The sequence below is a fragment of the Lissotriton vulgaris genome, chromosome 11, assembly GCF_964263255.1.
Source record: "Lissotriton vulgaris chromosome 11, aLisVul1.2, whole genome shotgun sequence".
In the NCBI taxonomy this organism is placed as follows: domain Eukaryota; kingdom Metazoa; phylum Chordata; class Amphibia; order Caudata; family Salamandridae; genus Lissotriton; species Lissotriton vulgaris.
In genome coordinates this window covers 387,779,564-387,851,652 of record NC_141699.1, presented here as the reverse complement: position 1 = coordinate 387,851,652, position 72,089 = coordinate 387,779,564, and the positions used below count along the sequence as shown (strand labels likewise).

The 72,089-nt window shown below is 46.4% G+C and overlaps 1 protein-coding gene across 1 annotated transcript; it reads right to left on the bottom strand.

Annotated features, from left to right (window-relative positions):
* Positions 1-39,520: 39,520 nt before the first annotated feature.
* LOC147679836 (interleukin-1 beta-like) lies at positions 39,521-49,348 on the bottom strand. The gene is made up of 7 exons (XM_086943392.1): positions 49,134-49,348; positions 46,784-46,841; positions 46,125-46,173; positions 44,203-44,431; positions 43,066-43,245; positions 41,902-42,032; positions 39,521-40,375 (listed from the first exon to the last, which is right to left on the bottom strand). Exons 2-7 carry the CDS (start codon positions 46,828-46,830, stop codon positions 40,175-40,177), a joined length of 837 nt encoding a protein of 278 aa, XP_086799518.1. The 5' UTR covers positions 46,831-46,841; positions 49,134-49,348; the 3' UTR covers positions 39,521-40,174.
* Between the last annotated feature and the right edge of the window lie 22,741 nt (positions 49,349-72,089).

Below are 72,089 nucleotides of genomic sequence, written 5' to 3'. Positions count from 1 at the left end.
TTCTGAGTGGATCTTTTTAAGACGTTCATCACCTTGTAGGAGCTCTAATAATTGCTCAGCCAGAAGCAAAGAGTCTTGGTTTTTGTCATCTTTTTCAAACACAGAACACACCTCCTTCAGTTGGTCCTCCAGCATGTACAACAATGGGATAGCTTTTCCCAAATTAGAGTCCTCCTTGCTGACTGCACGCGTGAAGAACTCAAAAGGACGAAGCATGCGTGTCAGGCTTTGAACTATGTTCCATTGCGGCCCACCCATCCTCAGCTCCTCTGTACCCTCTGTAAGGAAATATTGATCGAGTTCCGTATACTGCTCATACAGACGCTCAAGCATGTAGAAGGTTGAGTTCCAACGTGTTACCACCTCCTGGATGAGTGCTTTCACTGGCATTTTACGTTGATATAGCAGGCTCCTCAGCTGCTTCCGGGCCTTAAAAGAATGGCTGAAATGCTTGCACATTTTTCGGCAGGTGTCCAATACACTGTACGCTGCACTGGCTTTATTAGCCAAGAATTTTTGGACAACCAGGTTTATACAGTGCGCCAAACACGGCACTCTGAAATAGTCACCGTCCCTCATGGCCTTAACTATATTGGCGCCATTGTCCGTGAAAACATAACCAACCCGGCGTTTTAGTGGGGACAGCCAGTGAAGGACCTTTGTGTTAAAGACATCCAAAATGTTTTCTGCTGTGTGACGTTTCTCCAAACCAAACATGGCTAGTGTTGCATGTTTCCGAGCAGCTTTAAAAACAATGTTCGTGTCAACACCTGTGTTTAGCTTTGCTTTAGCCCCTGAAAAAGAGACCCAGTGTGCAGTGATGCACATGTAATCAGCACCTGCGCCACTGGTCCACATGTCTGTTGTCAGATGTATAGTGTGAACAGCACTCTTCTGCAAAGCTGCCCCAATCACCTTCAGAACATCTTCATGTAGTGCTGGAACCGCAACTCGGGCAAAATAGAACCGGCTAGGAACCTTCCATTTAGGGCAGAGCGCTGCCACTAATTCTAGAAAACCAACCCCTTCTACAAAAGAAAAAGGGAGAAGGTCCAGAGCTAGCATTTTAGCCAGCTTAGTGTTATACAGACGCGCCAGTGGGTGGTTGCGTTCATATTGCGTTTCTGTAAACAACATCTTTTTAATGTTGCCCTGGACCAAGGATTTACGGGATGATGATGATATCTTCGACCCAGTTACGCTCGCTGATGAACTTTTCCGCATTGATGTCTCACTCTCTCCCACACTCTTAGTGTGGCTCACATGGGGTGTGCTGCTGACAGGGGTACTGGGTGTAAGTGAAGTGTTTGAATCGTCTTCTTCCTCCTCGTCATCATCAGATGAAAAATCAACGTTTTCATTACGTGCAATTCGGGCTTCCTTGACCGCGTCTAGGTGCGCAAACCATTGGACAGCGTGCGTTCTCCTAAGATGACCTCTCTGGCCTCCGGTACCATAGTTGGTACCAAACTTACCACGACTAACTCGAAGCTTACAAATGCTACAAATGGCTACGTTTTCCTTTTTTGGGCAAACACTAAAGAAGTCCCAAACTGGAGACTTGAAATGTCTTTGGGGGCCGGAGGAGGCGGCGATACTGGTGGTGGTGGTCCTGCTGCTAATGCCAGATGAAGTGGAGGATGTGGATTGCCGAACTTCAGTACGTTTTGCACTTTCACCACCACAAATTGAGGTCGAGGACGAGGTGGGTACCTTCTTGCGAGGAAGAAATATGGAAGCGGTAGGTTTTGGTGTACTACTTAACTCCAAATCTAATGATTCCATTTCCATTGCCTCCTCGCCGACATCATCATCACGCTCAGCAGCTTCTCGGGATAGGGTCAAAATGTCTCTTTGCTGCATGCCCGGTGGGGCTGCAGTGACCTTTGTGATGACTGGCTCGTCGTCATCGTGAGAGGCTTCATCACCAGCAGTATCTGTCACTTCTTGTTGAGCCTCATCACACTCCATAGGTTTGAGTTTTTGGACGACCTTCCTTTTACGCTTAGGTACCTGTGTCAGATCATGGTGTGCCTCACTGTCAGACTGCAGTTGTGGTTCCCAAGACAGATCACTTGCATCAGAACGAGGTGGGCTTGAAGAAGATGTAGACACCCCCCTTGATCTTTTCCTTGCTAGGGATGTGGAAGACAATGAATGATCATCAGGAGGAGTGGCTTCCAATGATACCTCGGCTTCATTGTCGATTTCCTGATGTGCCCCTACTTCGGGAGGAACAACTATTGTGGGCACTTGTGAACCTCCATGCACCTTTGCTTGCGCATCTCCTTTTGCTGCCTCTCCTTCCACATGTACTTGGGCGTGTACTTGCACATGGTGTTGTTGTTGCGGCTGTGGTTGTTCAACACTTGTCAGATGAGTTACAACAACCTGTGTTGATTCAGGGACATTGCTGCTACTTTCTTGCGATGAGCCAACATCACTGGTCGATGGTGATTGGAGAAGTACACTGACTGCCTCTGAAGCACTCAAGGGCTTTGACTTAAGTTGGTGTGGTGGTGGAGGCACTGAACCCAATGGAGCAGGGGTGCTGCTCCCAGCTTGGTCCCCAGCAGATCCTGCTGCTGCAGGCGTACTTTTTTTTTTTCTCCCAAAAAACGTGGCGGGTGGCACACCAGCCTCCTTGGTAACTTGCTTCTTCTGCTCCTTACTAGCAACTTTCTTGCTAGAGGAGCTACAGAGACCTTTCTTTGGGGCCATCTTCTTCAGAGCAGGTCAGACAGCAGGCCGCAGTTGCACGAATTGTAGAGTTGTCTGAGGCCAGACGTGACGTCGCGTGACGTTATGCTGCACACACACACCGCTGCAGGACTTCTTCCTGGCACTGGTGGTTCTCTTGAGTCTTGTGCACCTAAAAAAAATGGAAGACAGAGGAACATCAGTTCAGTTATACAGCACAAAAAAATCGAAAAACACTGCAAAATCAGCACAATCCCAATCCATCCATGCCCTCCATAATGTTTAAATTCAAGACAACCCACAGAAAGACTAGGCCCATGCAAGACTCACTACCCCTGGGCATAAATAAAGGTTCAAAAGTAGGCAAAATGGTTGCAGGCCTAACAACAAAGCCTGCATTCAAAATGGCCACTTGCCTGCCAGCACATGGCCAGTGCCTGTAGCTGCACTCAAAATGGCCACCAGCCACATGGCCTGTCCCTCCCCATGAACACCCCCAAAAATCGAAAAACACTGCAAAATCAGCACAATCCCATTCCATCCATGCCCTCCATGATGTTTAAGTTCAAGACAACCCACAGAAAGACTAGGCCCATGCAAGACTCACTACCCCTGGGCATAAATAAAGTTTGAAAAGTAGGCAAAATGGTTGGAGGCCTAACAACAAAGCCTGCATTCGAAATGGCCACTTGCCTGCCAGCACATGGCCAGTGCCTGTAGCTGCACTCAAAATGGCCACCAGCCACATGGCCTGTCCCTCCCCATGAACACCCCCAAAAATCGAAAAACACTGCAAAATCAGCACAATCCCATTCCATCCATGCCCTCCATGATGTTTAAGTTCAAGACAGCCCACAGAAAGACTAGGCCCATGCTAGACTCAAATACCCCTGGTGAAAAGGCCACAAGTACAGGCCCAAAAAACGAAAACCACTGAAAAATCAGCACAATCCCATTCCATCCATGGCCTCCATGATGTTTAAATTCAAGACAACCCACAGAAAGACTAGGCCCATGCAAGACTCACTACCCCTGGGCATAAATAAAGGTTGAAAAGTAGGCAAAATGGTTGCAGGCCTAACAACAAAGCCTGCATTCAAAATGGCCACTTGCCTGCCAGCACATGGCCAGTGCCTGTAGCTGCACTCAAAATGGCCACCAGCCACATGGCCTGTCCCTCCCCATGAACACCCCCAAAAATCGAAAAACACTGCAAAATCAGCACAATCCCATTCCATCCATGCCCTCCATGATGTTTAAGTTCAAGACAACCCACAGAAAGACTAGGCCCATGCAAGACTCACTACCCCTGGGCATAAATAAAGGTTGAAAAGTAGGCAAAATGGTTGGAGGCCTAACAACAAAGCCTGCATTCAAAATGGCCACTTGCCTGCCAGCACATGGCCAGTGCCTGTAGCTGCACTCAAAATGGCTACCAGCCACATGGCCTGTCCCTCCCCATGAACACCCCCAAAAATCGAAAAACACTGCAAAATCAGCACAATCCCATTCCATCCATGCCCTCCATGATGTTTGAGTTCAAGACAGCCCACAGAAAGACTAGGCCCATGCTAGACTCAAATACCCCTGGTGAAAAGGCCACAAGTACAGGCCCAAAAAACGAAAATCACTGAAAAATCAGCACAATCCCATTCCATCCATGGCCTCCATGATGTTTAAATTCAAGACAACCCACAGAAAGACTAGGCCCATGCAAGACTCACTACCCCTGGGCATAAATAAAGGTTGAAAAGTAGGCAAAATGGTTGCAGGCCTAACAACAAAGCCTGCATTCAAAATGGCCACTTGCCTGCCAGCACATGGCCAGTGCCTGTAGCTGCACTCAAAATGGCCACCAGCCACATGGCCTGTCCCTCCCCATGAACACCCCCAAAAATCGAAAAACACTGCAAAATCAGCACAATCCCATTCCATCCATGCCCTCCATGATGTTTAAGTTCAAGACAACCCACAGAAAGACTAGGCCCATGCAAGACTTACTACCCCTGGGCATAAATAAAGGTTGAAAAGTAGGCAAAATGGTTGGATGCCTAACAACAAAGCCTGCATTCAAAATGGCCACTTGCCTGCCAGCACATGGCCAGTGCCTGTAGCTGCACTCAAAATGGCCACCAGCCACATGGCCTGTCCCTCCCCATGAACACCCCCAAAAATCGAAAAACACTGCAAAATCAGCACAATCCCATTCCATCCATGCCCTCCATGATGTTTGAGCTCAAGACAGCCCACAGAAAGACTAGGCCCATGCTAGACTCAAATACCCCTGGTGAAAAGGCCACGAGTACAGGCCCAAAAAACGAAAATCACTGAAAAATCAGCACAATCCCATTCCATCCATGGCCTCCATGATGTTTAAATTCAAGACAACCCACAGAAAGACTAGGCCCATGCAAGACTCACTACCCCTGGGCATAAATAAAGGTTGAAAAGTAGGCAAAATGGTTGCAGGCCTAACAACAAAGCCTGCATTCAAAATGGCCACTTGCCTGCAAGCACATGGCCAGTGCCTGTAGCTGCACTCAAAATGGCCACCAGCCACATGGCCTGTCCCTCCCCATGAACACCCCCAAAAATCGAAAAACACTGCAAAATCAGCACAATCCCATTCCATCCATGGCCTCCATGATGTTTAAGTTCAAGACAGCCCACAGAAAGACTAGGCCCATGCTAGACTCAAATACCCCTGGTGAAAAGGCCACAAGTACAGGCCCAAAAAACAAAAATCACTGAAAAATCAGCACAATCCCATTCCATCCATGGCCTCCATGATGTTTAAATTCAAGACAACCCACAGAAAGACTAGGCCCATGCAAGACTCACTACCCCTGGGCATAAATAAAGGTTGAAAAGTAGGCAAAATGGTTGCAGGCCTAACAACAAAGCCTGCATTCAAAATGGCCACTTGCCTGCCAGCACATGGCCAGTGCCTGTAGCTGCACTCAAAATGGCCACCAGCCACATGGCCTGTCCCTCCCCATGAACACCCCCAAAAATCGAAAAACACTGCAAAATCAGCACAATCCCATTCCATCCATGCCATCCATGATGTTTAAGTTCAAACTAGCCCACAGAAAGACTAGGCCCATGCTAGACTCAAATACCCCTGGTGAAAAGGCCACAAGTACAGCCCCAAAAAAGGAAAATGACTGAAAAATCAGCACAATCCCAATCCATCCATGCCCTCCATGATGTTTAAATTCAAGACAACCTACAGAAAGACTAGGCCCATGCTAGACTCAAATACCCCTGGTGAAAAGGCCACAAGTACAGCCCCAAAAAACGAAAATCACTGAAAAATCAGCACAATCCCAATCCATCCATGGCCTCCATGATGTTTAAGTTCAAGACAACCCACAGAAAGACTCAGTCCAACCACCACTGAGTACCCCTGGGCAAAAGGCCCCAAAACAGCCCAAAAATCGAAAATTCCAAAATTTTAGTTGCAGCAACTGTAATGCCCCAAACAAACTTACTTGTAAAATTTCTAATCCAACAGTGATCCAAAGAAAGTCAAAAAGGCCTCAAATCCAAATATCCAGCAGCATCCACAAAAAGTAATCCTTCCAGCTCCAGATCCAAATGAAAAGTGACCAGGAGATGGACAAAGCACTGGGAGGAGCCTGCTGAACAGGAACAGGAAGTTGAAGACTGTGGGGCACTTCCTTCCTCCCACCCCCCTGCCCCCCTCCCCAAAATGGACTCCTCGCTAAAAAAGTGCAGGCAAATGTCAAACTAAGGAGTTATTCAGATAAAAATCATCATTTCTAGAAGGTTTATGCTGCTTGCTGGTGGATTTCTTGTGCAGAATTGCAAATTTTATATTATCGCTCGCCGCATCTCAAATCTCGCAATTGCGAAGTACCGCGAGACGTGATCTCGCCGTACTCGCGTTGACAAACTATCGCTGGCAAGCCGCGATGACGTAATCGCGCTCGCCAATTCCCGCGGGATCACACAGCAAGATCCAAAATGGCGCAGCACTCGCAAACTATCGAGAAAAACAACTCGGCAAACGATGATAAACGCTGCGCGCCGCAAAAATTGTATCACCAACGCCGCGCGCCGCAAAAAAAATCCGCTGCGTGCGAATTTGCGGATTTTGCGGGAAATTCGCAAATCTCGCGGATTGGGAATTTCCCAAAAATCCGCAAAATCCGCGAGCGTAACGGATTTTCCGCCCATGAGCACTTAAAAAAAAAGAACAGGCCCAACTAGGCTACCCCACTGGTACTCCTTAGTTGTCCGCGGCTAGGACCAGGCCCTAGGCCACCCAGATACCACTGGTCCCAGCCAATCCAGAGTGGGGGGTGGTAACCCCTGGCCTACATAGCCATTCCCCACTCCCTTTCTCAGTGTAGTTCCAAACTACCACTGATCTTCAACCTAGGGTCCACACCCTCAGGCTGACCAGAGGTCACGGGCAAGAATGCCCCACCCTACCTCTACTTCTGAAGCACCCTCCAGAACACAACTCTCCCACCAGTTCGGGACCTTTACTCCCTCAGCAGCAGTGACCACGGTCAGACCAGCACAAGATCGGTGTAGTGAGGCGTTGCACTTTGCGGGTTGCCAGATGCGGCACAGGCAGCGGCTCGCGGACCGCATCGAGACGGGGACGGCGAGCGGCATAGGCTGCGCGGCCGAAGGCAGACGCGGCTCAGTGCGGTGCCTACAGGACACCAGGCTGGTCATGACAGAGTCACAGCTCCCTTAACTGGTCTACCACCTGGGATTCGAATTCACTCCTCCTTCAGCAGCAAGGCAACCACTGCAGGTCAATCCCCCATACAGCTTTCCCGGTTCCTTCTCTTCAGGCAGGAGTTCCTTCAGGACACTACGTACAGTTACCCTTACGTCCAGATCCGGACACACCGGCTACTGGCTCCCCAACCGAGGGACGTACCCCTTTGGTCAGATGCCTGGCGCACCAGGACTTCCTTGAGGGTGACACATAACTAATGTGTTGTTTACAAGTCTGCCTGACACTCAGGACAGAAGTGGCATCACCCTGGTCAATCCTTGGCGACACAACCCTTCTGGTTGGCCCCTGACCCACTGGTTACTCCACTGGGGAACCTATCCCCCTCGCACCCCTCCATCTGGACTTCTGCACCCTCCCAACTGGAGCGGTACTGCCAGATAACAGAACTACTAGAGCCCTGCTTACAGGCGCTCCACGTTCTCTCCACACTGGGAGATCTCCCTAGAAGGACCCTCCATACGGACATGCCAGGCTCCCTCACCTGGTGTTCCTAAGAAAAAAAATACCCAGACTACGAAGACCAGGCTTGTGCTCCTCTGAGCCACTTCCACCACACTGGGCTGGAAGACCAGAACCTTTCCTTAGGGTCACTCCCCAACAATTAAAACAATGGCACAGGGCACTGGAAACTCCCATGAGCTTCAGGCCCACCCATGAAATCCTGTTCACTGATGTTCTACATTCTTCAAACACTCTGGGAGATCTTCCTCAAATGACCTATTGGTACAGCCTAGGCCCCCGACCTGACGTTCCCTGCAGAAACATTCCAGGCCCTGACACTGGGTTTCGGGCACCTGGAGACATGCAGTCCCACCCACTCCTTCTCCTCTTGAGACAGGACGTGAGCCCCTACACCGAGACCTAGCTGGGCTACACTTAACCTCTTCCACCACACTGGGCTGGAAGACACCTCAGCCACTCCTTTTGGAATCACTCCATCTCCTATGCCTCTCTCCTCCCAAACATTACCAACTCCAAACATCTGTCCCTAAATAGACCACAGAAATCAGAAGCAGGCTCCACTGTCTGCAGACGTTCTTGGGAAAAGTTTAACACACGGAACTTAGGTATCTGAGAAAAACAAGAGTACACAAGCATTCAGCAAGCTCCCCATCCAGAGAACTCACACACACGTCCAGTGCCACACCATTCATCCACACACACCCCTCCCCAGACTGGTAAGGCAGTTTCTACCACCCCTGATTTCTCAACCTGACCACACGTGACACAGGTACCATTACTCCAGGGCAGGGACGGGGGACACATGCACTGAACACATTTATGCTGCCACCACTGGATCCCACCCTCATGGTGAATCCAGAAAACACACTGCACTTAGGGGGATGATCTACCCTCCCGAGCTAGGGACACCTAACTCAAAGTGCACAAGAAACACATTTCCACAGAAATGACATTTTTAGCAAACTCCATACAATAATCCCCAAAATGTGATTTATCTAAAATGCAGAGTTTTGTAGTGTGGCCTGTCGCCACTGTGGTACAACGCAAACACAAATCCTCATCCCACCGCTGCCACCAATGTTAGAAATGGGATCCCTGGCTGGCCAGGGCTTGCGCCAAAGTCAGTCAGAGACCACCACTCCTAAGTCAGGGCAAGGGAGTTACACGCCAAGATAACCCCTACTCGCCCTCTAGGTAACGTGGCGCGAGCAGCAAGGCTAAACTTGGAGGCGATATGAGTTAAGTATTTGCGCACGCACCCCAGCAACAACACCCAAGGCCCACCACAAAGGAAACTCCACACAAGGGTATATATAAAAATAGCCTTTGTATTCCAATAAACATACATTAGGTAAAACACACACTTTACATTGTGCCAGAGGCACGGGCAGAATTTACAAGGGATATTTACAAGACAGGGCCACCTGGACCACTGCCAGGAATCAGCACTTTAGAACTTAGAATACAATACTTGTAGGCCTAGAACTTATCGCATAGAGCCTACGGACAGTACCTCCCGACCTGGTTGCAGGGATAATGCGAGTGACCTCCTCAGTAAACTTGAGCGGGCGGCCCAGCAAAGCGGCACGACTCAGGGGAGAGTGGTGCGGCTCGAGGCTTGAACGGGCCACCGGCAAGGTACAAGCGTTTCTGTGGGGCGACCAATGTGTGCGGCTCAGAAGAGGAGGGGAAGGCAGGATGCAGGCGACCCAGCGAAGCGGCGCGGCTCAGGGGAGAGCGGTGCTGCTCGAGGCTTGGACGGGCTGCCGTGCACGAGCTGCCGAGGGGAATGAGCGAGGCACATTTCAGCGAGGCCCCAGGGGCCCAAGGGAGATCAGACAAGTCCCAGCAGTTTGTCAGGGAAGGCACATTAGAGTCCACTGGTCCTGGGACTCTGGTCAGGGGGCAAGCTCAGTATCAAGCCCTTGGAATATCACTTAGCACATAACAGAAAATCACTGTAGCACAAAACAAGTAACTACTGGTAATCAGGTAAGTACTCCCTACGCAATCCTAACCACCTTAGGAACAGGTCACGCAGGGAACCAGGACCTCACTAGCACCACCTGTACTAGCAAGAACAACCAACTAAATATCACCATACATTTAGGGGTATAGACCTGAGGGACAAAACACATGATGTATCAACAACACATTCAGCGGTGTAAGGAACACATGACGCATCAACACACGTTCAGCGGTGTAGCACAAGAGAACACATGATGAATAATCTACCCATTCAGAGGTGTAAACAAAAACACACAGTTGCGCAAAAATCACATTAGCCACCACCTGTGGCAGTCCCTAGGCCAACTGGCCTCTCTAGGGCTAGGACGCCCTGTTTCCAAAGTCAGGGTCCTAAACGTGGCAGTTGCCCACAAAGTGCTGGGCAACTGGTGAGAATGGTGGGGACAACGTTGGAGTCTCACAGGCTCTGAGGAAATGACTGTCCCCCTTTTGGAGCCTCTCCGGGCTCTCAACAAAAGATGTAGCCTCACTGGGCGGTGGGGTCCCTCACAGGGGACCCGAGAACACTGGGGGTGCCCTGAGCCTCTCTAGGCTGTAGGTACAATTGCGGGCATCGTTGGAGTCCCCCTCCTGGGGACTCAGAGCACAAAGGAATGCCCCTTCTACGTTGGAGTCCCTCTCGGGGGACTCGAGGACAACTAGGGAGCCTCTCGGGCTCAAGAGAACAAAGGAGCCTCTTCGGGCTCAGCATCTGGGAGCCTCTCGGGGCTCCGGGCAACAGCGGGGGAGCCTCGCAGGGCTCAACATCTCAGAGCCTCTCGGGGCTCACTAGCAAGGTGGGGGGGTAGGCGGAGTCCCTCTCGGGGGACTCGGCATCACTTGAGGCCTCACGGGCCTCACAACACCAGGGTCTCGCTCTGGAGGGGAGGGGCGGGCACCGGCAATATGCCCCGACGCCCCCCTCCCTTCCGCACACACTCACCGGGTCTCTGGTGCTCGGCGGCGGCTCTCCGTGGCCTCAGCTCCTTTCTGCTGGGCTCCTCGGCGTGGCGGGGCGCTCTCCTCGGGGGATCCTCGCCGGAGGACAGCTCTCCTTTCCCCCACCGGGGCTCCCTCCTGGTCCTGGGAGCCCCTCGACATCCGGCAGCTGCTTCCTGGCGGGCCCGGGGCTCTCCTCTCGCCCGGTGCGGGGCTCCGCAAGCACAGCAGCACTGCCCCTCGTGCCACGGCTTCAAAGGCGGGACTTCCGGTTTCTTCTCCCGGGGCCGCGCTGGAATTGGTCAGCCGGCCCCATTACTTCCGGGTCGTCGCGGGCAGCGCGGCAGCCTATGGCAGGCAGGTAGGCGGGGGCTGATTCACCGAGGAGTGGGCTCCCTCGAGTGAAACCAAAACGCGGCAAATGACGGTGGCAATGAGCGGGGTAGCACCCGCGCCGCTCGGCCACCACACGAGGGACAGATGCCGGGTGGACAACGGCAAAGGGACATGGAGCGCTCCCAAGCGCTATAAATGCACCACAATAAAGCGCTCAAAGCGCTATAAGCAAACAAAGCGCTTTCAGGCGCTAGGCAGGTGAATACAGCGCTCCCAGCGCTATAAATCAGAAAAGGGTCCAGAGAAAGCGCTTCCAAGCGCTAGGAGGCAATTCCAGCAAAGTCCTTCTGGGGTCCATCAGCAAGCCAGGGGCTGGGCAGGGCCCAGGGGGGCAAGCCTTCCCCTGGGCCCAAGCAGCAGCATGCCCCTGGTAGATCCAAGTCAAAAACAAGAACATTTTCATGGGGTCACAGCCCCTCTTTTATACACCTTTCCTTTTGTCTGTAGGTGCAGGGTGGGGGCAGAACCAGTCGCAGCTGGTCTGTGAGCACTGTTGATGGCTCAACCACCCCTTTCATTCATCAGGCAGGCTAGGGTCATCAGTCGCACCACAGGGGGCGGAGCCAGCATTGTGTGGGGGAAACCCAGCCTCATTCAGGACACAGGCGCAGCCCTTCCCTCACATCAGCATGCTAATCTCTCCATTCACCACCGGGGCAGACCCACACAGACTCCTGGAGCCTGGCATCCCAGCCAGCTCCAGCCAATCACACGCCAGCACCTTCACAGCACATACACAGCCATGTCTAGAAGTGGCGCTTCCACACAAGACACATACACGTCACATACATCGTTGCGAAGCATTCACTCTCACGAGTTCACACATACCAAACTTGACCATGCACGCCTCACGCATCAGGAACTACCAGGGACACAGACATTCCCCATGCATTCCTATGGGAGAGCAGGCCAATCTCATACACACACTCAGGGAGAGCACGCACTTTACACTGCGCCACAGTGTCAAAGTGCGCAAAGACCAGAAATCACTAGGCAAAAAGTTCAGGGGTGAACCTGCCAGAAGGGCCAAGTCCAACAGATACCTGTACAAAGACTTCGATCTGATTACTTGTCTACAAACTGCGGCTCCTGGCCTTCATCCATTTCTGCTCCTTGTCTGATACCTCTCAGTGCCAGTCTCCTTTTCCAAAATTACTCACACTAGTTTCTCTTCGCATCAGCACCAGATCGCAAAATTCCCCCAATGACCTGGCAATCTTTTCATCAATGGCTGACGCTGGAATATTATGCACTACAGCCATCCGCCATGCAGGCATATAAACAGGAAAATAACCCTGCCAACTGCAACTCCCTTTTAGTAAACAAACCAATTCTTATGGTGAAGGTTGCCCAGACTAATATCACCAAGACACCATTACATTACCTCTCTAGCAAATCACAGGTTGTCCACTATTTCTGGAAAGAGCGCGGGAGGTGGGTGAGGCCCCTGAAGACTACTGAGGCCCAGAGGGAATTGGAAATTGAGAAGTAGACAGAAGGAGTGCTCAATGAAGAGGAGGAGGGCAGTGCAATATACCCAATTTGCATCTGCTATTCGTTTCCCTCCTGAAAGGGTGGTCTCTGCTGGTCTCTCGAAGCCAGTTCCATATTGTTTTAGTGTTAGCCCTAAATCACGGAATGTTCTTCCTCCATGATGCTTAATAAATTCCTCTAGGTTTCTTCCTTTGGACACCTTTTGCGGTTCAGGTACACTTGGCTGGAATGTAAGTTTTTGGGGAGACATTAGTGTGAAGGTTTTTTTCATAGGTAATGTTATGTTGGTCCTTTTTCAGAATGATTTTGAAGGGAGCAGAGCAGCTTGAATTTAGGGAGACAGTGGAGAACCTTCAAGTTTAGGGAGAAATGGCAGACCTTTTTCCGCATTAAGCATTCTTGAGCTGCCTAATATTTAGAAACAAATGAATAGGCAAGCTTAGAGTAGGGTAGCATTCTCCGTCCTTCCTCCCCTTATTTATTTTCTTCTTTTACCATTACTTTTCCAATCTTGCCCTTTTTCTTCTTCCTTCATATTATTATCTCAAGCCCAATCTCTACAGCTGCTACATCCCAAATTACCTCTACCATTGAATTTGCCATGCTCTAATTATTGCAGTAGTCTTTCAAGAAGTGTGCCATGACTGAGAAATTAACAAACCAAGGCACTAGACTGGTATGTGTATTTTCCAGTTTAGATAGTACAAAATGTACCTAATCCGAAAGGATAAAGTGCCCGAATCGGACAGGCTTGAATGGACACGTATTAGCGTGCATATGGTCCTGTAACAAGAGGCAAGAGTCAATTGATGTGTTGGCAGGATGCAACCAAATTGCCACCCGCTGGGGCGGGTCACAGGTAGTGGCTGTCTTTGGCCGCCATGTCCACCGTATCCACTATATCCACTATGTGGAATTGGAGCAAGGCCAAGGTAACAATTGCTTCTACCTGCATAGAATAAAGACATACAGATTTCACAAAAGACATATAGACTGCATGCCTAGTAAGCCACTGAAAGGCCCAGAAGGGGAATATGAGGTGACCAAAGCTGTACATCACTGTAAGTAACACTGTGGAAGTGGCTGCCTGGCTGGGTGTGCTTGTGTCCCTGGATTGTGGTGGTTCCTTGGTAGTTCACCCCCAGATATTCTGTGTTTGTCATACAAGTACACACATACACATACACACACAACAGCATCACAAAGAGAACACACACAAACATCACCCCCTAACAAACACCCACCATATTCAGTCTTGCACATGCAGCATTACTCCACACCATTAAACATGCCATGACAATTACTACCACAAGCACCACCACCAGTCACACACCCATTACAAACTCCATCACACATAGACACACCAATCCTCATAACTCCACCATCTCTAACACTATATCAAACTCATTCTCTCTTTTGCACACACACCAGTACACATTCCATATTACACGTGCATACATCAAAAAATCACTCAAACATACTGTAATGGCTGCCCTTCTGCTGGCTCTTTGGAGAGGGAGAATGATGGAGAGTGACTCCAGCCTATCACCCCCATAGCATAGGGGTTAGGACTATAGACAGGGCCCCTGTCTTACATATATTAGGGCATTTTCGTGTCACTTTCCTTAATGTAGGGCTTATGAATTTAAGTTAGGGGATAGATATATAAGTATTAGTCATGATTTGCCCATTTGCTAACATGCTAGGATATTTTCCATGGAGTTATGCATATTGTGGGCTCCGTAGGCCTTAAACGAGACAGACTCCATTTTGCTTTCTGCCTGGTAGCTCGAGAAGGCTTTCTAGGTGAAGTGTAATGTTTTAGTTTCAAGCTGTTGTTCGCTTGGAGAGAACCGGTTCAGGCTGACCCTTATCGAAGGAATGTATTTTTCTCCACACCGAAGACACAACTTCAGGCCGGCCGGCTGGGAACGTGTCCTTGGTACGGGGAGGTACAAGAATTTGGTGGGCGGCAGGTTACTGGCCGTAGCTTTCCATGAAGGAACGGGCTTTGATATTAGCGAAGGTGTTAGTCAGTTTTCAGTTAGTCCGTAGGCGGCATCTAGCCGTTAGCATCTCTGCCATTAATTATCTCATGGCGGACAGTCGCCATCTTTGAAGTCCTAGAAAGATTTAAGACCGAAACTCTCTGAGAAAGACTGAAGGAGAATTAGCGCGGAGCGCACTGATACAGAGAGAGAGAGAGACGGTAGCTAATAACCAGCAAGGTTCCGGTGCCCTGGAGGGAAGCAGACGAGGTTGAGCCTAGCGGTGCAGACGTGTACTTGTGACGGCTGGGGTGTGACTGCAAGGCGAGCCAGGACACAGAGACGAGAAGGGAACCTAGATGACTGCCGAGCCCAGACTTCATATTAACCAGGTGATGTCCGGCCATTGCTCATAGAACGTGCACTCTAATCTTTACCTTTTCTTTGCAGAAGTTATGTTGCATAGTAATGTGATTTGTGTCTACTGTTAATAAATATCCTAATTCTTATGGAATTATCGTGTGCCTCGTGTTCATGTTCAATCTTGGTAAATGCATCTCCTAGTTGAATGTTGTTTATGTGAGCGGATGTGAAATCCCGATCAGGTAAATAGTGATCAAACAAAGAGGGAGTGAGTGGACCTTTGATGCCAAGAATAGGAGGTACACCATATAATTTGGGAACCGTATCAAAAGTCATTATTATAGTTTTATCCCGAGTAGGTAACTGAGATATTGTCCTGATAATGGTTCATAGGAATGTGGTCGTCGTTGATATGCGGCGTTAGTGAGAACGTTGGGTGGGAGACCAACGCCTATACCCACAGGATTGTGGCTTGAATAAGTGAGAACGCCAGGAAGGACACTGGCGTGTAGTTTCGCAGGATTGCGAACAGTTTGGAAAAGGGAGCATTGGGTTCTGCAGGCCCATGTGTAGACGCACCGGATTGTGTGTCAGATCTGCCCTAGGGTAGACCGGTCTGGGTCGGGGTGGCCGCGAGACCAACTGATGTGAATAAGATATTGTAGAAAATCTATGTATATTCCCCATCCTTAGGTACGACCTATATATATATATCCGTACATCTATCCATTGTGAATATTGTCTAAGGAGGGAAGGTGAGTACGTTTTGGCTGGGTCATAGGGGCCCCTGGGGGCTGATCCCATTTCAACGGAAAATCCAGCCATAACATCTGGCGTCACGAACTGTTTGCGAAGCCTGTGTGCATTGTATTGTTTTAATCTTGTTGGTTTGCGCTCGGCTTGTACGTATAAAATTTTGTTTATAATTGTGTATATAACTTTTTTGGTGTCATTATGTTTGCGAAAAAATCATCGTCGGTTTTCAAGTTACCGATTCAGATTCCCGGCTGGGAATGTACCCCTTACGAGGCCTTGGCCCGCGAGTGGGCTGATTCTACTGGTTTGAGTGAAAATTGGTCTTCATGCTTGGAGCAGGCGGAGCCTGCCGATGTGGTATCGTGCTTGCAGAAAGCGCCAGTAGTGAAGGGTGATGAGCTTCCTATTTTGGGACGCAGAGGTTGGATTGTTCTTAATGCATATAGAATACTGCATGAGAGGTTTGTACAGCTACAAAAGCAGTTTAAGGACATGGAAGGACAGTGTGTTGAGTTGCAAAATGCGCATACTCTTTTGCGTTGTCAAAATAAATTGCTTGCCGATAAACTTGAAACATATCAGACCATTGCCGAAAGAGCTGCGGTCCGTATTGCACGATATAAGTATAAACATCGTCGTGGTCGTGTATCTACACGCAAAGTGCGTATGGTTGTAGCAAAAGCTGGAATGGATTGGAACCCCGATGAGTGGGACGGTAATATCTGGGATTCTCATACTTCTGACTCCTCGGCAGAGGAGGGTGATAAGCGCGAGTCTTCTCGCTCCGGACGTGATTGTAAATCTGCTTCATGTACTGATATAGGTCCTCACAGTGACCGTGCTCGCTCTTCCCGTTCGGATGACGTAGCTTGCCCTGATTGCCATACTAAATCTAAGATGCGGGCTTCCTCGGAAGCTCTTCCTGAAGTTTCTGCTCACCCTGTTTTTCGACGTAAACTACAACAAGCCCCTGGTAACCCGGCTGGTATAGCTCTAGATTGTATTGAAGATTTTACTCAGCAGGAGGTTAGTGACATTTTACAACGATTTCGACAACGGCCTGGTGAGGCCTTGCTTACCTGGATGGTGCGTCTTTATAAACTTGGCGCTGCCGGTATTATGCTCGATGCTGTTGATTGCTTACGATTTTGCTCTTTAAGTTCTGATTCTACGATTCAGGATCATTTTCGGAACTATAATGGTGCTGGTCAAATTACTTTGCTCCAGCTTGCGTCTGACGGCTGTAATCATAAATATCCAACTGAATCTGATTGGCCCACTGATGAGAAACCATGGTACACTTTGCGCGATGCGTCGCAACGTTTAAAGGAGGAAGTCATGAAAACGGCTATCTTTCTTAGTACTGCTGATAGGTTACTGGATGGTCTTTTAACATCTTCTGTGCGCAATCGCATTATTCGTTCTTCTCCTGTTGCTTACAAGCAGGTCATGATGACATTATTGATTAACCAAACTGGCAATCCTTTGTCTGCTGTGCTTGAGTCTGTTCGTCAGCTTGGTGAGCTGGGTGAATGGTTTAAACCTGAAAGACAATCTCGACCTGAGGGTCGTACTGGTGGGGACTATAAGTTCTCTAGACGTGACATGTTTCTTGCTCTCATTGCTGATGGTGTCAAAAGGGAAGACATTGACGGTGAGCCTAATAATCGCTTATGGGACATGTTTCGTAAGCGTGGTTTGGATCGGAAGGAGGGTGCCCGTCGTGTGCGAAAGAATGAGTATGATCGTGGTTCGGATGACAGTGGTGATGAGAGGCGATGTGTGAATTCTGATCGCAATGATGATCGGCGTTATGAACGTGATGGATCCCCTCATCGTAATGACGGGAGGGGGAGAGAGGATGATCGTGAGAGGGGGAGAGATGAGCGTGTTTCTAACAGACGAAAAGATGAAAGGAGTTATTCCCCTGACATGAGAAGGAGAGAGGATCGTAACAAACTTTTTGACCGTAATTCACAACTTTTTGAACGTGACACTAATCCGTTTCGTACTGGAGACGGATATGAACAAGATATTTTGATACCAAAGAAAACTGAGAGCATTTACCCCGATTTGTCTTGGTTGACGGAACGCGGGAAAAAGGACTAGGAAATAGGTCAAGCTCCGGTACGCAAGTGGGCTCACAGAGATAACAGACCCTATGTAGATATTGAGATTTTTTGGAAACATTGTAATATCCAAAGGGCCCGAGCATTGGTTGATACTGGGGCGGAGGCCACTTTAATTCATGGTAAGTCGAAGAAATTTCATGGACAGTCTTTTACAATTACTGGTTTGGGTGGTAAAGAAACACCCGCAGTTCAAACTGCACTCGAAATTAAGATTGGTAGGATTCCTCATAGAGAATACTCTGTGTTGGTTGTACCACTTTTGGAATTTATAATTGGAATTGACATTTTGAAAGGTATGACTTTGCATTTGGATGACGGTTGCTATCAATTTGGAACTAGACAGTACATTTCGACCAGACCCGTACGGGTTGGCCGTTTACGAATGCCACCTATTAAAATACCTTTAGCCACGAAGGTGGTTTGTCAGAAGCAGTATCGTATCCCAGGTGGTCATGAAGAGATTACTGCTACTATTCAGGATTTGGTTGACGCGGGAGTCATTACTCCGGTCACATCTGCTTGGAATAATCCCGTTTGGCCCGTGCGCAAAAGTGACAATTCTTGGCGCATGACTGTTGATTATCGAGAATTGAATAAAAACACACCTAAATTGACTGTCGCAGTGCCTGACATTGTCACGCTAATTCAGAGAATTCAAAAGCATCCAGGTACGTGGTATGCTTCAATTGATATTGCTAATGCTTTCTTTTCGATACCGATTGCCCCCGAATGTCAGGAACAGTTCAGTTTTACATGGAATGGACGTCAAATGACGTTCCCGAAGTCTTCCTCAAGGCTATGTGCATAGTCCTACGATCTGTCACCGGCTGGTGGCAGAGCATTTGTCTGAAGTGCCCACGAATTCACGAGTTCAAGTCTGTCATTATATTGACGACATTTTGATTCAAGGTGATACGCAAGACCAGGTACAGTCCCATTTAGATCAGATCATTGACTGTTTGTGAGCAAAAGGCTGGGAAGTTAATCCAGATAAATTACAAACTCCATCCCAAAATGTGAAATTTTTAGGAATTAATTGGCATGAAGGTCACAGAGAAGTGATCCCACAGGTAAAGCGTAAAATACTTGATTTTGCTGTTCCCAGAAACAGGAAAGAGGCTCAATGCTTCATTGGTCTGTTTGGATTTTGGCGTCAACATATTCCACATCTAACTCAGATTTTAGCTCCATTGTATCGAGCCACTCGTAAAAAGAATGCGTTTGAATGGGGTGAGTCTCAACAGACGGCTTTTAATTTGGCTAAAGAAGCTATTCAGTATGCCTTGGATTTGTGGCCCGTGAGTGAAGGTGATGTGGATCTGAATGTGTCCGTGGAAGGCTTGTATGCCAATTGGAGCCTGTGGCAAAAGCAGGGCAGACAAAAAGTGCCATTAGGTTTTTGGACCAAGAAGTTACCCGAGGCTGGTGAGCGTTACTCACCTTTTGAAAAACAGTTGCTTGCTTGTTATTGGGCTCTGGTGGATACCGAGCAATTGACCCTAGGCCATGCTGTGATTTTGAGGCCTGAAATTCCCATTATGCAGTGGGTTTTGAGTTCACCGAAGTCCCATCGAATTGGACATGCTCAGGAGGCTAGTGTGATTAAATGGAAATGGTACATTCAGGACAGGGCACGTGTGGGTCCGAAAGGTGTGGCGGTTTTACATGAGCGAGTGGCGCAGGCGCCCTCCAATGAGACTGAAAGTGAGTGTTCGGTTCCCGTGGTGCAGGAGTCTCCCGTGAAGTGGGGTAAATCATTTGATGATCTATCCGTGGAGGATAGAAAACATGTGTGGTTTACGGATGGTTCAGCGAAGTTCATTGGTGACAAAAGACATTGGAAAGCTGTTTCATATAACCCGATCACGCAGAAATTGTTGAGCACAACTGGAGATGGTAAGAGTAGTCAATATGCTGAACTCTATGCAGTTTACCAAGTTTTGAAACAGGAACTACCTGGCACATGTCATATTTTCACTGATTCCTGGTCCACTGCGAATGGACTGGCGGTATGGTTACCAACATGGCATTCTCATAATTGGGAATTGCATTCAAAAGAATTGTGGGGAAAAGAATTGTGGCAAGAAATTTGGGAGTTGCTCCCGCAGAGTACTGTAACAATCTTTCACGTGGATGCTCACACTCCAATTGACTCCCTTGACAAATTTTTCCATAACATTGCAGATGAAAAGTCTAAAATTGCTGAGGCAGTGGTGGACATGCAGGATTCTGATTTGGCAGGATTGGCGAAGTGGGCCCATCAGAAAGCAGGACATTTTGGAGAGAAAGCCACTAGCAGGTGGGCTGCCGATAGAGGAATTCATATTCCTTTTTCTTTAATGAAAGATGTCATTCTACATTGTCCCATTTGTCAGCACTCTAGGAAAAAAGAGGTGCCTCAGATTGTTCGAGGACACTTACATCGAGGTAAATTGCCCGCCCAAATTTGGCAGATTGACTATATTGGTCCGCTCCCTATGAGCAGAAATTGTCAATATATTTGTACAGTGGTTGACACTTATAGTGGCCTTTTGGTCGCTTTCCCTTGTAAGAACGCTACCCAAGTGAATACCATTAAAACCCTGGAGCTAATTATTCTGTACTATGGTGTCCCATTCCAAATTCAATCAGATAATGCATCCCACTTTCGTGGAAGATTGGTGCAGGAATTCTGTGCGGAAAATAATATTGATTGGGTGTTTCATATTCCATATTACCCACAGGCTTCAGGACTGATTGAGAGGATGAATGGTTTGTTGAAAGAACAGTTGCGCAAGTTGACTGATGACCGTTACAGCCAGTGGAGAGATGTCCTGCTTCAAGCTTTATTGATTCTGAATAATCGCCCTTTGTTGCATGCTGAATCTCCTTTAATGCGTTTGTTTCCTCCAAGTGTTGACGTGAAACCTAATTCTTTATCGAACACTGTCATGTATTGGGAAATTACCCCCGGTGCTTTGGCTCCATGTAGAGCAACCCCAGGTTCTGCAGGCCTCGACCTGCATGCTTTAAATGATGCTAAATTTCCAGGAAAGGATCGAATCATTGTTGAAACTGGCGTTGGTGTCTGTATACCTGCCGGTAGCTTTGGATTAATTGCCCCTAGATCTGGTCTGGCCCTGAAAGGTGTACAAGTGCTCGGAGGAGTAATTGACAGTGATTATCAGGGAGAGATTAAGGTTCTCCTGCTTAATAGCAGTGAGACGGATTTGTTCATAAAGAAGTCTGACCGCGTTGCTCAGTTATTAATTATGCCTGTCTTCAGTGGTGAGATAAAAAAAGGCTCTGCCCCAACGTTGCTAACTGTGCGAGGACAAAAAGGCTTCGGATCGTCTGATCTTCCTGGAGCTAAGATATGGGTGCAATCGCCTAAAAATCCTCCTGAACAGGCTGATATTATTGCGACCGGTCATGACAACACCGTTTTGGTGATGAAGCCAGGGAAAGATGGCTGGGAAGCTGTCCCAGCTGATAAATGTTACTTACGAGAATGATTAAGGCCTGTGTTTGTATTCTTTCAGATCATTCTCTGGACTGCTGCTGCAGGATGTGTCGGCGCTGGACTCCTTTTGGCCTGCTACGCCGGGAGAGGAGAGGATCCACCGACGTCGGTTGATGGGATAATCCGAGCCCCGCGGTCCGCGTGGGCATCTTCTTCCAATTTTTGGATTACACTCGCAAAGCGAGTGACGAACTCTCCGCATTTCTGTCTTACCCCAATGAAATCTGTCACTGACATTTTAGCGACCTGTTTGGTTGCTGTCCCTGCATCTACCGAGACTTTGCGACATATTTTTAATATCTCAAATGCCCGACCTAATGTTATTCTAGGCGACTTCGCGGCCCATGAATTTTGCCCCTCATGTACTGCTCTTCCAGACCTTGATATTCCTATTCATTCCCGAATTACTACCTTTAATATTACCCCTGGAGATCTATGCTTTATTATGACGTGTGACCCTAAGGCTATTACCGAATGTTTGAAATTGAAACTTCAGGCCGCTACTTCTTTTTCAGCTCATCAACGATTGCTGTGTTTAAAGAGACTTCCGAATTCATGTCTTTCTGTAAAGAACAATATGACTTGTAAATGTTTATTAGTTGCCCCTAGCCATTATCGTTCAATGTTACTGCCAGCTGGATGGCTATTTTCTTGCGGGAATTCATCTTGGCCCTATATTCCTGCGAATATTTATGGTGGCCCATGTGCCATCACTAGATTGAGTTTGCTAATGTTTTCCTCACATCCTACTTCACATTCCCGTATTGTACGTGATTCAATGTCATTGCATGAAGATTGTGATTCCTCTGTTCACCTCTATTCTAGATCAGAATACCTTGGTTTAGCTTTTTCTATTATTGGAGTGCCCGCATTGGCCGTTTATAATGCCAAGACAATCGGCAAAATGGCCTGCTGGATGGTTAAGTCTATCAATCAGACATCTACTGTTTTGTCTGACCTTTTATTAGATGCCCAAGGTGAACGTAGAGCTATTTTGCAGAATAGAGCTGCTATTGATTATCTTTTGTTAAAACATGGACACGAATGTTCTGATTTTGAAGGTCTGTGCTGTTTTAATTTGTCTGACCATTCTAAAGCTATCCAATCCCATATTGACAAACTCCACGACTTGACTGCAGAAATTAGACAACATATAGATCAGGGTTTCTTTGACTGGCTTTTTAATTGGTTGCCTGACTTGCATTCCTTACGACAGATTTTAGGGGGAGTTATTGTCGCTATTTGTGTCTTGATAGCTATTTGTTGCTTTATTCAGTGCATCCCTTCCTTGCTCCAATTTTTTAGACTTAGTAAGAGACATAGATCAGTTAATTTTGTTTCTTATTATTCTTCTACTGATGTTAGTTCCATTTAGTTTGTGGTTACTAGACTGGAGTCAAGGGGTGTAATGTAATGGCTGCCCTTCTGCTGGCTCTTTGGAGAGGGAGAATGATGGAGAGTGACTCCAGCCTATCACCCCCATAGCATAGGGGTTAGGACTATAGACAGGGCCCCTGTCTTACATATATTAGGGCATTTTCGTGTCACTTTCCTTAATGTAGGGCTTATGAATTTAAGTTAGGGGATAGATATATAAGTATTAGTCATGATTTGCCCATTTGCTAACATGCTAGGATATTTTCCATGGAGTTATGCATATTGTGGGCTCCGTAGGCCTTAAACGAGACAGACTCCATTTTGCTTTCTGCCTGGTAGCTCGAGAAGGCTTTCTAGGTGAAGTGTAATGTTTTAGTTTCAAGCTGTTGTTCGCTTGGAGAGAACCGGTTCAGGCTGACCCTTATCGAAGGAATGTATTTTTCTCCACACCGAAGACACAACTTCAGGCCGGCCGGCTGGGAACGTGTCCTTGGTACTGGGAGGTACAAGAATTTGGTGGGCGGCAGGTTACTGGCCGTAGCTTTCCATGAAGGAACGGGCTTTGATATTAGCGAAGGTGTTAGTCAGTTTTCAGTTAGTCCGTAGGCGGCATCTAGCCGTTAGCATCTCTGCCATTAATTATCTCATGGCGGACAGTCGCCATCTTTGAAGTCCTAGAAAGATTTAAGACCGAAACTCTCTGAGAAAGACTGAAGGAAAATTAGCGCGGAGCGCACTGATACAGAGAGAGAGAGAGACGGTAGCTAATAACCAGCAAGGTTCCGGTGCCCTGGAGGGAAGCAGACGAGGTTGAGCCTAGCGGTGCAGACGTGTACTTGTGACGGCTGGGGTGTGACTGCAAGGCGAGCCAGGACACAGAGACGAGAAGGGAACCTAGATGACTGCCGAGCCCAGACTTCATATTAACCAGGTGATGTCCGGCCATTGCTCATAGAACCTGCACTCTAATCTTTACCTTTTCTTTGCAGAAGTTATGTTGCATAGTAATGTGATTTGTGTCTACTGTTAATAAATATCCTAATTCTTATGGAATTATCGTGTGCCTCGTGTTCATGTTCAATCTTGGTAAATGCATCTCCTAGTTGAACGTTGTTTATGTGAGCGGATGTGAAATCCCGATCAGGTAAATAGTGATCGAACAAAGAGGGAGTGAGTGGACCTTTGATGCCAAGAATAGGAGGTACACCATATAATTTGGGAACCGTATCAAAAGTCATTATTATAGTTTTATCCCGAGTAGGTAACTGAGATATTGTCCTGATAATGGTTCATAGGAATGTGGTCGTCGTTGATATGCGGCGTTAGTGAGAACGTTGGGTGGGAGACCAACGCCTATACCCACAGGATTGTGGCCTGAATAAGTGAGAACGCCAGGAAGGACACTGGCGTGTAGTTTCGCAGGATTGCGAACAGTTTGGAAAAGGGAGCATTGGGTTCTGCAGGCCCATGTGTAGACGCACCGGATTGTGTGTCAGATCTGCCCTAGGGTAGACCGGTCTGGGTCAGGGTGGCCGCGAGACCAACTGATGTGAATAAGATATTGTAGAAAATCTATGTATATTCCCCATCCTTAGGTACGACCTATATATATATATCCGTACATCTATCCATTGTGAATATTGTCTAAGGAGGGAAGGTGAGTACGTTTTGGCTGGGTCATAGGGGCCCCTGGGGGCTGATCCCATTTCAACGGAAAATCCAGCCATAACACATACACTCACACACACGCACTTCTCAACAATGCACACTATCACACATCATGAAAACACAAAGATCGATATTTCCTTGTTTGTGTTGCTTCTCAAATCAAACCATGAAACCAATCCTTGATTGCTAACATTTGTCTGACCACATGTTCTGTACGAACTCTAACTCACAGTGCTTTGGCTTTGCCTTTTAGTAGATCGGCGTGTTCGCGAGATGGCTCTGGTCAGGGTCGGACTGGGGCATAAATAGAGCTGGGCGCCAACATCGAAGCTAAAAAAGGTGCGCCCTGTTTGGAAATCAAAGCACCTTTGAACTTATTAAGACAGGCTGTATGAGTATTTTCCAAGGTAAAGACTGCAAGGAGGATGTGACATAACTGAAGGCAATCTATGTTTTAATATCAGGTTACTCATAGTGCATACATACCCAATACTAGTCCCAGCTGGCAGAAGTTTGCTGAGAATGTGTGGTTTGCATGTGGGAATCGTGAAGCAAGAGACTAGCCTTGAAATCGGTTTTCTCTCACCTGAATTGGGAGGGTTGGTATGCATGTTGTGTGCTTATACATATAATCTAAAGCATACTCATTTTTCAGGGCACACTCACACTGCAAAGCAGACTCACACAGGAACGCTTCCACTAATACTGAAATGTGTGCTCACATTGAAAGAGGCACCCATATTGTAATGCATGCTCAATGCAGTTCGGGCAATCTCTTCATCTGCTAACTAACAGAGGGAATAGAGCAGCTCTCTTGTTTGAAATCCATGCCAAGTTATTGCCGCTGTTGTAAAAGTCATGGTGGCATATACGATCACTGCCTTAATTAGAGCTTTGAGCTTTTGCTGTCTAGTTGTTCTCACCATGGTGGCAGTTGTGGTTATTGTTGTCAGGAGCATGGAGAAAGCTCCGTGGCAGGAAGAAGAGAGAGTGTAACAAACATGTTTTGCACTGACCTGCAAGAGAAGGTTCCCAACTGCTGTGCAACTTCTTCTACTCTTAGAGCTGAGATGTTCATGAAAGTCTTATAGTCTGAATTCAGCAGCGTAATAGGACGGAATGTATGAAGCTCTGTGGTTATACTGAATAAGCAGCTACCTATGTTATGACATCTATTAATGTAATAACTGCACTTTCACAATTGCTTTATTAACCTTCCTGCTTTCTCAAATTTGCTTGAAAATGCACCATTTGTCCACACTTTTTTCAAAATTTTCACGGGGGGAATCCCCCTGAACCCTCCTTAGGGGGTTCGGGCTACCTCGCTTAGCTCGCTCGCTACAGTGCAGTATGATTAGCATTTTATGCCCCACCACTTACAAATGTCACCACCCGCCCCTGGGTATAAGTAATCACCGGTGGAAAAGGTGCCTCCCCTCCAGTGATCAGGCACACATGACAGCTTCTCACATTCTCCTCCACCATGTGGTCCACCCCCAGGAAACTATACTTTGGTTCTCAAGCGTGCTTTTGTCTTCTCAATTCCTTCATTACCTTGATGTGCCAGGTGGACTGTTGTTTTCTACAGCTTTGCTGGCACTACTATCTTCATTCCTCTGAGGACTAGACCATCGTTACTTTTACTGAGCTCTTCACGGCATCTCCCACTCTGGCCTGTTTTTCTTCTTCCGTCAGCCCACACACACGGTCCAGGAAAGTTTTCCATAGGTGATTGTGCAGGGCCTCCTTGACTGCGGATAGCCACGCATCCTCTTCTGTGGCCGCCACGTTCTCCTCTAAGGATAGGGCTCTGAGACAGGCTGCCTCCGTGACCTGCTTGATAAAAGATTTAGCGCCACAATCCACCTCTCGCTGCCCATCTGGATCAGATGCCAGGGGATGTCGAGATAAGTAGTCCGCTGGATTGTTGGCAGCTGGCTGATACACCACCTCAAATTTGTAATGTTGGACCTGGACTGCCCATCTTTTAATGCGCGGAGGTCCACTTCTTGCAGTCCCTCCAAACAGTGGTACCAGTGGTTTGTGGTCTGTCACTACTTTGAATTTATGTCCGCACAGGCAACTGTCAAAATGCTGACACACCCATCGAATGGCTAACGCCTCCCTTCCAATCTGAGCGTACTTTGTCTCCACTGCTGTTAGTGCTCTACTGGCATACGCTATGGGTGTCCACTCTTCCCTGATGTCCTGCTGAAGGAGTACTGTCCCCAGCCCCACCAGGCTAGCGTCCACTGTTCTGTGGAGTTTCCTGGCTTGAGGTATGACACTGTTGCTTCTGTAGCAGCGCCCCTTTTACGTCTTGGAATGCCTTTGCAGCCTCACTGGTCAACTGTCACTTCACATCCTTTTTGCTTACCGTTCTCAGGGGCTCTGAAAGTGTGGTCAGGTGTGGAATGAATCGGCCGCAATAGTTTGCCATACCCAGAAAACTCCTCATTTCTGTCTGGTTCTGGGGTGTCATTGCAGCCCAAATGGTTTCTACCTTCACTGGGTCCCCTTGTAGTATGTGTTTAGAGAATTTATACCTGAAGAAATCAACCTCATTGGTATGAAATTGCATTTCTCTTTGTGGAGTGTCAGTCCTTGTTCCACAAGCCTTTGCAGTGTTGCCCTTAGTCGTCCATGATGTTCTTCCAGTGAGTTAGAGAAAATCAGCACATCGTACCTCACATTTATAACTCACACCAATCCAGACAAGGCTTCGCGAATGGCATCTTGAAAGACTTCCTCAGCTGACGACACCCCAAAGCTGAGCCGCGTGAATCTTCTTAATCCGACGTGGGTGGAAAAAGTGGTGATATAGCGACTCCCTTCATCCAGTAGTAGCTGGTGATATCCCAAGTTAAGATCGACTTTCGAGAACCAGTTTGTTCCATTACGGTCAGCTACTATCTCGTCTATGGTGGGTGTTAGATGCCTTTCCCTCCTTATGGCCTTGTTTGGTAAGCGCATATCCACGCATAAGCGAATAGCCCCTGGTTGTTTGGGCTTCGGCACAATGACAAGTGGGGATACCCACGGTGTGGGGCCTGAGACTTTCTCGATAACTCTCTTTTTTTCTAGCTTCTCCAACTCAGCCTCAAACAATGACCGCAGGTGGAATGGAACCCGTCTGTGTCTCAGGGCTACCGGCTTGATCGTTTTGTCGATGTGTAGTTTGACTTTTACTCCTTTTAGGCAGCTTAACCCTTCAAATAGTCCTGGAAACTCCGCCATGATGTCCTTTGCATGCAACTGGTGCACTTGTTTTACGAACATGACCAACCCGAGATCCTCCGCCGAATAGTAGCCCAGCAGTGTTTCCGCGCTGTCTCTGGTTATGTGAAACTTCATTGTTGCGGATATCTCCTGTGGGTTACTTCCACCTCAATCACGCCCTGTAGGGGAATAGGCATGTCTCCCCCATACGTGAAGATTCTTTCCCTTGTATAATGTAATGGCGGTCTTGGACTGAGTTGTCTGTACTGCTGAGCATCCAGAATGTTCACCGATTCCCCTGTATCTATGAGCACCGTGATCCTGTTGTCCCCTATAGATATTTGGCACATAGGTGGTGGTCTCCTTCTTGGATTCATCCTTCCCGTGTATGAAATGACGAACACCTCGTCATCTTCTGTGATTTTCATCCTCTGGCACTGATTTTCTATGTTGTCGGTAGCCTCCGCCATATGTACCATGCGCTTGTTGGGCCCAAAGTTCTCCGGTTTGTTTCCTGGGATAGGTGCTCTTGTCACAATCGTGCATACTTTTGCATAGTCCCACATTTTTCCTTGTGCCGAGCATTCCCATGGTGTTTGACTGTCCAGCCCACAGCTTCCACAACCTCTTCCTCCTGGGTGCACGACTGCAGCACCTCTTCCTGCCCCTTTTTGGATGACCTCTACACTCTCCTCCTTGACTGCGACCAGATGTGCCTGTGGGAGGCCTGATGATTTCGTGCTAGCATGGACTCCATTTCCCCCGCATGTGCATCCACCAATTAATGGGATCTCCACATCACGAGAATGTCATCCAGCGATATTCTGGGTTGTCGCAGAATTAGTTTCCGTAGGTCTGATGGCTTGCACCCTTGGAATAACTGTGCACGTTATCTCTAGCTGCTTATCTATTCCTGTGCATGAACTTGCTAGTTTTTACAGACATGCAATAAACATGCCAACTGACTCCTTCTCCCTTTGCTTCGCCTGTCGCAGCTTAAAGTGTTCAAAATCCGGATTCACCTGCGGATAAAAGTAGCGGTCAAGGGCCCTTACGGCCTTCTCATAGTCGTTTCTGTCACCAGTGCCGGGCAGATCCTGGAATAGCTCATAGAGTTCGTCCCCACCTATATGTAACATGGTGGACCTTTTGACGGCCCCATTTGTTTGGCGCACGGTGATAAAGTAATTCTCCAGTAGCCCAATCCATTTGCACCATCTTGGCACCGCTGTGGCTAGATCTCTGAATGGTGGTAATGCATTGAGTGTAGTGCATGTGCCTTGCTCCGCAGCCTCTTGCATCCCTCCATCTGCCTGCACTGACATTTCACTGGTCTCCACCCAGTCTTTCACTGCCCTTTCATTTATCTTGGCGCGGCCTGCTCACCCTGGGTCTCGGCGCGCGCTGGCCTTCCTGTGTGGCTATCCTCTCTTTGGTTCTCCTTGCATGATGTGCTCATGCTGCGCCACACGGTATCCATCTCCAGTCCCACTCTGAAGGGTGCCTCTCTGTATGGAATTGTGAGACTGGTATGTTCTACTGGTCCTCCTAGTGTCTCTGTGGCATGTACCTCTCTCACTTACATTTACTTAAATTGTGTTCAGCGTGATGATTCTTTTGTGTTTTTTTCGTTTTCGTTTTTTTTTCGCCTGCTGAGGCCTTGCGTCGAGTCTCCCTGTTGCCTGCTCCTCCGTCACTGCCACGCCTTCACCCCCACTGCTCACTCGCCTTGCCCTCGCTGTATGAACTGCCGACCCCCTTCACCGCCAGTATCGTATTCCACACGCACTCTTGGTAAATCGCCTCGCACTCTGATACACAGCACTCAAACTCAGCTCTTCTTCCTGCCGTTACGCTCAATGTGACACCGCACCTCTTTCGCCTGTGTCACCTTGCCGCTATTTGCCACGCGGCCCGCACAGATGACCCGCAGTGCCGCTCTGCTCCACACGGCAGCCCGCCAAGCCGACTCCTCACCGGGCTCTGCACCTACTCCTCTGGTAGGCTGACTAGGAACTTGCCGCCGTCACGCCGTCGGTTCACCGGTTACCCTTGTCGCCAATGTAGCGGGCGATATACAAAGGGGAAAGGGGGTTCAGGAAAATGGGGGTGGACAGGCTTCAGGCCTGATGGGACACGCAGTGAATAACAGACAACCACACAGTTTGCTGGTTCTGTGCCATCAGCCACGAGCGCTGACATCACATTTATTTTATATTCCCTGGCCCCCGCCCCACGCAAGAAGTTCACTTTGCAGCATTGTTGGGGTCGAGCCGGATGGCTCACTACATCCCTCACCTGTATTAGCAATAGTTTCTGTTTCTATGGCATAGAAAAAACAAGCATTTGAAACGCAATAGGTCTGGCATTAGCGAGAGTTTGAGCTATTGGCATTGTAAATGACAATGCCTTTTATTTACATGTTGGTTTTTAAAATATGAATAAAGGGCATGGTCACTCATAGTGCTAATAGCTTAAACTCTCGCAAATGCGAGGCCTATTGCATTGCAAATGCTTGTTTTCCTTTCAGCCATGCTGCATAGCATCTGCTCTGCTGCAGAACAGAGCTAAAAGATATTGGCAAGGCTAATAGTTCTCTCGAAGTTGTGCCCTATTGGCATTGCTAAGGCTTGTTTGAATGAGTACAGAAGGGCCGGGTTGGCCGGTAAAGAGGTGGGCAAGCCGGTAAATTAACAGAGAGAACAGAGCCAGAGTCAAGCTAATGGTTTATCCTACCTTTAGGAGCTGTAACACAAACCGAGCAATCCGCATATATATAGTCAATCATGCTTGGTGTTAAAATATAGGAGACTTCAAAATTCATAAAAAGTGTACTTCTTTCGACATGCGAAGTGTTTCTTTTTAGTACATTAGATTGTATCATTCACTGAATGGCATTTAGTGACTGGTTCTAAACATGAAGGTAGAAACAGTCAGGGCCTTCCCCATCCTGATGCTATTAGTGAGCAAGCAGCAATTCAGTTGTCACGTGTATATGTGGCTTTAGGTTGTAATTATAGATGGAGCAACACTATAGTTTATTAAACTTGATACAAGAGAGGTTTCTTTACAGAACACATCCTGAACAGATGTTTTTCAATGTACTTTCAAATGTGACAATAAAGGAAAAGAAGACACAGTGAAATAATGTAAGCCCTTAGGATAGCACAGTTTAAATAAACGGGAAATCCAGCATTGATCCCAGTTTTCCTGGTCTCACGTTGTTCATTCCATCCATTAAAAGAGTATCTCTTTCTCTCAAATGCACAAAACGTGATGGAAGGTACGCTTGCAATTTATCCAAGCAATAGCAACCTTTAGCCCACCATGCCGCCTCATATTAAACACAGCCAAATGCAAATCAGCCATGGTCCTGTTCTAATTGGAACAGTCCAGCCTGAACTGCCAAGCCGGGTCCTCTCTGCATTGGAGCACAAGCAACCCAAGACTGGTTTCGGCCTATTTGGGCCTCTTCAGTTGGGTGCAGCTTGGTTCCAGTGGCACACTGAGACGAAGACCCATTTGTGTGCATACCTTAGGCCACTTAGGGTGTTTCATCAAACACACAAAGGGTGATGGGAGGAATGCCTGCAATTTGTCTAAGCCCAGACAATTCCAACTCATTGGCTCTTTATCTCGTTCTCTCTCCCATTTTTCATTAAAGTTAGAGCTTTGTCTTTAATTTCTTTAATGAGCTACATTAGGACGATAAATGCATGTTTTATATCCTAAATCACCCTGAACCCCAACAAATCATTCAGGAAAAAATAGAAAGTTAAGGGGGTGGGTGGTTATTCCGTTTTAACGGTGATATCCCCTGATCAAGTTTAGGAGTTTTCAGGAGAGGCTCAACACTTCAGGTGAAGGTAGTTCAAAGCCCCTTGGACTTCACATGACACAAGTGAAGACCACATCTCAGCTGCAGGACGACGTTCCCACAGAGCCCACACCCTGCAGGCTTTTTGCATGCGTCATTTACCTTTTATGTCGAGGCAGATATTTTAGAAGTGGTGATCATCGACACCCTACAGAGTATTGTGGAAGTACTCAAAGAATAGTCATTAGCCTACCATACCTGTCTGAGCACTTTCACTGCCCTCTGGAGGGTCTTGACTTTCAGCCCATCTGCAACATTAACACTGCACAGCACCTCTTTTTCTGCAAGAGTGGCATGTAGGGGAGGTAGCTTTCTGATTAAGATTAAAAGGTGGGCAAGAGAAGCTACTTGAAGGCTAATCTGGTTTTTGGATGTAGAATCCAAGAGTACTTCTAGTTGAACAAGAGCCGGACTGAGTTTTCTGTGGCTCGCCAAGATCTACTGGTCACACAGGAAAGCACCATCGAGCTTGGAACAGTGGCCTCATGCTTTCAGGACTGAGGAAGATGCTCAACCATCAGGGATGTAGCCATTAGCTATAGAGTAGCAGGTGCAGTTGTACCAGGGCCAATTTATATGCTGCACCTGTTGCACCCCAATTGTGAGTGTCATACTATCAAATTGGGGGAATGAGGCCCATTGCCTTGATTGCGTTAGGGCCCATGCCCCAAGTGCAACAATAATTTCAACCAGCCGAGAGGAAGGAGCAGCTAATTTTTACAGAAACAAGCATGGTTCCTTATTGCAAAGAATTAAGGATGCTCAGCTACAAGACACGAAAATACAGTAATATTGTGTTGGTTTCTTTCTATAACTGCCTTGAAAACCTATATTTTTTAGCCAGTTTTATAGAAAAGGGTGCAATTCAATGCAAAGTTTGTCTAGAGTTTTTAAATACATTTATTGGTGAGGTAGGGGTCTAAGCCCTACAAGAGAAGGCCACACTGAGTCGCTACGTACACTTGCTGGGTGCATTATGCAGCCCGTATGAAAACATATCCAGGTCTGATTACCTTCATTTATCTGCTTGTTTGGTGCTGGTGTGTGACCAAAAGCAAGTGAAAAAGGAGAGGTACCCCTTAACTGAAGTCAAGGGAAATGGGGTTCACCAACCAATATAAAACAGAGATTCCCTTGAACAAGGTCATGTACATAAGCACCATAAGTGGAAAAAAGCAATAACTATAACAAGTAAATCTAGAGTAAAAAACTGACAAAATTTATTGTATACAGTAAAATTAAAAAAGCAGAAAACATAGTAAGCTGCTTGACATAGGTTAAAATAATTATAATAATAAAATAACAATCCCACATTCAATATTGACCAGCAATATTGCTAAAAACAGACAGAAAAATAGTAAGACATACAATGTGTGCAATACAAGGTGTGTGTTCTGATATTCTTTTTAAGGCACTGGTGTTATGCACTTTAAGATTGTACTGTGTCAACAACAGTGTCTGAGCCTCGAATCACACTGTACTAGGGCGTCGACGCGTTTCGGTGGTTTGTTGAAATTCTATCCACCTTTATCAAGACAAAGAATCAGTTTCTGTCGTAGTGTACATATGTTCCTCTTAGGTGCGAAGGACCAATCTATAGTGATAGTGCAGACGTCCTCTGTAATGACGTTATTACTCAAACCGCGGATGTTCATGAACAATTTTCAAGCTTGGTCTATATTAATGTTCCTTATCCGTAAATTGTTAAAAATTTACAGCAGACTGAGCCGAGTTTGGTATGACATACGATTCCTTCTGTCCCTTCTGTAGTGGCTTCTATTTGTGCCTCGCTGATAAGTCTACCTGTTAAATTGGGTGGCAGTACAGTGCCGAACTTTCTTGGTACACAGCGCTTTACTTTCAATCGCGTTGTGTGGGACCAGAGGCGCCTAAGTCATGCCCCAGAGACGTGAGTATTCGTTCCCTCTACGTCTACTGTCAGCTGCACGCTTCTCTGGTCGCAAACCTTCGCACCTAAGAGGAACATATGTACACTACGACAGAAACTGATTCTTTATCTTGATAAAGGTGGATAGAATTTCAACAAACCACCAAAACGCGTCGACACCCTAGTACTGTGTGATTCGAGGCTCAGACACTGTTGTTGACACAGTACAATCTTAAAGTGCATAACACCGGTGCCTTAAAAAGAATATTAGAACACACACCTTGTATTGCACAAATTGTATGTCTTACTATTTTTCTGTCTGTTTTAAGCAATATTGCTGGTCAATATTGAATGTGGGATTGTTATTTTATTATTATAATTATTTTAACCTATGTCAAGCAGCTTACTATGTTTTCTGCCTTTTTAATTTTACTGTATACAATAAATTTTGTCCGTTTGTTACTCTAGATTTACTTGTTATAGTTATTGCTTTTTTCCACTTATGGTGCTTATGTACATGACCTTGTTCAAGGGAATCTCTGTTTTATATTGGGTGTGACCAAAAGCCACATTGTAGCACTGGTGTGTTTACAAAAAGTCAGTCCACCCCTTTGATCCCTTCTCTACAAACTGAGAGCTGTAGGTAGATCTGGGAGAGGGCAAAGCTTGTCTCGCCAATGGAAGGCTTCATTGATGGATGACTGCAGTTCAGCCGCGTGGAGCAGGAGGTGTCAATCCCTCTAGTAGAGAGCACGATTAGGGCTGTGTGGGTCTCTGCCCTGGAAAAGGTGGGTATTCACTGTGACAGGACAAAAGTGGATTGGCCCAGCTGTGTGTGGATCCCATAATGAAAGCAATTGCTGCAGGGGTTTGAGTATTCTCAGTGCAGGAATAGCTTGATGCCCCTACTCATCGGCGCCGAAATATATCAGCATAGTTGTGGGTGCTCCTTAGTCCTGGATTGTCAGGGTGCACTGCTGTATACACGTGAGCATTCCTTCTAGTGTAATTGTATTTTCACTCTTCGTCCCATTACGTAATGTCATATATGGGATAAAATACCAGCAGATGTACATCATAAGGATATTATAAGTCACTGACATGTTCTGTGACATGTAGGGGAACAAGCCAATGGCCAATTTCCTTTATAAAATTATGGAGCTATGAGGTGTATTGCAATATCCATCTAAAATACAGCAGAGGGTATTTTATTCCTTATAATACATGTTCACACCATCACCCTTCCTAAAAAAGGTTAAAATTATTAGTGCTTTGCTACTTCAAATGAAAGAGATAGTATGGTTGCAGATATGAAGAAAACAGTAGAATCTGTAATGTGACATTAAACACACCAACTACTAATTTCAGGCAAAAATTCATTCGAATCAGTTTAGTGTAATTGAGATTGAAAGAATGTAGCATAGAATGTGTAGAAACAGGCAGAGAGATTCACTTTCCTGTAATGACATATAGCATCAAAAAAGTAAACATGTTGCCACAAATATTACCTTTCTGCTGATCATTGTTCAGTTTAGAAAGAAAGAGATCAGTCTAACAAAAGCCAGTTCTGGTGTCGCTGTGTTGCAAAAACCAGTCAACAAGGTCTGCTAGTTGATGAGTACCTTATGATGCACATACGCGTTTGAACACCAGTATTAAGGTGAGAAAACAATATGGTGAATGACTACGATCTATGGCGGGCATGATTAATATGCATGATGACCCCGTTAATCGGACAATGGTGTAAGCTTCCTGTGTTCCCATACAATCAGGCCCATTTTCAGGAGCAATCCACCATCCTATTGGTTTCCGTTTTCTACTGACCATTTGGGTGGAGATTATGAGAAAATGTAGGTGAATGCTAGGAAACAATTATTTATTTATAAATTTTATAGAGCGCACGGCTACCGCCAACGGGGGTGTCCCGGCGCTGAGGACAACAGCGGCAGAGACCATGGAAGCTAATAGCTGAAGAACAGCCATGTCTTCAATTTGCCCCTGAACTGGGATTCTGATTCGATCAGTCTGAGGTTTAGCAGAAGAGCATTCCATAGCTTTGCAGTGACCACCCCGAAAACTCTGCCACCTTTTCTAGATCGATGGAAGCGGGGAGGGAGCAGGAGACGGAGGTGGTTGGATCTAAGGGCTCGTGACGAGTGGACTAGCTTGAGCCTGCATCTGAGATAACCTGGTCCCTTCCCATTCAGTGCCCTGAAAGTCAAGACCAGGGCTTTGAACTGAATGCGGTAGAACATCGGGAGCCAGTGTAGGTTCTTTAAGTGAGGGGAGATAGGGTGGCGATAAGGGATGTAACATATCAGCCTGGCCGCCACGTTCGGAAAAATCTGTAACCGATGTAGAAGATACGCTGGGGCCCCCACATATAGGCTATTGGAATAGTCTAGATGGGAGGTGATGAGGGCATGCACGATAGTTCTAATAGAATCCATAGGCAAGTAGGGGGAGATCTTTTTTATCATGCGCAATTTGCCAAAGCATGCAGAGGTGACTTTTTGGATTTGAGTCTTGCATTATAACTCATTGTCAATTTGAAAACCCAGATTCCGAGCGGAAGTAATGGGAGACGGGGGCGGGTTCAGCTCGGACGGCCACCACAAGGATTGCAGAGATGGGGATTTTTGGTTGAAGAATAACACCTCAGTTTTATCGGTGTTCAACTTCAGGGTATTCGAGGTCATCCAAGATACAATATTAGAGAGGCAAGCTTTGAAATTAGCTAGTCCAATGTCAGAGTGGTCTCTAAACGAAAATATTAGCTGAATATCATCAGCGTAGGAGACCACTCTGACTCCATGGACCTCTACTACCATCGCCAGTGGAGACAGATAGACATTGAAGAAAAGAGGGCTGAGAGCCGAACCCTGCGGAACTCCACAACTAAGGGGTTTCTTATCTTTGGATCGAAAGGGGTGGCACCACACCTGTTGCGTTCTATCTGTTAGAAATGATTTTATCCATGCCAAGGGGGTGTCACGTATCCCTATATTGTGGAGTCTGTCCAACAATAGGGAATGGGAGACGGTGTCGAAAGCCGCGGACAGATCGAGGAGCACTAACATGGCTACCTCGCCTCTCTGTCCACGGTCTCCCCGATCGTCTCTGTGACTTCTAATAGCGCTGTTTCCGCGCTATACCCAGAGCTAAATCCGGATTGAGAATCATGGAGAAGATTACTAGATTCCAAATAGTCAGCCAGCTGTTCTTGCACGACTTTTTCCAGTATCTTAGCAGGTTTGGGGAGAAGTGATAAGGGTCTGTAGTTGCTGTGAACAGATGAATCAGCCTCTGCCTTGTTTAGAATGGGAATCAACATGGCCTGTTTCCATTCTGTAGGGAATTGGCCAAAAGAAAGGGAGGAGTTCCAGATGGAAATTAGGGGGATGCGATCACTGGAGCCAGAGTAGTGAACACCTGGGCGGGAACAAGATCAAGAGGTGAACCTGATTTGCACCGCTGAATTTTTAAAAGGGCAGTATCCATTGGGACGGATTTGAAGGCACTGAAGATATTTTCGATAGAGGGGGTGGAGTGCTGGGAGAAGAGCCCTCTCCGGGCCCCTTAGTGGAAGTAAATGAAGAAAAAATATCAACAATATGTATCTTTCCTTTCTCCAAATGGTTATGGTAACGTGTTTATTTAAACATCATAAGCATGATTTCTGCTTCGTACATGATATGGAAGGATGTAGCGTGGATGTAGGCTACATAGATCCCATGTCCTATAGGAGGTAGTGTACATGTACTCCAAAGGGTTTGTAGAGCCGGTAACTGATTATCTGATACTCATTATTGATGGGAATGTATTCTTGTGTTATCTTCACTCTGTATATTTGGGTTGAGGAGAATACTGAAGCGTTGGGTGGCCTCAAGAATACAAGCCTTTTAGATGTCACAGAGGAATAGTGGGCTCCAACATGTCTTCTTCTTTGATAAGATCTAAACTATGCTGATTGTTTGTTATTAACGTTATTTACGGACACATATCATCAATATGTATATGAGGTTGTAGCCATTGACACATTTTCAGATACATGTGTTAAAAATCAACAAGAATGCCTAAGACTCACACGAAGACTTTTATTTTTCCCCCAGTAGGAAGAACATGTGGCAATATAAGGAGGCACACCAATGGACTATGGAAAGGCATGGGGAGCAGGAGGAAGCAGTAAGTCCTAGAAGTGGCGCACTGAAATCTTATAGATTTCAATGCACCACTTCTACAAGGCTTTGGTGCGGGGGTACGTCCACCCTGCATACTTTATACCTGGTGCACGTATAATGTGGCGCAGGAGTTTACAAAGTGACACATCTACTTAGATACGCCACCTTGTAAATATGGCGCAAAGTGGTATATTTTTTATGCCGCTGCTGTCACGAAAAGTGATGCAGCGGTGGCGCAAAAGTGTTGCAATGGGCTCAAAAATAAGCCCACATTTCTTTTAGCTATCTGTTGTGGAATGGATGTATGTGGTGTTGAGTGGAATTATGTGGATTGGATTGCAATGTTTTGTTGTGGAATTGAGTGGTGTGAAAATGTGTGGTGTGGAGTTGGGTGGTTGAATTATGTGGCATAGTTGTGTGGCATGGTTTGCAGTGGAATAATGTGGAGAGAGTAATTATAGGGAATTGAGTGTACTGGAATTATGTGGAATGGAATTGTGTATCATTGAGTGTAATTATAAGGAATGGAATTGTGTGTGTGGGAGTGACATGCAGTGGAGTTGAATTATGTGGTGTGTGGCTGAATTTAATGGCATGATAGGAATGTATTTAAAGAAATGCCAATTGAATATCTACCGACATTTGATAACACTTAGGAACTAGGGGGCATATTAGCAAGGAATTGCGATATTTATCGCAAAACGCGCTTAGCGCGTTTATTTTTTATCGATGTGTATCGCTGGATATGTTAGCGGAGAAAACATGCTATTAGCAATGTTTTTCTCCATTGTGCTAAAATTTCCAGCGATAGTGGCGAAATGCGTGAATATCGCTGGAAATCAAGCGATAATAACACCAATGGGGGCTTAACCTGATAATCCACCTCCCATTGAATACACAGGTAAGTCATCCTTTTAGCAGGCGTTAGATTCTAGCGATAATCGCCCTTAGAGTGAATTTTTTTATCGCTAAGCCTGCTTTGCTAATAGGCGAACAGCTGTGTTAGCGTCTGCTTTCAGTTGCTATCAGTTTGGGTATGCCCACTTTGAATGTCATTAGAGATAAATATCGCTGACATACAAAGCGGGCCACAAACCGGTCGCTATCGCCTAAAAGCTGTCGCTAACTGCTGTTAGGCAACAGCTTACTGATAGGGCGATAAAAATATCACTGCTTTAGCGGGAAAAAGTCCAGCTGAAGCGGCCATATTGCCCTTGCTAATATGCCCCTAGATTCTGCATATTTAGCATGTTAGCTTTTGTGTTTAGTAAGTATATACAGGACCTGAAACTACTCAGGACTAACCCAGCAACTTGAAGAATCCTAGTTGGCCAAATTCACACAACAGCTAAGAAAGAAAACAAGCATTGACAAACAAGCAATAGGCATTAAACGTTTAAAACTAATAACAAGTAAAAATGTGTCTGGGTAAGGATGGAATGCATAATTTTGCAGAGAAAAGTAAGTAAATATCCATCTCCGAAATAAATTACAATTTCAAATTTAAGAGGAAATTAAACCAGAGATTGTCCCACCAGCCTTGTTACTGAGGCGGACTATTTTCCAGGTGGATGTGCTCATTTGCACGAGCAAAATGAAGTAATTCAAAGTAAAAAAAAAAACTGAGAGCTAATATCAGTCCTTCCCCAAGACTGCCACAGTCCAAAAGGAGCTCAGGGACCAGCGATGTCAACCCCTGAGAAGGGGAAGCAGACATCGTTCATTACTCTAGTATGTGCCATTTCAATGCTGCCACAGGAGAATCCATTAACTCATGACCACCGCATGTAGAGAAAATGTATTTATTCATTTTAAATAACTATAAATACAATATTAATAATAAATACATATTAAAAAATAATTATGTTACAAATACACAGATGAGGTCACAGCAGGTGTCTCTATAAATACACATGTATACGTTACTTCTTTTTAATCTTCCAAATGTCGGTAATGTTGTCAGGAGACAGAGTTTGGAACCAGAAGTGCGCTCCAACAACGCTCACAGATGGTCAAAAGCTTGGAAATGTTTTTTTTTGTTTAATTCCTTTGGAATCAGTGCTCATCGCGTTACTCCTTGGCATGGATACAGTAGCGTAGCCTCTGCGCCCTGGTGCCACTGCACTTGTTACACCAATAGAATCTGCACCCACTGAGAAATAAGCGTTTCTCGGATATGAGACAAAAAAAGATCTGGAAATGGGTGCACTATCCCATTTGATCTTTAAAATTCATAGAAAATACAGCAACACCGGTCCCCAGAGTCGTATGTGTGACATACACGTTTGGGAACCTTTCGCACCTCAGGAACTTGACATGTACTTGGTACATACATCAACGCGGTCTTTCTCAAGAGTGTCTCACTGCTATTGGAACTGTCCGTGTCGCCTTCACTTGCTCTGTACTTGGTACATACGGTGATGGTGTCCGAAGGGCAGCCTCTCATTCTTTAAAGAGCTTGAAGTTCTGGATGGCGCTCTGGGAGGTGCTCACTGTTACCGGTTCGTTCGGGTTCCGAGAGGTGCTGATGAACCACCCGGGGCATGAGGCTGACTCGAAAGAACTACTGATGGACGCATCCACCTTGAAGAAAAGGAAGCGCAGGAGATCGCTTTTGATGGCGGTCAAGATCCCACTCACTTCCTGTGGGAAGAAAAAGGGCATCAGGTTAGATGGGCCTGGAGTAGAAAACAGTATCCTCTGATAACCTTAAAACAGTTCTGAGGGGTGCATATATGGGTAATAGGGCCTTTACTGTGTGGAGACCAGACTTTCAGGTGCAGAAGAGCAGGTGGCATGAGAGGTCAGTGCCACAAAAAGAGGGACTTGGGCAAACGCAGATAAAGTATCTACCTGAGAATGCAGTGGGAATGACAGGACACCTGAAGTGTGGGTCTTGCAGTAACGGGGAGGTGGACCCCATATGTGTGGAAGTCAAGGTGAGGTGAGGATCCTGGAGCACCTGCAGAGTAGGCCTCGAGGGAAAGAAGAGGTGGGCCCCTGGCTCGTGGATGTCAAAGTATAGACATTAAAGTGCAGAAGGTGTTGTAGGTCTCTCAAAGTGGTCCACAAGGTTCATAGTAGGCCTAGGTGTGAAATTCCGCTCTGCTCTGAGAATTTTTACAGTGCCGCGTAGAGCATGAAGTTACAAAAAACTGCGGAGCATTGCAAAGTTTTTTCTCATTTGCAAGTTGGTGAGCACGAGTGAAGAAAATATGAATCCAGATCACCTCCTACGAGAACCTTTCTGTGCGTGTTGAGGAAGCTGCTGCTCGAGTAGAATATCTACTCGAGCGGCAGAAAGAAGGAGCGCCCTCTAGCGCTGCGTGTGGGGACAAACACCAGGGGCTAAAAGTCAACACAAACGGTGCGACGTAAGGCACTATGCCGATTTCTGAACTCTGCGTAGCGCCGTGGAGTTTTTTGGTCACTGCACAGAGTTCAGAGGAGGTTGAGTATCTGAAGGTAGCACTGAAGTTGGCTGAAGGGATGGGAGCTAATGAAATCCTGGCAACCACATGTAGAAGAGGAAAGTGCCCACGTCGGAATTCTCGACCTCAGGATGAAGAGAGGAGATACAGGCAGCACAAGTGTGGACGTTAAGGAGATGCATAAAGGTGTAAACCACCAGGTGCAGGTAAGATGCCTGCAAAGTGGAACACCAGCTGCAGAGGGCATTGGCAGGACCTAAAGTGTGGAGGACTTCTTGGTGCAGGGAGAACTGGGATGTGTGTAAGGGTGTTCCTTAAAACAGTGGGGGGGTCATGAGGGCTCCAGAGGATACAGCTTAAGGTGCAGGTAGAAGAGCACAGGATAGGGAAGACAGTCTTTTGTTCTTGCCAAATATGAACAAGTCTCCTACTACACCAATTACAGACCTCCATAGAGCTCACATCTTCTCTGACCTGAACAGATCTTTGTGACAGGTAAAGTTAGAGATGAAGCACTTGAAATTTGGAAATCAGAATGTAGACAGAGGAAGATTAATTCTGAGCCTTGAAGTACAAGGAGGCCTTGGGGGATACAAAGTCAGGAGTCCATGGAAGGGGTGGGGACTTGAAGTAAGGGTAAGTTCATGGCACAACTGTGCAGGAGTATCGCCAGATTCTTGCAGCGCTAACTGCACACAAGCAGGAGTTTTTTTGGAGCACCAGCCCTTCCCCGCTCACCTCCAAACGTAGCTCAGGCGTCGTTCCAACCATCACGCAAGACAGGTAGAGCTGTTTTCCCACGATGCCCAAGGTCACAGGCCGCTTCTTGTCCCCAGGAGATGAAGTGTAAAAAGACATGTTCAGCTTTACTGCAGAGGAGAGGAGAAAGAGGAGAGAGTGTTTAATAGCAAGGCCACTTTGTAAAAATGAACTGGGTGCCAGGTTAATACAGCACCGCCACATATGAACTCCACATGACCCCCATGTAACCAAAGAAGGAAAAAATGCCAGTGATATGCCAGAGTTCACACTGCAAATCATATTGAATATCCTTGAAATCGAATTCATAGCTGTGAAAATAATGCCCTATTACATTCTTTCAACCCACGAGTTATCTCAATAGCAGTTTGAGAAAGGCTCGCACTTCTGGGGGTTAATGCCAGCCCTCGTCCGTGGTTTCATAAATCTTTAAAGACCAGGGGGCATATTACCAAGCAATAGCGATAATTATCGCTATTGCTTGGTTAGAGACAAAAATTTACCGCTGAGCAGCGGCGATTTTTACCGCAAATAAACCTTGGTATTACCAAGGTTTATCGCAAATGCGATAAAAATCGCCGCGAAGCATGAATATCGCTGAAAAGTCCGCGATATTCATGCATTACCGAGCTAATGCTCTTAGCCATGTTATCCACCTCCCATTGGATAACATGGCTAAGAACTGCTCGGGGCAGGTGTTAGCTTTTGGAGATATTCGCGCTTAGCGCGAATATCTCCAAAAGTTGGTAATAGGAGATAGCGATGTTAGCGACAGTTTTCAGTCGCTAACATCTTGGCACGCCCACTTTGCATGTCATTAGTGATAAATATCACTGACATGCAAAGTGGGGCCCAAGATGGTCGCTATCTCCTACTAGCTGTCGCTAGCTGGTGTTAGCGACAGCTAGGTAATAGGGAGATCATTTTATCTCCGCTTTCTTGGCTTTTAAAGCCAAAAAAGCGGAGATAAACCCCCTTGATAATATGCCCCCTGGCTCTTTGCCCTTTAACTTTCTTTAGAGGGTTGATACTTCCATCTCTCTGACAGTGGCACCGATTTAACACCTTGAGGCCTTTGGGCAATTGTCCACGCTTTACAAGTTGGTCATTCATTCATTCAAGCATCAAAGCAGGGCTCCTCACCTTCACGTTCAGCGTTAGCCCCCTGCAGGTGGAGGGCAACAAGCTGGGCCTGGCCAGAGAACTCATTCAGGGCGAGAGACTTGTTGTCAGTGTCAGTAATGCGCTGCACGGTGCTGGAGAAATACCGGTACACTGATTCAGCCATAAAAGTGCGCTCGAAAGTCTGGACGTGAACGTCATCTGAAAAGAGGCGGGAAACAGACATAGTGAGTGCGAGGCCCCTGGAAAAGGAGTGGACCAGCAGCTGAGAAGAATCCTTCTGAGCCCGGTCCTCTTTGGAAATACAGCATTACTGAGCAGACTGAGGTGAAAAGGAGCCCTGCAGCTTCGGAACTGAGCCACTGCCTTGAACCAAAAGTCCCTCTTTCAGCACCTAGGCGAGCCCTCATGTGGCAGGAAAGACCTCCCCCTTCTGAAATTCCTCTTCACATATTCCTTAACCCTCGACAGAAGCCCCCCGAATGGAGATTTTTTGGGGTGGAACTTTACACAGTTCAAATTTTGGAGATCCAATGGTCCTGCATCGAGAAAACAACTGATTGCTAAGTATCTAGTTACTATAGCACCAAAGTAATCAGTTTTGGATGACTGTTTTAGTGTATTATGGAGCACCAATCTGCACATTCTTGGTGACTTGGGGCAATGTGTTGCCATGCCTACATCTACAAAGAAGAGAGATCAAGTGATTTTGGATCCACGTATGAGCACTTGGGGAACCGAGATAATAAAGTATAAACCTCTCACAAAAACATCCCTGAGCTCCTCCCTCGCAACGAGGGGGTTGTAGCCCACATCATGACTAGGCTTCATGCTGCGAGGAGGATTCCCAATGATGAAGCATGCCACCTCTGGTGGGCGAGGGAAACATCATTTAAAGGGACGCCTTTTTCATAGCCAGCCTTAGTCGATTCCCAGTTAACTTTGTATAGACCAGAGGATTTTTGTTTTGTTTTGTTTTACTTAACAGAGTGTGCCCACTTTAAAACAAATCCAGTTCTTGCTTTATTTTGAAAGTAATCACATTAATTTTTAAGGCTAAAGAATACCTGTTGTACTAAATCTAATGAAGTAATCTAATCACAAATTACTCAATCCCAATCTTGACGTAAAATCCATCCTTTACAGGTGATATCTCACCTTCCACCAGGATGCTCCCAAAGATCTCCAGGAGATCGCTGTCTCCGAAGTGACACCCGTCAGCGGCGTTGAACACCCCTCGCCTCATCTTCTCCACCGCCACCACGACCACCACTGCTCTGCGGAAGGCGGAGGGCTCCATCGGGTTGGTCACCTTCACCCTGATGGATGGCCTGCAGCTGGTGCGGTCCCCTGGGCAGGAGCCCCAGCTGGCATCTACCTTGGAGGCCTGTGGGCACGTAGAAGAGTGAGACACTGCTGACTGAGAAACAGGGCAGTGCACAGTTGTGACGTCACTGCAGGGCGCCAGATCGGAAAGCATGCATGAAAATTCGTTAAATTTGCTACACAAAAGTTGTCATTCGTTCACCAATCGTATGTAGGGCACCAGTTTACTCTCCTGTTCCTGAGTCTAAGTGGGCAAAAAGGCCGCTGGTACAGCCTTGTAAAGTCTTAGCAGTCAGGGAGCCTTAGGAGACTGGTAAGAGGGTGTGGATGATACACTGACATGGCCCTTTGGTGTCACAGCGTGTGTGTGACATAGTAACAGAGCCCATGGTACTGAATGGCCCATGACGTCATACAGTGGTGCAAACTTCCGGATAGGAGTACTATAATGGCTTTAGCACAAGCTACTGCTTTACTTCTCTTGACAACAGGGGAAGCCCTATTACTGGGAAACATTCCTGCAGCAACCATTTTGCATCACTAAAAATGACTTATTCGCTAAATGCCCCAGCGAAAAGGAAGGATGCCAGAAAAAAAAATAATAACTGTGCCACACTCAAATATGCCTGATTGGGAATCGCGCCCCCACAATAAGCAAGTCCTCCACGCCTCCAAATAAGGCCAGGAAAGCAACTCTCAAACCAGGAGAGAGTGCACTCTCCTGATCTAGAGTGCACACTCCCGATCTAGTGGACTCAAGGGACTTATGATCATGCATGTTAAAGCCTTCATTCCTCTTCCTTCACCCTCTTGAATACTGACTTTAGGCTGTTTTCCAACCGTTCATGAAATATTTCATGTTTTAACGTGATTGCAGATTTTGAATATGTGATATAATGATGGCTTTCGGCTAGAGGGCATGAATGAATGAATGAATGAACGAAGGGATTCGTAAAGCGCATCAGGTTCTCAGAGGAGTGTTTCAAGGTAATCAGAGTGTTGCGGTGCCAAAAGACAACCCGGTGAGTGGCGAGGGTGATGCATCTAAAATTCAGCACCCTTGCGGTAAATACTGGCACATGCATCAAAAATGGCATTTGCTATTCCTTATTGGCGAAAAATAAGGATTGGCTAATAAGGAATAGCAAAAGGCTATGCATGCAGAAATTGCTTAAAAAAGAGCGATTTCTAAACATTCCTTAATTGCGACTCGCAAATTGCGAGTCGCAATTAAGGAATACCTCCCATTCATTCCTATGGGCCTAAAGGCCCATAGGAATGAATGGGTAGACATTCTCAATTTGTGATTCTCAATTACAGAATCGCAAATTGAGAATGCAATTTCAAGGGTGCCAGGGTGTCAAAAGGACACCCTGTTGCACCCCTGAAATCTGCACATGAGTACATCTTGTACACACACATGCTCCAAGGACATGTGTGTGTGTACATGTGTGTGTGGAAAATGGAAAAGTTTTTGCAAATTACCATGAAGTTCAACTTCATGGTAATTTGCTCCCTCTATTAGCAAAATCACTAGTTTTTTTACTTTAATGCATTGCATTTATAGAATCTCAATTTGTGCGATTCCTTAAATGCAATGGCAATTTAAGTGATCGCAATTTAGAGATTACTTAAATTGCAATGTTTGCATTTGGGATGATGCATGTGGGCCATAGACAGTTTGTAAACCCTACATTAATATTTAAAGTAAGCAATAAGCCCACAACATTTTAAGACTCTGCTGAAACACTTACCATCATGTCACAGATACCGTCTGCTTCATAGAAGTTGTCATACGATTCACTGTAAACATATCAGAACGAGAAATATTAGTACTTTGTGTGATTTAATTTTCTATTATGCATGAATATATGCCTTATAACCCATATCACTAATGGCAATTTTCGCAGCCGTGGAATGATTTACAAACAAGGGCCCTAACAAGATTTGAGCGGGAACCTGGAGGTGATAGATAATGCTCCGTTGAAGGAACTGGACGTGCTACTGGCATCAGACGTCGAGACCCCCAGGCCACAGGCTAGAACTCTGCTGCATGTACATTGACCCAATCACCTATTTTATGGGGTTTGAATAAACACTCTGAGGTATCTTATTGGCATGGAGGGCCTGAGGTCTGCTAGCTACAAACAGATATCTGCAGCTGGTGCTGTATGGCCCCAGGCTGCTTGACATTCTTTCAAGTGCACAGTTGTTCGGTTTAGGAGTTTATTTTCAACAATCAAGTATATCCTCAAAATTTCCTATGCCAAGGCATGTTCCTGCTCTAGTACCTGCCCATGGAAGTTCCAATGATCTGGAACCTCCTTGCTAAAGAGGTCTGTACCGACAGGGGAAGGTGGGCTGGTACATGTGCACTACGGTCAGGCACCAGAAGGTAAGGACACTTTAGTACCTGTAGCTCTCCATCAGCTCTGCGTCCATCTCTGGCACCAGCGACATTTTGGCGGTTCCTGCAGATAAACAACAAAAAAACGTAAAGATATGTTGATCCACTGACCATACAACTGATGTCATCAGAAGTCCTTTTAACATCCATACTCCTCCTCGATAACTTCACAAAGTAAAGGCTTGCACCTGCTGCACTAGATATGGTAAACTGCAGTCCTTCAACAGGTATAGCCCCATAGACATGGTGAAAAGACTGTTGTCCCCGACATGCCTCTCAAAATGGAAGCAGCCTCACTGTATTGCAATGGCCTGCTTTGTCCTGTAGGACAATAACAATATCAATATTTAATAAACAGTCTTCTTGCAGGACTGGTAACTGCTCTAAACTCACAAAGGTTAAATTTAATAATTAGCATTTGAAAATTCAGTTAACTTAAAATTGGCAAGCATTCATTTAATTATTATTATAAAAATGTAATAAGCATGAACAGTTTAAAAGTAATGAAAATAAAAATGATGTCTAACTGTGATGTACCTAATTTTGGAACAATATTAATAAAATTGACAACAAAAATAAATACAACATATGAAGAAAGTACAGCAGAATTGAAAACGCTTGGACTGAAGTGGACTACTTTCAGGCAGATGTATACAAGCAAAACTGAAACAGAACAGCCGCCATAAGGACCAAAAGGACCGGTTTAGGGGGCATCCTGGCGATCAGATCAAAGGGTAGGAATCCCCGCTCACTGGCCAAAAAGGGCACAGGTATTGGGGTTACAAGGCACGCTGTACGCCCTCCCCCTTCATTTCCTCCGTGCCAGGTTATATTGAAAATTTGCAGGCAGGGCTTTAAGTGGGATGAAAAAACTGAGGGGTCTCTCAAAGGGACGTGGCCAATGTAATTAGGGGCGTGGCTTAAAAACACATAAGCTAAAAATCTGTGCTTAGCATAGTGTGCCGCATGACTTGTATTTTGCTGTTTCTGTCATTGCATCCAGACATATGATACAACAAGTAACATCAGACCTACAACAACTCAGGACTATTGGCTTTGTCAATGCTTGTTAGATGCACAAGATAAATAAGCAGTAACTATGGCTTGCATATAATATTGAAAAAGCTTCCGCTTGAAGCCCTGGTGACATCACGACAATGTTGCTGCTCTTGAGTTTCCAAAAGAGAAGGGCAATCCAGACAGAAAGTGACTCTCTTTAAAGGATTTCTCTTCCCCTACAATGCTCAAATGGCATGACGTCATGCAGTAACTTCTCCACTAGTGAGAAGTGAGCATTGTGAGCACGCGCACATCAATGTGCCTGCTGTCACTGCAGTCCGGAAAAAAACAGGGCCCCTGTGCCAGGGCACAAAACAGAGCCTGATAGAGACCCATTTCGAGGCACCCTTTCAAAAACTGCCAGGGCTTAGCACCAGCGAAACCCGGCCCACTTAAAGCACTGTATGGGGGACATCTGCAGAAAAGAAAGGCAGTATCCCAAACAGTACGGTGGGTTGGGCAGCTCAAATTGTGAATAACCCTTGCACAAACCAATGGACATCGATATATAATTAAAAGCCTCCCTGCATGAAGAAGAATATATATTTCCGAGTTTTGTATCAGCATGTTTTCCCTCGTGAAACCGTTTGGTACATAACGGCTCATGTAGATTTTTAAAAAGCAAAACACGAACGTGCTAATTTCACTGGTAAAAACCCATAATATGCGCTATTTATCATACTTTGTACATTCCGAATTCAGGGTCACTTTTTGCAATTTGTAAAAGTGAAGGACTCAAGTAATTTGGCGTCCTAAACATGCTCACTGAACCTCTCTTAAAAAGAGGTACTTTCTGTGGTGCACATTAGGAGCGTGTGAGACCTCAAACATGCAAGGTTCCTCCCTTCAGAACGCTCGAAGCTCATCACCTAAAGAAAACACAAGGGGCCTCATTTATGAGGCTGTGCGTCACTTTTACACCACTGGTGCGTCACTTTTTGTGACGCACCAGTGGCGTAAAAAATGCGCCTTGTTGCGCCATATTTACAAAGTGACGCATTGAGGTCGATGCATCACTTTGTAAACCCCTGCGCCACATTATACCTGTGCCAGGTATAATGTATGCAAGGGGGGCGTATTGACGCAAGGAAGGGTCGTAGAAGTGACACAGTCACTGCGTCACTTTTAGGACGCATCGCTGCTTTCACGCAGCGAAATGTCATTTCTCATCAATGAGGCCCAAGTGGTCTAAGGCGAGCAGTCTAGAAACATTGAGGTCTCAGTAAATCCAGATGTTTGTTACCCCCTCTCTAAATGCAGGGAGCAGAGGTTTGAAAAAGTCGTGCACAATACTTACTGTATGGACTTCTGTTGACTGAGAACCAAGGGCTGGATTCTGCTGGTTCCGAGGGGTGCTTTGCTTTCTCTCACGCGCTCGTCTTTCTGCAGAGGGTCTGTGCGTCCACCTTTTCCTGAGAGAAAGGTGCTTTAGCGTTGGCCTGTCCGGGTCTGCTCTTTCCTGCCTCCTCTGCAGTGAGCCTGCGTGTCTGTGTGCGCCCCTCGCTTGAATCTGAGTCCCGCCACTCACCCTCCTTCTTATATTGTAAACCCAGCCCGCCCTGGGAATTTCCTCCTGCCCGGGGCTGGAGCAGGAAGTGTTTACGCAAGGGAGGCGCTGCCCGGCAATGAACCCGCGTACAACGCCAGATTCAATAACAAAGGAACTGACAAGTACAGAGAGAAGTGAAGCGTGTCGTCTCCGAAAGGGAGAGGCCCTGGGCTGCTCTCAGAAGTGTTTGCACAGTTCATCAAGGAGGCAAACCCATCATCTTTTGCAGGGCACAGAATTAGGTCAAGTGGACGTCGTCTATCCACCCTTTTCACATTGTTGACAACCTCCACTCTGCCAAGATGTTGGGCCCCACTGAAATATGCTGTGCTTTTTCAGGTTGGAATTTTCAGACACTGGGACACGTTCAGCAGGTCCTGTAAATTGTCTGCTTTCCTCCCAGCAGCAATTTGCAGGTGTGGGGGCTTTGTAGTTTTGAATTCCAGCTGGGCCCAAAACAAATGCTGAATTTAAGGGGCCACCAGGACTCTTGTTCCATTATCCTGGCTGGGATATATTTGGAGCATTACATCTAAATGCAAATACAATGGCTTGTTATCACTTCACAGGTACTTAAGAGAGGCATGCTTTTGACATTGTTTATAAGAGGTATGCATGCACTGTAGAAATGTCAGCTTGCTGATCTAACCCAGTATTTACAAATAACAATTTAAATACTGCTATTTTGTTTTATTTCTTTTATAGAGCTACTCATCCCTTAGAAAAGATGTCTGAGCGCTTTACATTACATGAACACATTACACATTGACAATAAATTATGTGTGTAAATCAATGTAAATGATGTGTTACATAATACAGTGAGCGTTACAAGGTGCTTTAACCCTATATTTTAAAATGCAAACTTTGCAACCAATTAAGAACAACAGATTTACTACAACGTTTCTCCTTGTCGCCAATTTGTTTGTAGCAGAATAACAAATAAAAAGTGCAAGGTTATGCCCAGTTTTTGCATTGGGTTGTGTCACTTTTTTGCCCCAATCCAGACACAAAATATACGGGGAGATTTACCAAAAAGTCACGCAGCGCAGTGCAGCCCCCACGAGGCTGCACTGCGTTGCGCAACAGGGAGGGAGCAGAAGAGTGCCCTATCTTCAGAGACATGGCTCTCTCCTCCCCTTTCCCTTGCGCCAGGCTGATTTTAGCAGCCGTGCGCCAAGCAAACACCTTAGCGCCATAGCGCTAGGGTATGTCAATTAGTCTAGCATAGGTTTTGCACAGGAAGGGTATCCTTCATTTACAAACTACGATGCCCAGACACAATGCAAAGCTTTTCCCACTATGTATGTGCAGCACGGATGCAAAGTCGGAAAAGGAAGGAGAAATAAAAGCATTTCTCCTTCCTTGCGCCTACTTGAAAGGGGCGCAGTTTTCTTACGCTAAACCCAATCTACTTTATTGAGTAAATTGGGTTAAGCGTGAGAAACCTTGGGTGGTTGCATGGGAACGCCTATGCTCCACCCTTGGTACTCCCCCAGGGCACAAAGTAATGCAAAGCAGAGCTATGCGCTGCTTCACATTACTTTTCCGTTATTTCCAGCGCTAAACTAGTTTAGCGCTGGAAAGAAAATTGAGGAGAAAAAGATTTTGTGCCGATTTGCGGTACTTTTGTGATGCAAACATGGCACAAAATCTTAGTAAATCTCCCCCCTAATCCGTTAAATATTTAAACTTGCTGAAATGTACTCATCATAGACCTGATAAACATATGAGTGAGGTCTTAAGATCTGATGTTACTTCATGTGAGGTCATGGGTTGTGATGCCACTTCCTTTGATGCCACATGCGATGTCATGCACCGCGATGCCACGTGCTATGATGTCTTGCGCCATGATGTCACTCACACACTGCCTAATTGGTCAGTCCTGTCACTTCTTTTTTAGACTGAGCCTAGACAGCGCTTGCGTAACCTCTTTGAGACATGTTGTATTCTAATTTGTGGGCTTACAGTCCCCCGCTTTTCATTTGTCAGTGACAGTGTCCTTTAAAAACCCTTGCTGCTAAATAGTTATTTATTCCTATTTGTCGCTCCTTTTTAGGTCTCGTCTATTCCATCCCGTAGGGATGGTAGGCGAGATTTATAGTAATGGTTTTGAAAAGTCTACCCACTGCCGATCCCGTACAGTTCATGTGAGCCAGGCACGTGCACAGGAATTCGCCCCCTACCCCTCCCACAAAGCAAGACAAGACAAGAACATCAAAGCGACCGCAGCCCTCTAATACCATTTGCCACCAGCCACTTAACACACTCCACAGGTCATAAACAGGACCATCTGCTCATGAATCGGAATGCTGGCATGGTTGCTCTCACTTGCTGTCCCTCTTCCCCACTGCCTCGCCCAAACTCCTGCATTCCATACCCCACTCACTTCTGTCCCTCAGTCAGAATTCTCCTTTCTATCCAGCTCTGCTGACTTGCTTCTATCCTTCATTTTCTCTAACCACGCTTCTGTCTGTTCAGCCTCACCCTGTCTCTCTTAGTCCTCGCCTCTCTGCGCCCCCCATCCGGCATCCGCTCCCTCCCTTTCTTTCACTCTTTGCCCCCCTTCTCTCTCAAACACGCCCCCTCTTCATGTCATATCTTCTGGCTTTGCGTTCTCTCTCACACCATGTCTTCTCTCTCTCTCGCTCTCTCTCACACGCTCTCTTCTGTCTCTCGTTCTGTCTCACACACTCTCACACACTCTCTTCTGTCTCTCGCTCTGTCTCACACACTCTATTCTGTCTCTCACTCTCTCTCACACTCTCTCTTCTGTCTCTCGCTCTGTCTCACACACTCTCGTCTGTCTCTTGCTCTCTCACAAACACTCTTCTGTCCCTCGCTCTCTCTCACACACTCTCTTCTGTCTATCGCTCTCTCTCTCACACACTTCCATTTTCTTGTTTCCGCTTTGCTTACATTCTTTCACTTGTTTTCATGCGTTAGTAGTGGGCAATTATTACCCAACAGTTTTTTACCCCTCGATTTTAACATAATTTCAAGGTAACACCACCTCAAAACAATGGACATACACACCAACTATTGCTTGGCGAGTACAAAACCTCAGAGTCAGTAGTCACGCTATGCAAAGACACAAACAGAGCCTCAGTGTGTACTTTACCTCTCAGTCACGCTCTGCACAGCACAGGCTTTCAGAGGGAGCATGCCTTCTGGGCTCTGGGAGTTTAAAGGCTGGGCCTGGTAAGTCCTTGTGGATTAGTGGACCTGCCAGCTCTCATCAGTTTTAGAGTAATCCAGTGGCTTTTTTTTCCTGAAGGTTTCCGTTTAGCCTATTTTTCTCAGACACGCTCCAACGTGTAGTAAATATATTTCTTAAAATTTTTTTTTTTCGCTGCAGGACCTTAACGTTGCTTTTATGTATGTGTACTTTTTTAAGCTATAATCCAACACACTGGATACTATGTTCATAACTCTGATACCTGCAGCCAAGATTTACTCTGATAATGGGTAATTGGGGATTTCCACAAGCGACCAGAAACCCGGCCCCCTCCATTGGTCAGTCACATGAGCTAGTCGAGGAAGCAGGACAGCTTAGATGAACATGGCAGAAAGTAATCTGCCAGTAGAAAATAACCCAAATTTGGTTGAACAACCCCCCTCCTGCTTCCCAACTCCCTCTCCCCGATATACTCACATTTGGTATCTTAATTGCTCGCATCACATCCTGTTCTTACAATTGTCATGCACATGTAGTTGCATTAGCAAACTAAAAGATATCTTTCAAGTGATTAACTGAAGGGTAATTTTGCAATTCAATATTAAACATATACTGAGCCCCTAGAATGCATCTAATTCTGCATATTGTCTGGGGGAATGCAACACATCTTAATGAAGTGATATCCGAAGGATGGAAAAAAGGTGCAATATGGGAAAATACACTACATAAAAACTATGGAAGCCTGGCAGAAGGGAATACCAAAAATAAAAGCAAATACAGGGAAGTATTTCAAAGGAAAGATTATCCCACTTCTGATGGAACCACTGTTGTAAGGTTTTTTCCCCACTTATTTTTTCCTAAAAAACTGTCTATTTTGCGGACATTCTGAGAACAGTTACTCAGACGAGGGCCTCAAATTCCAATTAAATCAGGACCCATGCATCTTTCAACTAGATCCTCACATGCGCACAGCACTCTACTGGGAAACCCCTTTTTCCACAGTGAACCCTGATTCAACTTACACCTCAACAATGTCTCTTTAAACTCCCTATCAGCCAAATCAGTCGGGCGCTCTGGCTCCCCTTCATGCCTTCCTGGATGGTTTAACACCACACTCTTCTTACCCTTCTGTACTCCACCAGTTTCCCACTTGAAAGGTCACTGTTTTCTATTCTTGCACAGGCTCACAAACACCAGGTTTTCCATATTTCCTCCCCAGCTCAACAATTCTTGGCACTAGCCACATGCCCTTTTGACCCTCGGCTAAACCTGCCCTTTCTGTTTAAACCCTCTGGTCTCCCAAGGGCTTCTCCCAGCTCTTGTTTTTGTTTTGTTTGTCCTCTGAGACATTCCTGCAGCTGTGACTTCTCCAGTGAGACAAAGTCACTTCCTCCTTTCCTGTCCTCCCTTTTTCTTTCCCTGTGTCCACCCTCTGCCGTGCTCCCTTCCTCCACCCTCTCCTTCTTTCCCCCCTCCCTAATCTAAACCCTCTCTTTTCCTTCCCGCCATTCTCTCTTCCATTCTACTCTTCCCTCCAACGTCTCTTTCCTCCATATACCAATGTATTTAATCCGTAGCTGTGTTCTCTTTTACCCTTCCCCTCTTCATTCCCTCCACTGGTCATTCCTCTTTTCCACCCATTATTCTTCCTTTAAATCCTTTCTTTTCCAGATTCCTCACTCCCTCCCTCACACTTCTCATCTCCCTCTAAGACTGCCCTGATCTACACCTCCCTCCCTGTCCTGCTTCTCTCCATCGCATCCCTCCACCCCCCCCCCCTGCCCTCCCTCTCTCTCCTCCTCTCACACTGCCAGACTCCTGGCCACCGGTGCACTAAGATGCTCCCAGCCGAGCACTGGACCCAGTGGAGCCAGCCACAGCCCATCCATCACTGTTATCAGTGGCCATGTGGCAGCTCAGTGGGCCCTGACACCAAGGGGAGGGGGACCTGCGGGGCGGGCGGGCGGGAGGGGGCTGGTGGATACAGGGAGAGTTATTAAGGTGATAAGCAGCCATTACAAACAAAAACAACTGTCCAGACTGGTAACTTCAAAGAAACGTTGCATAATGTATGCAGGCCAGGAATGTAAACAGTCAACGATACAATGCAATGCTATGCAATAATGCTTTATTGGCATTACCGAAGGTCCAAGGATTGCTAAAGCTATACATTAGAAAACTGCACCTAGCCAGGCGGTACGTGTGCGCGTGAGCAGCATCCTCGTCACACTCCTTGTGTCCGTTATTAATGGCTTCGCTTGAGGACTGGAAACCCAGCCTGGAGCTTTGCATCACTTCTCAAGGTCCTTATTTGGAGCACAGTCTCATCTTCCGGGGGCACCTCTCTGGGGGAAGCGCTTTCAGTCTGGAGCAACACACACACAACCCCCCACACACACACACAACCGCACACACACACATACCCACACACATACAACCAACCCCCACACACACACAACCAACTCACACACTGCCCCCTCACACTCTGCCCACTCACACACTGCCCACTCACCCCACCACACACACAACCCCCCACACACAAACACACAACCCCACACACACAACCCATACACACACAACCCCACACACACGCAACCCCACACACACAACCCCACACACACACAACCACACACACACCAGGATAGCAAAACATAGCATAGCGTCACAAAACGTAGCATAGCGTCACAACACATAGCATAGCATAAAAAAACATAGCATAGCATAACAAAACATAGTATAGCATAAAAAACACAAAAAAATAGCAAAACAAAACACAACAAAACATAGCCTAGCACAACAAAACATAACATAGCATAGCATAACAAAACATAACATAGCATAGCATAACAAAAGACAACAAAACATAGCATAGCGTCACAAAACATAGCACAGTATACCAAAACAAAGCAAAGCATAACAAAACATAGCATAAGAAAGCATAGCATAGCATAACAAAACATAGCATAGCAAAACAAAGCATAGCATTATAAAACAACAAAACATAGCATAGCATAACAAAACATAGCATAGCATAACAAAGCATACCATAGCATAACAAAACATAGCATAGCAAAACAAAGCATAGCATACTAAACACAACCAAACATAGCATAACAAAACATAGCATACCAAAACAAAGCATAGCATAGCAAAACATAGCATAGCATAACAAAGCATAGCATAGCATAACAAAACACACCATAGCAACATAGCATAACATAACAGATCAACACATAGGATAGCAAAACATAGCATAGCATAACAAAACATAGCATAGCAAAACAAAGCATAGCATAGCAAAACATAGCATAGCATAACAAAACAGCATAGCATAACAAAACACAGCATATCAAAGCATAACAAATCAAAGCATAGGAAAGCAAAACATAGCATAGCATAACAAAACACAGCATATCAAAGCATAACAAATCAAAGCATAGGATAGCAAAACATAGCATAGCATAACAAAAAACGAAACATAGGATAGCAAAACAAAACATAACATAGCATACTGCATCACTCAGCACCACCACAGCATCACTCAGGGGCACCACAACATCACTATGCGCTACCACATCATCACTGAACGCCATAGCATCACTCGTTCGCCACCACGACATCACTCAGTGCCACCACAGCATCAATCTGTGCAACCATTCAACAACAATCCTGGTTCAAATATGTTCTCTCAATGTTTCAAGCTTTATTACAAATGTCACAAAAAGATGTTAGTATTTCACTTCTGTTCTTGGATTTTCGTCACAATAAAATACACTGAACATAATCTTCACAAAAGTTATTTACAAAAGTTTAAGCTATTGCCATTATAAATTATAATAACTTTTATTTAAGTATTAATTATTAGCAAAAAAGAAAAGCCATTGTTATTTGTAATATCAATACATCTAAGTCACGTAAATACAACACATATTGCATTACAAATTCTATAGGTGTCACATTTACAAAAGTTAAAACTATTGGCATTGTAAATGACAAAGCTATTAATTTAGCTATTTTCAAAACCAACACATAAGTACAAAATGTGTCATTTACAATACCAATAGCTCAAACTTTCCTAATGCAAGACCTATTGCATTACAAATGCTTGTTTGTTGTTAGTACCCTCCCATGGAACAGGTCCCCATTTCTTGTAGGCTTCTACTTGTCCCATCTTCGTTACTGGCTCAGGGACTTATTTTTTACATCTGGAAGAGCATTTCTCCCGAGCGGTTATATTTAGACTAGCTACAAGCTTCAAGTGAGGCAGCAGGAGGCCCAGGCACCTGCTCAGCCCCTAGCCACCATTGGGTTCCATTCACAGATGTGCTCTCGTTTACTTGTTTCAACTTGGATCCAGGGTAGAGTTACGCTGATGAGCAGTAGGTGCCATCTTGAGAGTGGAGGTTTTCACCCGGCAGTCTCATTTCTCTTCTGTTTTTTTCACTGGTTTTCGTGGAATGCACTGTCAGGAGCGCAAAGCCGTGAAACAATACCAAAAAAGTTGCAACCTGTATCACTATGCAAACGTTAACGCAGGTGCCGTGGTTAATGCTGCCATGGTAAGATAAAGGAGCTGTGGAGCGCTGCATACTCTTGTACACACCCCTCTCAATGCGCATTGCAGTTTCTTTGGAACAAGCAAGCAAGATGGAAAATGTTCACAACCAGACACATTGGTTGTTCCAACATGCACTCTATGAAGATAATGGGACCCCCTCTAAAGTACTAATTTGCAGGTCAGGGAGAAGAGGGGAAAGAAATTTGATATGACAACTATAAACAGAAACTACCTCGTGACCTCTCTATCTCTTTAAGGGTTTTCACCTCTTAAATTATAGCATGGGCATAACAAAGCACAAATTTATTATCCTCCCTGATCGCACCTTGTTCCATCTCATGGATCACAGCCACCAGCAGATGCATAGACTGCGTTTCATTGTTCTCTTCCCCAGACGTGTTTTCGACTGTGTCGTCTTCTCCTTCCGAGCGGGCGGTCCTCTCCCAGCAGCGAAACCTGGAACCTGCATTGCCTCCGGTCACCGGGGAAGCCGAGCGCTGCCGCATTCGGGTGTTCTGAGTCAACTTTGGATACAGGGTCGTCGTCAGCCTCCTGCGCCCCCTCGCGCCTCTCGACCTCTGGGTCTTCGGTAGTCCCCAAGAGGCCTCCGTGATCCGCGGCCTGTCCGGCGTCCCCCGTCTCTCCTCCACCATTCCTTGCCGCGGGGGCCGTTCTTCCAACCATTGCCATACATCATCAGGGTGCGTGAAGAAGTACGACTTTTCCTTGTAAAGGACTTTTAATTTTGCTGGAAAAAGGAGCATGTATTGTATTTTTCGGTCCCTAAGGTTTGCCTTTACCAAGTCAAAGGAGCGTCTCTGTTTCTGGACTTCTTGACTATAGTCTGGGAAGATCATGATCACAGCGTTCTCAAATCGTATTTAACCCATTTTTCGGGCTTCTCTCAGGAGGAGATCTCGATCTGCAAAGTTCAGGTAGCGGGCAATAATCGGTAGGGGTCTTGCCCCCTTCGGGGGCTTTACCAGCAGAGCCCTGTGCACCCTCTCTATGATAAAGCAGTTGGAGAAGCATGCCGTCGGGTGGGTCTTCTTCAGCCACGCATGGAGGAAGGCCGCCGTTTCGTTTCCTTCGATCCCTTTCCTAAATCCTACAAAACGTAGGTTGTTGCGGTGTGCCCTATTTTCTGCATCATCCACCTTCCATTGGAGCTGCTTGTGGGACGCCTGCAGGTCTGCCATGTCTCTCTTAAGTCTGGTGATCGCATCCTCTGCTACCCCCAGCCTTGTCTCTGCCGTGGTCAGCCTCTCCGTCAAGTTGCGGAAGTCCAGCCGCAGTAGAGTAACTTCCGACCCCACTTCGCCTATCTTGACCTCAAGAGCAGCTCTGGACGCCTGTATGTCATCCCACGACGCCTGGGTGGCACCCATCAGGAGCGCCGTGTCCGAACGCGATCCTTGGGCCTCCGACTCCCCAGCAGGAGGGGCCGCTGCATAACGGTCCAGGGTACCCTGTCTCGGGGTCCGAGTGGCTGCCTCCTTCTTCCCCATGGTGCTCTCACCAGTCGTCCGCGCTATCTAGGTGTCTTGTAGATCGTAATGTGGGTGTCCCACGTCTAGGCCTTTGTCTGCTAAGTGATGGGCCTCTGTGGAGGGGCAATGCGCACCTCTCCGGTCAATCGGCACCTGGTTGAGGGGTCCTGTTCCCAAGACTCTCTTGCCGATGGAGGGGTGGGGGGGTGATAGGGCGGGATACATCCCCCTGGTGTTTCAGCTATCCCCCAGTGCGAACCAGCGCTTGACGGCCGGGTCAGTTGGGGGCTACGGTTGCTTTCACGGTGCCCCCGCTGACAGTGACGATCCCCCTCAGCAAGTACAGGATCGTGTGTGTATGAGGGGGTGGATGGTGGCTCCCCGCAGGTCCGCTGTTGTGGCCTCAGCCCCCCGGCCCCTGTAGCATCCGACTGGTCACTGGGCCACCCAGCACCCAGCCCCAGGGTCCGCCGGGCGCGTGGATCACCCCGCAGCACTGGGGCGAGAGTCACGACGCAGCTGGGCTCTGCGTGTCCAGGATCGCATGTGTGAGGGGGGGGGGGGTTGGATGGTGGATGATGGCTCCCCGCAGCTCCGCTGTTGTGGCTTCAGCCCCCCGGCCCCTGCAGCGTCTGACTCTGCCCTGTCCCTCTGCTTACTGGGCCGGCCAGTATCCAGCCCCAGGGTCTGCCGGGCGCGTGGACCACCCCGCCGCACTGGGGTGAGAGTCGCAGGTGCAGAAGGGCTCTGCGCACCTCCCAGCCGGGTCTCACCTCCAGCGATGCTTGCCGGCAGCCTCTTTTCCTCTCTCCGGCCTCTAGTCCCCAGTGGAGTATGTCGGGGCGGCCGAGCCTCCCTGCTCGTTCGCTCTGCTCTGTCACCCCCGCAGAGAGCAGCACCCCCTTCACGGCTCTCCGCTCCCGCTGCTCCCGGGGACGGCGCACCTCCGCGGACGCTGCTCCGGGCCTCGGAGCCCCTCCCGGAGGATCGCGGAGTGAAGGGTGGTTTTGTTGGGGGGTGGGGGGGAAGCCCGTCCCGGAGCCTCGATCGTCTGTGGCGCCCCACACGGCAACCCCTCCTGCGTCCCGATCTCTCCGGAGCTACCTTTGTGCGCCGCGTCTCAGGGTGTCGCCATTTTGTGGATCGGAGTGCAGTCTTCATCGCCCGTAGCGGTGCTCTGAATCTCCCTGACCCGCGCCTCCGTCTCGCTGAAATGGGGTGTCGATCACAGTTCCCCAGTTCACGGGACTCAGTACATGTCCCAGGTATCAAGATCAGGGTCCGTGGACTGTTTATTGCGTCAGATTGAGAAGAGCTCGGCACAACCTATTCGGCCATGTTGCTGACCACGCCCCCATTGTAACAATATTAGCCTGGATTTCCGACACAGCACAGCAGCAGCTTTATTCACTGACGTCAGGAGAGGGAGTGCCCAATGGCTACCACCGAGACATCATCCCACCTATGTGACTGTCACTGGACTTGTGACTCAGAGACTAATAGGCAGAGGTGTCTTGATGCGTCCCCTGGCGGTGCGAGCGGGTGGCTGGAATTCTATTGGAGGGAGACTGGCTGCAGCAATGACAACGCTGTGCACATGGAGGTAGATTCATCAAAATGCCAGGGGTGGTAGAAGTGACATCCCATGCCATGTGATCACATGAACTTTGAACTGATGACATCACAGGAAGTGACATCAGCTGCTCTTTGACCCACCCCATGATGTCACAGGAAGTAAAATCACACAAACTGTGAGCTGGTGAAATCACAGGAAGTGATATCACCTGCCCTTTCGACCCCCATGAAATCAAAGGAAGTGACATTGCGTGATCTTTGACTTGGTGCTATCACAGGAAGTGAATCATCTAACTTTTGGTTACTTACATCACACACAGAGGCTGGAAAATCTCTACACATACAAAAGAAGTACCCTACAAACAGAAATACTTCAAATCCTATTGAAAATGCAGCTGCATACATTGTTTCGGGTGGTACCTTCAGATATACAATTAAGATAATGTGGCATTGATTTAGAAGCTATCAAATAGTGTTGAACAATGGAGCTAGTCAAGTTGAAATCAGTTATTATCAATATGAAATAACTTATGAAATGGCAAGGTTGATGGGTCTATAATGTTCAAAACAAGTTCACCTTATCATTTGATTTAGAAACTAAGGGGCATATTTACCAAAAAATGTCGGAACGCAGTGCTACGCCAAATTTGGCAACGGCACACTCCAACATTTTTTTACCGCAGGGAAGTGCCGTATACACAAGAATATGGTGCACCCCTGTGTTTTGCCTAGCGCTGGCGCAGAAAAAAGCTACCTAGAGCCAGTGCAGGCTTCCTTCCACTGTGTTGCAAGGGTGCCTGCACTGCAGGGGCGATTGTTTATGTGCAGGAAGGGACACCTTCCTGCACATAAACAATCAATAATGGCAATTTGCTCTTTCTATGTATGCTGCATAATGCAGCACACATAGAAAGAGCAAACAAGAAGAAGACATTAATAATTTTTCCTCATATTGCCATGCTATTTCCTGGGGGTAGTTGTTGTTGCTTCCTCAGCCTTGTAAATCTGGGGCAGCATAAAAAAGAAGGGTTGTTGCTGTGGAATGCTCACTGCAACACCCATTACACGTCCCTTTGTTGCTGAGGACTGCAGTGGAAAGGAGCATATTTGCAAGGTCGCGTTAAGCCACGTTAAGTGGTTTAGCCCCACCTTGTCAATATGGGAAATGGTGCTACGCCACCGCAGCGTGAAATAAAAGTGACACTCCGGTGGCAAATGGGGCTTGTAAATATGGCCCTAAGAGTACCATGTAATTGCATCTAAGACTTGGAACGTAGAAAACAGTGCTATTTAATGCAGGTCAAGTTCTTTCAACAACCTTCCTTTCCATGACATGGTATACATACATCTAAACCTGTGGAACAGTTGAACCTTTCCAGGTCTTGAGGTTCCGTGACGATTTGAACCCGTGTCTCAACATTGTCGTAAACTCATAATTTTGGTACCAGTGAACCGCAAATGATCCATTTAGTATATCCTGGTGTTTTCGCTATGATACGAGCAAGAGCACTCCTGTTATAACCATATTTCTGATTCACCCATGGCATCCATTTTAGATTATGGCATCCATCTTGTATTCTTGCCCTCACATAGTCAATGGACACACAGTGACCTCTGATCAATTCATTTCACTTAAGGACACGTAGGCTTTAGCCGGCGATTCACCTTGCTAGTGACACGTGCACCTTAGGACAGAAACACTGTGGCCGCATGACTCGGCAAAAGCTGCCTCCTCTGCCTGAGGCCAGTCCTGCTATACTGGTTCTCGTGTTCGTTGGCCTGATCATGATTAGGCGGCCGAAGCTGGTAGCCTTGCCCATTTACGACCCACAAACATCTCTTATCCTGTTTTTCTATCTTCTGCACCTGGCTCTGCTCCTTTCCTTCTGGGCCTTTATTAGGGGGAGGTAACGAAATTTACGATGAGGCGGTCCGGCTCTTGAATGAAAAGATGACATGAGATTATGATCGAACAGTGGGAACCTCTCGTTCGTAATGTTTTGACATCAGATATTGTTGACGATTCCTGTGTAACGCCAAATATTTATTGTTTAGAACATAAAGGTTAAGAAACGCACTAGTATGTGGAGAATGTTGCCCCCAGCTAAAAAAACTGTATTTAAGGAGCAACCCACTTTGTGCAAATCGAACAGGCTCCTAGAATCTGCCCGTGTGTAGTTTTTGTGACTTCTGTGTCCCTCAGTAATAAACCTTTGGTCTTTGACGCCACCATCGAGAAGCCCGTGTTTCTGTTCATTTGTGCACCGAGACAGGTAGAACTCAGGGGTCTTCGGGTGTTGTCCCTGACACCTCTGGACCTTAATAAAAGTCCAGAACTCCAATTGGCGCCCAACGTGGGGCGACGTCATTCGGTACCGGTCCAATAGCCTGAAGAGTTCGAGAAGCTTCGTGTGAAGATTCCAGAGGGAGGCGCCCCACTTCATCGATCCCGGCATATCGCAAAAGTGGCCCGACGTTCTCTTCCACGAGGGTTCCCGTTCGGACGGCTGCAGTGGTCCGCTGCCTTGACTGCCGCCCTGTCTTGGACCCGAGGTGCAGACCTTAGTACGGCGAGACGAGACGGGTTTCTCCTTGGTGACGTCTTCAGTGCCTCAGTTAAGTATTAAGTGGTTGCTAGTTGTTTGGTTACTTCGTAAGGGTTTGCTCCTGTTTGGATAATCCTTTTAGTTCCTTGGTTTGGTTTGGTTTCGTAAGATTATCACTGGTTGTTCTAGTTACGATAATCTTTTGGTTCAGTTTGGGTATCGATACATTTGTTCACTTTGGTAGGCCTAAGTTCTTAGTTCGAGTGCGCACCTTTGTTTGTGTTTGTTCTGTGTTCCGGTTTATAAAATGGTAAGTCGGAAAAACTGTATGTTGTCATGTTTTGGTTGCAACAGGGATTCCCGGTTGGAGGACTCGTGTCTGGTTCCTCCGATTGGAACTCCTCTTTATGATCTTTACTGCAAGCACGGTGTGGGTCCTATATCTTATAATGAGGTATGGATCCGTTACACGGAGAAAGATGGTGTCCTTAGTTGGCCACTACATGGTAGTTTTGAACCCGAAATTCTCGATAATTTAGAAATAAAATTGTTTAAGAAGAAAGCCCTGCCGGCAATGTTTGATTCTTTCCGTTATTGGCGAAAAGAATGCAAACAGAGAGAGACTAAAAAGTTGAAGAAAGAGCAAAAAGAGCAAGAGTTGACTTTAGAACAGTCTGCCAAGCAGCTGCAACTCAATGAATCTGAGAAAGCGATAGAGGTGGCCAATAGAGAGCGTAATTTAGCGATAGACAAGTGCTACCCTGCCTTGCCATCAAGTACAGCTAAGATAGTAGAGGACCCTGAAAAGGATCCCCTGTTGTCTTACTTGTTGAGGTCACCTCCACCGTATGCACAGGGTGCTATGGCTCCACCCTTGCCGAATGTTTTGTTACCGGTTGCTGGACAGCCTGGTATACCTGCTCCTGCTCCCCTGAATCAAGCTCCTGCACTCCCTGTGGTTAACAATATTCCTCCGGCACCCCCTCTTCCAGGGTTGCCAGCTCCTCTGCCTGGGCCTGTAGTTGTACCACTGATACCTGTTGTTTCACAAGCTACTTTGCCTGCTACCCCTACTATTGCTGTTTCCTCTGTTCCGACTACTACTCTACTTCAAACTTCTGCAAGCTATGTGACTCCGCTTTCTGTTCGTCTGTCTCTAATATTCTATCTCCCTTTTACAAAACTCTGATTAGGAGTCCTGCCTCTGAATCTGTTCAGAGACGTAGTCAGCTTCCTAGTGTTGAAGAACGAGGAATATGAGATTCTACTGCCCTTAGGTGGATTTCGAAAGTTGGAAGGTATAATGTACGAGATGTATTAGATACATTTATGCAATGGAATGAACCGACACAGCGCTATGTGTTTGATGTCATGTGTTCCCTTTTACGTGAGGAATGGGAGGAGAGCGATTCTGAACAAGTACCGGATGAATTAATTCATGTTCAACAAAAATTTGCTGCAGGTATGATAGTTGGTCAAGAAGTAAAAGAAGCAATGGAACTGATTTTAGATTTTAGATTTGATCCTTCCCTCCGTTCACCAAGAGATCTAGAGAAACGTAGCACGAAACAAGGTCGTCAATATCCTATGAGAGAAGTTCCGCCAATATGGCGCGAGCTATACAAGCTGATGCGGCCCATGGTATTGCAGCCGCTCCGGCCCAATTCCAGAGAGTGTGGATACACATTCCGTGGAAACGAGCTGAAGTGTTAGCAGTAAAACAGGCCTTGCCAGATCCGCGTTAAAATCCCGCTGGATATTACAAAGAGCTGGCCCAGACGGTTGAAGCTTGCGTAATGAATTTAGCGGACATTGACATGTTATTTGGCAATGTAGTACCGCAACCAATTTGGGCTAAAATTCGTAAAGAAAATCATCCAGTTGCCCTAGGTGGTGATTGGGCAGCTATAATAGCGGCAGATGGTCAACAAATTGGTGGTTCTAAACCTGAACCTCTAATTGCTAATTTGCCCGGTAGAATAATCGATTTAATGAAAACTCTGATGCCAGCATTGCGCGTCAACTGGGACAAATTGTCCGCATGCAGGCAGAAGAAGGACGAAAGCGTCTCCGACTTTTTCACTAGATTTGAAGAAACTTTCGTAGATCACAGTGGTCAGGATATGAGCACGGAAGGAGGCCAGAGATTATTTGTTGATAAATTTGTGCACAATCTGTTACCACAGCTCAGTAATAAATTAAAAGATTCTGAAAGTGCGTGGGCTGTCTCTACGACTGCGCAAATACTTGCAACTGCCCAGTACTATGAAAATAGGGATAAAGAAGAGAAAGAAAAGTCAGATAGAAAACAAAAGATTTAAAAACTAAGGTCCTTTTGCAGCAGGCATATCCGCCTCGCGCGAATCAGACAAACACACAGCAAGGGCCATACCAAAGGACCGACTATGGTTCTCAGAGACCGCAATACCAATGGAATCAGTGTGCTTACTGCAAAAAGGAAGGTCATTATAAGAATGAGTGTCCAGTACTAGCACAAAATAATGCTGCTGCAGCTCAGAGAGGTCGTGGTGGTTCTACGCAAAATTCTAGAGGTCGAGGACGAGGTGCTATGCCTCCACAAACGAATGATCGCCCTTCTAATTATTTTGATCAGTGAAATGGACAATCTGCACAACCAAATAGATCTCAACAGTATCACGTTGAGGATTACTGTGTAGTTAGTGAGGAATTTCAGCAAAATGAGTACTAAGACAGCCATGGACAAAGAGAGGGAGTAGTATCAGTTCCAGTAGATCAGAGTGGGCCTTATGTCGCAGTAGCCACATCAGGTGTAGTCGAACCGTTTCTGTTGGATACTGGTGCAGCAAAAAGTTCTATCATACATGCGAAACTCCCTGGCGCACCTTTGTCTGGCTTAACAAATGTTTCAGTAGGGTTTTCAGGCGCCCCTGTTCACAACCCCGTTTCTGGTCCTTTGTCTATTTCTGTTGGACCTCGTCAATTGAAAGCACCCCTGATTTTGACGACTGGTTGTAATGAAAATCTGCTTAGTTTAGACTTGTTAAAACGCCTGTACGCGACTTTGTACTGTTCTCCGTCGGGAGTACAGCTTACATTGGGTAAGAGAATCATCTCCCCGATGTACTTATCAATGGATGCGCTCCCACTGGAGCTGCGTCCTCTCCCTGATACTCTTTGGGCGACTGGTCCGAACGATGTAGGTCTTTTGGAAATTCCACCCTATGTTGTAACTCTGAAAGCAAATGTCAAATTTCCACGAATCCCACAATACAAGATCTCTAGTGAAGGTGAACGTGCGCTCTTATTGATAGTGCAAGATTTGATCAAGAAAGACGTAATAGAGGAAACTAGAGGAAATGTCTGTAACAGCCCTGTACTGCCAATTCTAAAACGCACTGATCCTTCAAAGCCTCCAGTCTATAGATTTGTAATCGACCTTAGAGAGGTTAACAAAATTGTGATCCCACAGTTTCCTGTGGTTCCAGACATTACTGCTTTGTTAACTTTGATTCCTGCAACTGCCACATGGTTCTCAGTTATCGACTTGAAGAATGCCTTTTTCAGCATTCCGATAGCCGAGGAAAGCAGAGATATTTTCGGCTTCTCTCTAGGAGGCCGAAGCTTCAGGTTTAAACGTGCTCCACAAGGCTATTGTGAAAGCCCGTCCATTTACAGCCAGGCATTAAAAAGTCAGTTAGATTCTTTTGTACTTCCTCCTGGTTCTGCTTTAGTGCAATATGTCGATGATCTTCTAGTGGCTGCCGATGACAAGGAAACTTGCAAAACAGCTACAATTTCCTTATTGCATCATTTGTCTGATTTAAATCACAAGGTGTCACCTTCCAAAATGCAATATTGTTGTCAAGAAGTGACCTACCTAGGTCATCTCTTGTCAAAGGAGGGAAGAAGGTTGACCCCAGAGAGAATAAAAGCAATTACGCAGATGAATGTTCCTAGCACACAGAGAGAAGTGCGTGCCTTTTTAGGTATTACTTCATACTGCAGGCAATGGATCCCAAATTTTTCTCTTTTGGCAAAACCATTGGTTGCCTTGACTGGAAAAGGTGTTCCGAGTCCGGTGCCATGGTCTGCCGAATGTCAGCAAAGTTTCTCTGAGTTACGAAATGCACTGTGTTCAGCTCCTGTGTTGGGTACACCTGACTACAGTAAGCCATTTACACTCTATGTTCACGAGAGAGAAAGTTGCGCGTTGAGTGTTTTGACGCAACGATTTGGTGATAAACAACGCCCTTGTGCGTATTTTTCATCAACATTAGATCCGGTAGCCAGAGCGTTGCCTAGTTGCTTGAGAGCTACAGCAGCAGCTGCAGCGTCCATTCGACAATCTGCTGGTTTGGTCATGAACAACATGCTAGTGGTCATGGTTCCACATGCCGTGGACACGCTCATGAACCGAACCAAGACACAGCACCTTACCAGTGCTAGATTATCAGGCTATGAGCTGACACTGCTAGCAAGTCATATTCAGATTAAAAGATGCAATGTATTGAATCCAGCAACATTGTTGCCGACTAGTCAGGAGTCGAGTGATTCTGAACCACATGACTGTTGTTTCAGAACTGAAGAGGAGACAAAAGGACGGATTGATCTTAAAGACACTCCATTATCAGATCCAGATGGCACGTTGTATGTCGACGGGTCTTGTTTTAAATTGGAGAATGGTGATGTAACAGCTGCCTATGCAGTAACGACTTTGAGTACGATTGTGGAGACTGCAAGAGTGAGTCAGAATTCTGCCCAAGCTGCAGAATTAATTGCATTGACTAGAGCATGTGTTTTAGCTAAGGGAAAGAGAGTGAATGTGTTCACAGATAGTCAGTACGCGTTCGGTGTAGCGCATAGTTTTGGCCGATTGCGGAAGGAAAGAGGTTTTATTACGTCCCATGGGACTAAGATCCAGCATGGTCAGCTAGTCAATGACTTGTTGGAATCTCTAACCTTACCAATGGAAGTTGCGATTGTGAAGTGCAGTGCTCATCGAGCAATCACGGATGATGTTGGTTGTGGAAATGCCTTTGCTGATGAGACAGCTAAACAGACAGCTAGGAATACGATGAGTGGGATGTATGTTGCAACGTCTGCAAGATGGATTACTGAATCGGGAATGTGTGAGGACACAGTGGAAAGTGTGAAAGCAATTCAGGAAGAAGCGACTGAAGAGGAAAAGCTTGCATGGAAAGAGAATACGGGTAAATTGGACTCGAGTGGATGTTGGATTGATTTGTCGGAACAGCAGCGTTGGATGTTGCCTGATGCGTATGTGCTTGCGGTGGTAACGATGGCGCATGGAGCAGGACACATCAGTTCTAAAGGCATTTGTAAGATGTTGGCTCCAGTCTGGAAGAATGATGGAATTAGTAAGTGTGCAGAAAGAGTGGTGAAAAATTGCATGATATGCCTGATGCATAATCCTGGCAAGGGAATCCCCACACCCGTTGGTCACTTCGCTCCTCCTTCTTGCCCCTTCGAAGTGATTCAGTTGGATTTCATTCACATGGATCGATGTAACAACCTTAAATACGTCCTAGTGGTAGTCTGTGCTTTTTCAAGGTGGATTGAAGCATATCCACTCAAAGATAATACTGCCTTGTCCACTGCCAAAATCCTCCTAAAAGAATACTTCCCCAGGTATGGTATGCCACGGATTGTATGGTCAGATAACGGGAGTGAATTCGTAGGGAAAGTTATGCAGAGTGTGTGTGCAGGCTTGAGTATCAAGCAAAAGTTTCACAGTGCGAATCACCCCCAGTCAGCAGGTTTAGTTGAAGGGTACAATGGCACCCTCAAGCTGAAACTGGCTAAGATACAAGCCTCCACGGGCTTGTCCTGGCCAGACGCACTACCTTTGGCCCTGTTATCCACAAGAGCGACTGTGCATTCCCGAGTAGGGCTTAGCCCCTATGAGATTGTGTTCGGTCGCCCTGCTAATGTTTGGGGGGTACCTAGACCTAGGGAGTTCAAACAACTGGAATACCCAATGCTAATTGATTACCTTTTTGACTTGACTGCTAAATTGAGTCTCATTCACCAACAGGTTTTCGATGCATTGCCAAAGCCTCCGGAAAGTCCAGGTCATCAGCTGAAACCCGGAGACTACATTGTCATCAGGAATTTTGGACGGACCAGAAATCTTCAACCCAAGTTCGTCGGCCCGTTCCAAGTACTGTTGGCAACAAGGACTGCTGTACGTGTGGCTGGAAGGAAAAACTGGGTCCACGCGACACATACTAAGCGTGTACCCCTTCCACTCCCTTATGATAATTGGGTGAGAAAAGGAATTGGTGCCTCTGACACCGAACCGGTTCCTAGATATGTTCCTTTCAGCGATGCAGAACTGATAACTGATTCACCGAACTCTGACTCCCCTTCTGAAGCTGCTCCTTTGATCACTGAACAGAACACTGCATCAAACGAACATTTGTCCCCTGCGAACTTGAACATTGTTACTCCTGCTGAAAATAGACTATTTCCGGATCAAACTACTCCAGGAAAACTGAGATACAACCTACGTTCTCAATTTAAGGACAAATAAAGCAGAAATCTGCCTATTTTTCATATTTTGATCTGATACATTGCCTCCAGCCAGGAAGCTTGCTGAATATTTTGTATTTCTGTTGTTCTTATTACCTTGCCGTCTGGGTAGCCATAGGGTCGTGGCTTTGTGCCTAGTTGAATCTGCGGGGGCCAGACACAAGGTCGGTCTTTCTGTTAGTTCTGGGAACTCCCAGGGCTGATAGAGGCATTTTCAACTACGTACATATCATCAGTGGTTGCGAGCGGTTGTAGAAGATGGAGCTTCCTGGGCTGCACCGAGAGAATGTAATTTATGTTCGCAGAAATAGATTATACAAGATTCTTCATAACAAATGTTTTCTGATGCAATGTGCAATTACGTTTTTGATTGTTTTAATAACGTTGGTGGGTGGAATCGTCTTTGGTATTCATTTAATTTTTGCACCGATAACAACTACAGTACCTCCCCTTGATCTTGTTTCTTCTACTGTTGCTTCTTTTCATTCCTTTCATCCGTTCCCTGAACATGAGCAAGCTCGACGCTCAGAATTCATAAATAACACTTTTGTACAGCTCTTGCATCAACACCAACTGGTAGTTAACACAACGGACTGCTGGGTATGTGGTTTGATACCACACACTATGGATAAAGGCATTCCCTATCTGGTCTTGCCTTTTAGCTATAATGGATCATGTCGGGCCTTCCAAACTGTATTTGTTTATGCTCTCGAGACCTATCCCCCGCGTCCTCCACGTTCCGCTAAGTATAACTCCGTTAATAAAGCCTTGATAAAGGGAATAACTGACATGATTAAAGACGTCAATAACTCCCCATCTGTCCCTAGAGATGAACTACGAGTTTATCTGAGTTGGAATTCTACGGAGTATAGCATTAGTTTGGGTGAAAGCAAGCGTAAAAGCTCCACTCCAGTGTGGGTCGTACCTCACCGAGGTCAATTCTGCTTGCAAGGTAATGGGAGAAATCCAAGAGCTCGGCTAGGGAAGAGTGACTGTGTTGAGACTTATGTGTATCCGTCAAACTCTTCCCCTGCCTTCCTAACTGCTAGGGGTACCTACTTCATCTGTCAGGATAGGGCATATACATGGTTGCCTGCTGACTTTTCAGGTTCATGCTATATTGCTCGACTGTTGCCTCCGACATACACTGCTTCCCCAGATTATCAAAAGACCAGAGTAGCAAGAGGTGTTTTCAGCAAAGAAGATACCGCTGGTCAGGAAGCCGGAGACTTTTTCAAAGGTTTCCTTCCGTTCTGGGGGCCTATGGCCAATAGTAGAAGTCTACGTCAGCTAACACGGGTAGTTGAATCTACTATTACAGAAACTGCTGGTGCCCTTAGTAACTTAACAGCTGAGCTCCAGGCGGATCGTCTCATGACGTTACAGAACCGTATGGTTCTTGACGTAATACTTGCAGATCGAGGTGGGGTATGCAGAATGATCCAATCGAGCTGCTGTGTTTTTATCCCAAATAATGCTCCGACCGTATACGAAGCGATCTCTAAGCTACACAAGATTTCCGACTCTATCCACGTAGACAAGGGAAATTGGTCCTTTATGGAATGGCTTTGGACTCTACTATCAGCGTGGGGATGGAAGGTTCTGATGGTCGTTGGTATTATCCTGGTATTCCTATTCTCGTGCTGCCTTATTATCCAATGTGGTCCCGCTTTGTGTAGCCTCTGTGCTGCAACCTGTTTCAGAAAACCGCCTGTGTTTGGAGACAAGGTGTGAGAAAGGATGATGCTGCAACAACATATCACTGACCTAATGAACATCGAGATAGACTCTGACATAGACTGAGTAATTGCCTATGTAAGGGCAAAAGGAGGGTCTGAGGTTCCGTGACGATTTGAACCCGTGTTTTCAACATTGTCGTAAACTCATAATTTTGGTACCAGTGAACCGCAAATGATCCATTTAGTATATCCTGGTGTTTTCGCTATGATACGAGCAAGAGCACTCCTGTTATAACCATATTTCTGATTCACCCATGGCATCCATTTTAGATTATGGCATCCATCTTGTATTCTTGCCCTCACATAGTCAATGGACACACAGTGACCTCTGATCAATTCATTTCACTTAAGGACACGTAGGCTTTAGCCGGCGATTCACCTTGCTAGTGATACGTGCACCTTAGGACAGAAACACTGTGGCCGCATGACTCGGCAAAAGCTGCCTCCTCTGCCTGAGGCCAGTCCTGCTATACTGGTTCTCGTGTTCGTTGGCCTGATCATGATTAGGCGGCCGAAGCTGGTAGCCTTGCCCATTTACGACCCACAAACATCTCTTATCCTGTTTTTCTATCTTCTGCACCTGGCTCTGCTCCTTTCCTTCTGGGCCTTTATTAGGGGGAGGTAACGAAATTTACGATGAGGCGGTCCGGCTCTTGAATGAAAAGATGACATGAGATTATGATCGAACAGTGGGAACCTCTCGTTCGTAATGTTTTGACATCAGATATTGTTGACGATTCCTGTGTAACGCCAAATATTTATTGTTTAGAACATAAAGGTTAAGAAACGCACTAGTATGTGGAGAATGTTGCCCCCAGCTAAAAAAACTGTATTTAAGGAGCAACCCACTTTGTGCAAATCGAACAGGCTCCTAGAATCTGCCCGTGTGTAGTTTCTGTGACTTCTGTGTCCCTGCAGTAATAAACCTTTGGTCTTTGACGCCACCATCGAGAAGCCCGTGTTTCTGTTCATTTGTGCACCGAGACAGGTAGAACTCAGGGGTCTTCGGGTGTTGTCCCTGACACCTCTGGACCTTAATAAAAGTCCAGAACTCCAATCTACAATCATTAATGTCTTCTACAGAAAA

What these genes read in the sequence shown, in the direction of transcription:
- LOC147679836 (XM_086943392.1), bottom strand. Translation starts at nt 46,830, where the DNA reads ATGTCGCTGGTGCCAGAGATGGACGCAGAGCTGATGGAGAGCTACAG. An exon ending in TGGGAGCATCCTGGTGGAAG is followed by an intron (nt 43,246 to 44,202) that starts GTGAGATATCAC and finishes GCCTCTTTTCAG; the next exon opens with ATGACGTTCACGTCCAGACT. An exon ending in GGCTAACGCTGAACGTGAAG is followed by an intron (nt 42,033 to 43,065) that starts GTGAGGAGCCCT and finishes TCTCCTCTGCAG; the next exon opens with TAAAGCTGAACATGTCTTTT.